Source organism: Vulpes lagopus, chromosome 6, assembly GCF_018345385.1.
Source record: "Vulpes lagopus strain Blue_001 chromosome 6, ASM1834538v1, whole genome shotgun sequence".
NCBI classification, from domain to species: domain Eukaryota; kingdom Metazoa; phylum Chordata; class Mammalia; order Carnivora; family Canidae; genus Vulpes; species Vulpes lagopus.
In genome coordinates this window covers 46,061,996-46,134,084 of record NC_054829.1, presented here as the reverse complement: position 1 = coordinate 46,134,084, position 72,089 = coordinate 46,061,996, and the positions used below count along the sequence as shown (strand labels likewise).

The window sequence follows — 72,089 nt, the reverse complement described above, 5'->3', positions numbered from 1 at the left end:
TCTTTCTATAAATACTAAAAACCAGGTTCAACTATAGGAAACAACTATTGTCAGACACTGGATAATAGGCAGTGTAGCACTGTCATTCCTGAGAGAAGGTGAAGAGGGGAGTCCTACTTCAGCCAGGCTTTCTACCAGATGCTAATTTCTAGAGTACAACACAGGGAAGAGAAATCCAAGCAAAACTCACCGATCTCTCTGAGTTGAGGAGACAGACTGGATTTGGGGAACATCAAGGAAGCTAGAATTTGCAGAGGAAGAGTGAAATAGTCACAGAGTTTCAGCATAGGGATTTGCTTGGATCTCTGACTGAATACAATGTGGGCGTGTATAGGGTGACCTCTACCATAGGTTGGGCAATAACAACTTCTGAGGCAAGAGTGATTATTCGAATTATGATACAAACAATTTTCAGAGCACACACAGGACTAGGAATCATTCATATTTCTATCAGCCAGAATGAAGAGAACTCATTATATATACAAAAATCAATTATATTTATAAATACTAGCAGTGCACGATTAGCAATTTTGATATTAAAAACTATACCATTTACAGCATCATCAAAAAACATGAAATTGAATTAAAAAAATATGTGCAAGATCTATACATTGACAACTACAAAACATCCCAGAGATAAATTGAAGGCAACTTTAACAAATGATGAGATATGCCATGTTTATAGATTGGTAGACTCAATATCATATAAAACAGCAATTTCCCACAAATTGATCTATAGATTCAATTAAAATTTTCAGAATATATTTTTTGGGGAAGGGTAGAAATTGACAAGCTGATTTTAAAATCTACTTGAAGATGCAAAGGAGCTAGGATAGCCAAATATATTTTGAGCAATATCCTACTTGAAAGATTTATACTGTTTTAAGACTTATAAGACTGCAGTAATTGGGGCACCTGAGTGGCTCAGTGGTTGAGCATTTGCTTTTGGCTCAGGTGGTGATCCCAGTGTCCTGGGATTGAGTCCCACATGGGGCTCCCCGTGGGGAGCCTGCTTCTCCCTCTGCCTATATCTCTGCCTCTTTCTCTGTGTCCCTCATGAATAAATAAATAATATTTTTTAAAAACCTGCAGTAATCAACATGTGTCTGTGGCTTAAGAACAGACATAAATCAAAGAAACAAAGAATCTAGAAGTACCTATGGCTAATTAATTGTAGGTAAAACGTCTATATAAGCTATATGGAAACATGTATTAAAGTCAAAGTAACTACTTAAAAAACTTAAGTTCAACTCACCAATTTCCATTACTAGGAAGCTATGTTATAAAAAGAATCAGTATGGGGCACCTGGATGGCTCATCCAGTTAAGCATCTGCCTTTGGCTCAGGTCATGATTCCAGAGTTATGGAATGGAGCCCTGTGTCAGGCTCCCTGCTCAGTGGGGAGTCTGCTTCTCCCTCCCCTCTGCCGCTCCCCATCTGCTTCTACTCTCTCTCATTCTTTCTCGAATAAATAATTTTTAAAAAATCTAAAAAGAAGAATCAATATGTAAGAGTAGGTATATAAAGATTGTAATGTGAAAAACTTAGTATGCTTGACTCCATGTTGCTTTCATTTGCCCTGCTGCTGTGACGTATAAGTTAGAAACTTCTGTTTAGCCTTGCATGTATGCTTGTTAATCATTGAAGGATTTTTGCTTACAGCTCTGGTTTATAAAAACCGCTTTTTACCCCAAACCTATCTCCCTAAGGAGATAAGTAAGTATGTACAAAAGTAAAAACACTATGTTTAAGATTTATAGTAAGGACATGGCCAGACTCCTGTATGCAGAGATCAACTGACCAATGACCAATGAACCAAGGACCATGACTTTCCTTGGACCCTTGTAGGCACCTGAATGCCTGTAGACGTCAGTTACTTTGGACTCCAACTGCCTGACACTTTCTCTTCTTCCTAATACAAAAAGCTTGAATTCCATACTGAGTTAAGGTGGTACTTTAGAACAATAGTCTGCAATCTCCTTGGTTTGCCAGATTTCCAAATAAAGTTGCTTTTCCTACCCCCAACATCTTGCCTCTTGACTTACTGGCCTGTCCTGCAGTGAATGAAATAAGCTTGGACTCAGTTACAAGATGTTCATATTGTCCCCAAAGTAGGAAAAAAAAAGCCTTTCATTGATAGGGCAACGTTGAATAAGTTATATTGCATCCATACTGTGGAATATAAAGACATTAAAAAAGAATTGAACTGGTTATAATTTGATTTACAGGGATTTCCATCAAGTATTGCTGCTTCAGAAAAGGGAGATACACAGGAGTGTACGCAAGATGATTTTGATTTTGGTAGGTTGAAAATGACCCCTACTCAAAATACCTATGTAAATATGTTTGCATATGATTATATAAACACATAGAAACTTATTCAAGTATGTACACCAATTGTAAACCCTAGTTACCTAGGGAGGTCAGGGAATGGTTTGTAGGCGGGGATGCAGGGAGAGTATGGAAGTCATTATAAATGTACCAACTCGGGCAGCCCCGGTGGCTCAGTGTTTAGCGCCGCCTCCAGCCCAGGGCCTGATCCTGGAGACCTGGGATCAAGTCCCATGTTGGGCTCCCACGTCGGGCTCCCTGCATGGAGCCTGCTTCTCCCTCTGCCTGCATCTCTGCCTCTCTCTCTCTCTCTCTGTGTGTGTGTGTCTCTCACAAATAAATAAATAAAATCTTAAATAAAAATGTATGAACTCTACTTCCCCAGCACACAGGATGTCCCACTTATGTAAATAAAGTTTATGAACATCTTATGTATTTTATACACACACATGTACATTTTTTAAACACATGTACATTTTTTAAAGAAAAATTACCTAGATGTACAGATACGTAGATGTCTATGGTTATCCCAATATCCTGTCAAATGAAAAAGAACAATTTGTAGGCCAAAGTGCACATTATGATTCCCTTTTGTTAAAAACCGACCAATCAACCCACACACCACTAGGTATAAATATATTCACTTGAATGTGTATGTATGAACAAGTAGAAAGGGTCAGAGTACCATATCATCAGCTCTGCTTCTGAGTTGGGGCTGGGAAAGAAGTGAAGAGAGAAATGATTGGCTTAGACTTTATAGATTTATGTACTTTTATAACAAGCATATGTTACATATCTGTTACAACTTGAAAACCATCTAATAAATAATTTTTACAAGAATTTGGAGCTAATTTCTGAAGGAGTGTGAGCACTTCTCCTGGGATTCCCTTTCTCCTATCTAATCTTCATTGCCACATATAAGAATTTGGAAAGCACGTCTTATGTTCCTGATCTTGTATTTTGGAATTCTACTTTCCATATGCTGTTATGTTGTTAACCCGACTTTATACCACTTACTCTGTCTCTATTAGAAACCACACCTACTTTCTCCTTAAACCTTCCAACATGGTTCCAATGCCTTTGGTTTTTATAATGTTATCTGGAGCTGTATTCCTGGTGAGTTTCCCTACCTCCTGTAAGATTTCAAATATTTTTTCCTTGCCTTTAAGAAGAAGATAGCTTGCTAGAAAAATAAAGCTGCTGGAAGAATCTTTTTTTCTTTAGGTGTTCAGTGAGCAGTGCCCTATGCTCGAGAAGATGTTTAAGTCTCAGAGACAGAGGTCATTCATACCACAATTTTTTTAAAAGAAGAAATTTTATTTAAAAGTTTTTTTATTAGTTTCAGAGGTAGAATTTATGTATATAAATATATATATTCATATATTCAGGTTGCATATAACACCCAGTGCTCATTACATCAAGTGCCCTCCTTTTTTTTTTAATAAATTAATTTTTATTGGTGTTCAATTTACCAACATACAGAATAACACCCAGTGCTCATCCTGTCAAACTGTGTCCCCCTCAGTGTCCGTCACCCATTCATCCCCACCCCCCTCCCTCCTCCCCTTCCACCACCCCTAGTTCATTTCCCAGAGTTAGGAGTCTTTTTTTTTTTCAGAGTTAGGAGTCTTTATGTTCTGTCTCCCTTCCTGATATTTCCCACACATTTCTTCTCCCTTCTTTTATATTCCCTTTCACTATTATTTATATTCCCCAAATGAATGAGGACATACACTGTTTGTCCTTCTCTGATTGACTTACTTCACTCAGCATAATACCCTCCAGTTCCATCCACGTTGAAGCAAATGGAGGGTATTTGTCATTTCTAATGGCTGAGTAATATTCCATTGTATACATAAACCACATCTTCCTTATCCATTCATCTTTCGATGGACACCGAGGCTCCTTCCACAGTTTGGCTATTGTGGACATTGCTGCTAGAAACATCGGGGTGCAGGGGTCCCGGCGTTTCATTGCATCTGTATCTTTGGGGTAAATCCCCAACAGTGCAATTGCTGGGTCGTAGGGCAGCTCTATTTTTAACTCTTTGAGGAACCTCCACACAGTTTTCCAGAGTGGCTGCACCAGTTCACATACCCACCAACAGTGTAAGAGGGTTCCCTTTTCTCCGCATCCTCTCCAACATTTGTTGTTTCCTGCCTTGTTAATTTTCCCCATTCTCACTGGTGTGAGGTGGTATCTCATTGTGGTTTTGATTTGTATTTCCCTGATGGCAAGTGATGCAGAGCATTTTCTCATGTGCATGTTGGCCATGTCCAATGTCTTCCTCTGTGAGATTTCTCTTCATGTCTTTTGCCCATTTCATGATTGGATTGTTTGTTTCTTTGGTGTTGAGTTTAATAAGTTCTTTATAGATATTGGAAACTAGCCCTTTATCTGATATGTCATTTGCAAATATCTTCTCCCATTCTGTAGGTTGTCTTTTAGTTTTGTTGACTGTATCCTTTGCTGTGCAAAAGCTTCTTATCTTGATGAAGTCCCAATAGTTCATTTTTGCTTTTGTTTCTTTTGCCTTTGTGGATGTATCTTGCAGGAAGTTACTGTGGCCGAGTTCAAAAAGGGTGTTGCCTGTGTTCTCCTCTAGGATTTTGATGGAATCTTGTCTCACATTTAGATCTCTCATCCATTTTGAGTTTATCTTTGTGTATGGTGAAAGAGAGTGGTCTAGTTTCATTCTTCTGCATGTGGATGTCCAATTTTCCCAGCACCATTTATTGAAGAGACTGTCTTTCTTCCAATGGATAGTCTTTCCTCCTTTATCGAATATTAGTTGACCATAAAGTTCAGGGTCCACTTCTGGGTTCTCTATTCTGTTCCATTGATCTATGTGTCTGTTTTTGTGCCAGTACCACACCGTCTTGATGACCACAGCTTTGTAGTACAATCTGAAATCTGGCATTGTTATGCCCCCAGCTGTGGTTTTCTTTTTTAAAATTCCCCTGGCTATTCGGGGTCTTTTCTGATTCCACACAAATCTTAAAATAATTTGTTCTAACTCTCTGAAGAAAGTCCATGGTATTTTGATAGGGATTGCATTAAACATGTAAATTGCCCTGGGTAACATTGACATTTTCACAATATTAATTCTGCCAATCCATGAGCATGGAATATTTTTCCATCTCTTTGTGTCTTCCTCAATTTCTTTCAGAAGTGTTCTATAGTTTTTAGGGTATAGATCCTTTACCTCTTTGGTTAGGTTTATTCCTATATGCTTTTGGGTGCAATTGTAAATGGGATTGACTCCTTGATTTCTCTTTCTTCAGTCTCATTGTTAGTGTATAGAAATGCCATTGATTTCTGGGCATTGATTTTGTATCCTGCCACGCTACCAAATTGCTGTATGAGTTCTAGCAATCTTGGGGTGGAGGCTTTTGGGTTTTCTATGTAGAGTATCATGTCATCGGCGAAGAGGGAGAGTTTGACTTCTTTGCCAATTTGAATGCCTTTAATGTCTTTTTGTTGTCTGATTGCTGAGGCGAGGACTTCCAGTACTATGTTGAATAGCAGTGGTGAGAGTGGACATCCCTGTCTTGTTCCTGATCTTAGGGGAAAGGCTCCCAGTGCTTCCCCATTGAGAATGATATTTGCTGTGGGCTTTTCATAGATGGCAAGTGCCCTCCTTTTTTAAAAAATATTTTATTTACTTATTCATGAGAGACAGAGGCAGAGACACAGGCAGCGGGAGAAGCAGGCTCCATGCAGGGAGCCTGACTTGGGACTCGATCCTGGGTCTCCAGGATCAGGCCCTGGGCCGAAAGTGGCGCTAAACCGCTGAGCCACCCGGGCTGCCATCAAGTGCCCTCCTGGATGCCCATCACCCAATTATCTCTTCCTCCTACCCATCTCCCCTGCAGCAAGCCTCTTTGTTTCAGAGTTCACCATGCCATAGTTTGCCTCCCTCTCAATTTTCATCTTATTTTATTTTTCCTTCCCTTCCCCTATGTTCATTTGTTTTGTTTCTTAAATTCCACATATAAGTGAAATCATATGGTATTTGTCTTTCTCTGACTTATTTCACTTAGCATAACACTCTTTAGTTCTATTTAGTTCTATCTATGTCATTAGAAATGGCAATATTTCATTCTTTTTCATTCATGTCTGAGTAGTAGTCCATTATATATATATATATATATATATATATATATATATATATATATATATATATACATCTTCTTTATCCATTTATTGTCGATGGACATCTGGGCTCTTTCCTTAGTTTCACTATTGTGGACATTGTTGCTAGAAACATTGGTGTGCATGTGCCCCTTCAAATCACTATGTTTGTATCTTCTGGATAAATACCTAGTAGTGCAATTGCTGCATGATTTGGTATCTCTATTTTTAACTTTTTGAGGAACCTCCATATTGTTTTCCAGAGTGGCTACACCAGTTTGCATTCCCACCATAATTTCTTTTAATTAAGTTGTTCCTACTTTTGGTCATGCTAGAAAACACTAGGTATAGGAATTCTCTTCATGATTTTGAAATTTGAAAATGGAAAGACTGAGTACATTAGTTCTGTGTGTGGGGAGGGTGGCTAAGCATAAAGGGCAAGAAGTGTATGAGAGGCCAAATTAGCCAATATGGTTATATAGAAGCTAAAGTTTTGAGGAACATGTCTGGTGTGCCAGACATTACCAGTGCCTAGCAATATGTAGGTATCTCATCCTTCCTGGGCATGTAAGAGACTATGTATCCCAACTCTTTGTTGTTAGGAAGACTTTGTGACAAGTTCTAGCCAAAGGAACCTGTACAGAAGTGATGTGTATTACTTCCAGATGAAGTCAGTGAAAAGCTCCCATGCAATGTTATGGGAAATGTGTTGAGATTTTGCCGAACCATAATATCAAAGCTGCCCAGATTACTGAATCACCACATGGGAAAAACTATCCCATAGTTTTTCTGGGAATAGCTATCAGAATTGTTGTTTCACTGCCTGGAGAAAAATGGAGAAGAAATTAACTTTTGTCACATTAAGCCAGAGATGTGAGAGTGCTGTGTTATTGTAACATAGCATAGCCTAAACTGACTATTATAGTATAATAAAGTGAGTGGAAGACACAGGCAGAGATGTGAGTGGAAGACACAGGCAGAGACCAGTCATGAGTATGGTCTTGGAAAGAGAAAAAGCAGCTACATTGCTTATTTCATTACATTTCCCATTAGGCCTGGCATTACTTCGAGTTTTTTATTACTTTGTATACTCACAAACCTATTAGTATCTTTATGATATATTTAACTTTTCTTGATTAGCTGAAGGGTGCCTTTTTTCCCTGGCATTCAAAAGACCAAAATTAAATTATTCAGTTAGTCATATTTTAATTACTCACATATTCAGATCTTCATTGTGGCAGATGCTGTTGGTGCTCTTAGCATGTACCTCTTTGTGCTGAAGGCTGCTTTGTGTAATAATCTGTAAGTTTTTGAAGGCTTTTTCTAGCTGAGGGAGCATGCTCAGTCAAGACAGGGCAAACCAGAAGAAATGCTAGAGTCAATGCCCCCGGAAGCAGCCCCAACAAATGATGCTCTTTAGGTAAAGGTTTCAGCGTTTAAATACCTAGCTCCCTACTATCTCTTGGCTGGGATAACTTTGAGGCATGTTCCACATTGTCTCCCAGAGTCCTCAGGTGGATTAGCTCAACATGGCTCGATAACTTCTTGTGTTTCACTACTCACTTCTTTAATAGTGTTCCTTGGGATCATCCCCCAAATAAGATACTTACGCTTAAATTCATGTCTCTGAGTATGTTTCACAGAGAAATCCAAACCAAGATAACCATTTTGTATGTATAACTAGGCCATGAAGGGAAGCTTCATCTCATGAAATTGTCATTTATTCCTCCATTTTAGTGATGCTTTGTCCATTCTGCCATTTATACCACCTAATTTCAGTTCCAGAATTTTCACTTGGTTCTTTTTAGTTTCTCTTTTTTATATACTAATTTTGTTCATACAGCATTTGTTTTTTGGTTTCATTTAGTTATCTGTGTCCCAAGCACACTGAACTTCTTTAAGACACTTATTTTGGCAGTGCTTTGATGGCTTAGTTGGTTAAGTACACAACTCTTGTTCTCAGCTCAGGTTTTGATCTCAGGGTCATGAATTCAAGTCCCACATTAGCCTCTACGCTGGGCATGGAGCTTACTTTAAAAAAAAAAGCACCTATTTCGAATTCTTTGTCAAGTAATTCACAGATCTGTTTCTTTTGGTCAATTTCTGGAGCTTTCTGTTTTGTTTTTCCTCTGATTGGGCCACGTTTCCCTGAAAACAGTTACCTCTTCAAGTCTTTATGGGAAGTTCTATACAGAGGGAGACCTTCCCCAATGAGACTGGCCAGTGATTCTGGTGACCTCTGAAACTTTTTCTGGGGTTGTGTCTTTTCTGTTGTGCTGGTAATTTCCCAGTTAAAAAGGTTTGGTGTTTTATTTTTTAGGAGCATATAATCTCTTGCTCCTTCTGGTGTCTGCTTATGGTACTGCAGGTTCTCTGGTGCTGCAACAAGCCCCAGAGCTCTCTTTTGTTCTCTGGCCCCCCTGCATCAAAAGTTTGCTAGTTCCATCATCTCTCCAAATCAGGGAAGACAGAAACCAGTCTCTTGGACAGCTAGAATGTTACACACACATTCCACCCTTCTCTCTATTTTAATTCTTTTTTTTTAATTTATGATAGTCACGGAGAGAGGCAGAGACACAGGCAGAGGGAGAAGCAGGCTCCATCCACCGGGAGCCCGACGTGGGATTCGATCCCGGGTGTCCAGGATCGCGCCCTGGGCCAAAGGCAGGCGCCAAACCGTTGGGCCGCTCAGGGATCACCTCTTCTCTCTATTTTAAAGGAGAAGCTGTGAGTAGTTGGGCTTTTTCTCCTTTAGGCTTTGCCAGCTGAGGGCAGGAGCAACTGGAGATAGAATGCTGAAGGGGCGGGAATGGGGGATGGGGTAACTAAGTGATGGACATTAAGGAGAGCACGTGATGTAATGGGCCCTGGGTATTATATAAGACTGATGAATCACTGAACTCTATCTCTGAAACTAATCATACACTATATGTTAATTAATTGAACTTAAATTTAAAAAAAGAATCCGATGGCTTTCCTAAACTCTTAAATATAGAGAACAAACTGATGGTTACTGCAGGGGAGGTCAGCCTTGTGATGGGTTAAACAGGTGACAGGTATTAAGGAGGGCACTTGCTGTGATGAGCACTGAGTGTTGTATGTAAGTGATGAATCACTATATTCTACACTTGAAACTAATATTGCACTGTATGTTAACTAGCTGGAATTTAAATAAAAACTTAGAAAAAAGCCTTATATCTACTGAAAAAACATGTTGCTTGAGAGAAAGTTTAGGCACAGTGTAGTTTCAATGAATGAAGCAAACAGCCACTCCCATATGATTCTACACATATGTTTACTAAGACTGGTATCTTATTGAAAAAAGAACTTAGCTTAAGGACACATTACATGCAGTGTAGTTGCAATGAGTTCAGCACATATTCTCATACCCTTCTACACATATATTTAGAAATACTTCTATCTTAATGAGAGAAGATAATCGAAAGATGCATTGTACACAATGTAGTTTCAGTGAATTAAAATACAGCTATTCCCATTGATTCTACACATATATTTACAAATACATATATGTTTTTAGATTTTATTATTTTGAGACAGTGTGCATGCACACACTCACACGCACAAGTGGGGGAAGGGGCAACCTGACTGCTGAGCAGGGAGTCAGGTTCCATCCCAGGAGCCTGAAATCATGACCTGAGCTGAAGACAGCTGCTTAACCAACTGAGCCACCCAGGCGCCCACAAATACATGTATCTTAATGAAATAAGATGTTAGTTGAAGGACGCATTACATACAGTGCAGTGTCAATGGGTTAACCATATGACCATTCCAATATGCATCTACACTTCTGTTTAGAAACACATCTTAATGAGAGAAGATGCTAGTTGAGGGCTGCATGATACACAGTGTATTTTCTGTGAGCTAAGCCCACTGCTATTCCTTTATGCTTCTACACACAATTCTACAAACACTGGCATCATAATAAAAGAAGAGGGTAATCCAGAGTGTTGTTTCAGTGAATTAAGCATACGGTTATTCTCCCCCTCCCCCCTCCAACAATGCAATGGCTTTTTTAACCATTTTAACGCAGCTGTTATTGGCTTTGCATTCTCCTGTATTGTGACTTAACTAGCTTTTGGAGTTCTCATAAAGGCATTTTGGTCCATATTGTTGTTAAGTAAGTGTCTCTGTGTGGGAATGAGGGCCAGAGCTTCCAATTCTGTTATCTTTCTGACATTATTCTTATCTTCTAAATAGAATTTAGATTATTTGTGTTTCCAACCCATATAATGTAATTTTCTTTTAATCTTTCAGGAGACCACACAATATATAACAAAAGGGCTTGTGTTCATTCAGTACTGTATAGCTTATAGAAGATATTCACATTTGCTATCTTCTTTGTTAAAACTGCAAAATAATCAAGGCAGGCATCTTAGTTTTTACAGGTCAGAAACTGGGACTTAAAGAAATCTAGTGACTTTTCCAAGTCACCAAATAATGATCAGAGTCAGGCTTTTAAGGCAGGACTTCTGATGTCTAGTCTAATTCTCTTTTCCCTACATTGAACTGGCAGAAAAGCAAGAATAAGGTTATTATTTATATGTTTTCTTAATATTGGCAAGTTAAGAGAATTTGTAAAGATCATGGACTTGAATATGAAGACTTGAATGGACTGATTCTTTCAATCTGATTGCTCCTTGAAGATGGAAAGAAGAGATTCCAGTTCTAGAAGTTAGATTTCTAGGGACTGTATGAGCTATATGATCTTGAGCAGGTCCTATTCAGGTTCCATACCTTGTAGGTCCTAAATTTCCAAGTCTTAAGAATGCCTAGATGGTTCCTTGGGCCTTTTGAAGCTCTAAAAAAATCTGGCTTTACTATCCACACTATACTTCTGGGAAAGAGGGGAAAAAAGAAAAGGGGGTGAGGAAGGAATTAGAGAAGGATGAAGAAGAAAATCTGCTCTGTAGTCTCCCAGGAAAAAAGTTACGGATCATTTTTCCCCAGACTGATGAGAATGAGGATAGTACTTAAAGCATCCTGTACAAGTTCTTGTAATTGAAATGTCAGAACTACTTGCTTGCTACATGATGATATCTAAGTAGGATAAATTAGAGCTCAAACTCATTTGGGAGAGGAAAACTACTCCAAGATTGCTGTAGTTCTACTAGCCATTTTATTACTAATTCCTGTTCTTTGATATGAATTTTTACTTAATTTCCCAAGCAGAAAATATCTATGCCTGTAAGTAAAAGTTTATTTTTTAAAATTTTTTTCAAAGATTTTATTAATTTATTCATAAGAGACACAGAGAGACAGAGGCAGAGACATAGGCAGAGGGAGAAGCAGGCTTTCTGTGGGGATCCCAATGCAGAACTGGATCCCCAGACCCTGGAATCACCCCCTTAGCCAAAGGCAGATGCTCAACCACTGAGCCACCCAGGCATCCCTGTTAAGAGTTTAATGTAACAAACATATTAGTTAATATTTAAGTAGATAAGAAACATAATAATATCTTTGATATGGTACCTAATTTTCACTTTCATGTATTTGATGTTATGTGCTCATGACCCTTATGACTTTATCTTTAAAAAAGCAGAGGCTCTGAAAAAAAAAAAAAAAAGTAGAGGCTCTGAAAGGTTAAATAGGGTCCCCTTGTTATACAGATATCATTGGAATTGAACTCAGGTCATACCTATGGTAGCCAAACCAACTCGGAGAGCATTTTTGTCATAATTTTTAGAAGTAGCATTCTACTATGCAATGTTTTCTCAGCTTCAATGATATTTATAGGTTGATTACAATGAAAAATGAAATGCCAGTTTTTATTAAATGGCTAATACTTATTGCTCCATATTTCTCTTCCTTGATGCTGCTAATGGATACTATATTAGAATGTCTTTATGCAGATTTTGGAATAATTTCTTTTATTTCCGGTTTTTGAACACTAGCTTTTTCAATTTTACTGAGCTACTTCTGATAAGAGCCCAAATGAACAAAAATTATCTTTCTTGTCCCAAATTCATGATTCAAATCTTTTTGAATTGCTTATAATCACCTCTTAATTGATAAGCTAGTAAATTATTTTATAACACTTCACAAATTTGGATATATATTTGGTTCTTCAGTGCCACCTCCAATTCTCTTGGAATAATTCCTTATGCAGTGTAAATGACAAATAATTATTTATGGATTGAATGAAAAATCTTCTTTTATGTTCTTACAGATTCAGACTCACTGTAACATGGGCTTTTATTTGAGTGGCATGTTTGTGGTTTTGAAAATAGCTGGTTCTCTAAAATGGCAGTTAAAATTCTGAGTAGAGATAATTATGGGCTTAATTATAAAGAATAACACAATCAATTAAAAGTATTTATTGCTCATTTGTTGATTATGAGACTTGAGAAAGGCATCCCTGCCCTCTCAGAGTTAATGTTTTGTTAGAGAAAAAAAAAAAGTCATTCATGATTACAGTATAAGGCTATAAATGCCAGAAAAAGGTTCCAGAGAGTCACGGGGGTCAGAGGAGGGAAGAGTGTGGGTGAGGTTATGAAGCCTCCATGGGTAGGATTTCAAAAGAAAGAGCTAGAATAGGGAAGAACATTTAGTAGAGTACAAAGTAAGCAGAGAAGTTGGAGCATGGGATCTTTGAAGATGTAATCTGTAATAAAGGGGAATCAGTCCAGAGTTATTTTACTGTATAAGACGAGAACATATGGATGGAAGAAGCAGCTAGACTTTTCCCAAAAGGGCAGACACAGATCTATGAGACTTAGCATCCTCTGAAAAACTTAAAATAATTCCTTCTAAAGAAAATCTGATATTCTCCAGAGTCTAGACAGGTAAAGGGAATTCAGCAATATCTATTTTTAGTGAAAAAAAAATCATTGTTTTAAAAAGTAAATAATTTAGAACCAAGAATTGAAATTTACTTTTTGGGTAATCTCTCTCTTCTATTGTAGAACAAATGCAGCACCATATAACATTTATTCTGAAAAAAAAAACACATTTATTCTGATTACTCAAATACTGCAGTCTTTTTTCTTTGAGTTGTTCCATTCCAGTTGCCATGTGCAGTGAAAAAAGCATGAATATTGGGATATGACAGATCTGGATTTAAATCTACTTACTAACCACAAGGATATGGGCATAAATTCCATTAGGATCTTGTTTTGCTCCCTGCTATATATCCCCAGCATCTAGAACAGTACTAGAACAGTACTCGGAATATAACGAGTACTTTATAAATATTTGTTGAGTGAATTAATGTTAAACCTCAATTTCCTCATTAATAAAGTGGAAAATGTAATACCTTACTCAAAGAGTTGTATTGAGAAATTACACAAGAAGATGCTAAGGATAAAAACCATTGAATTGTATACTTTAAATTACAAATTTTATATGTAAGTTATATCTAAATCAAAATATGTTAAAATATTTCATAGTTTAAAATTTAAAAGTTACTGTTATGAGAATTTATTGAAAGTAAGTGTAGAAAGAAAAGACAATTTATGAAGCTATTGCAAAAGTTCACATACATTATTAAAATCAATTAAGATACCAAAGTAGTCGGAAAAAATTATATAATACCCAATTTGGTGGGGACCTCCAGTAAGAAATAAGGTTCTTATTGTTGTGAAATGTTGATGATGAAATAGTAAGTAAGAATAATTTGGGAGTATTTCGCAAGTCTCAAAATATAAATGTTTAACTGAGAACCAATTAAATAAATTGTATACTAAAAAAATGCTAAAGAAAGTAACACAGTACCTTTCACATACCAGATTTCTAAAAACATGACATTCTTCACATTCTCAGATAAAGGTGCACCTAACTAGCTTTCATTGATTAATTCCTTTTTTACTTCTATGACTATATAAATGGTTTTTAAGAATATGTGGCTTAATTTCAGTAGGTCCAAGAACACCACAAAAAAGTGACTTTACAAAAATTGGGAAAACAAACCATTTATTGGCTTTGATGCTTTTTGCTGGCCCAGCCAAGGAACCTCACTGAGAGAAATGGAGATGATGCTCAGAATGACAGGGGGATGAATAAGTGATTCTCTCCTCTGTGCCTGTGAGTTCATCTGTTTTAAATGACAGGATCAACCAATTTAGTTTAACAAAAATGAAAGCAGGCTAGTTGAACCAGACTTTTTTTCATGGGCGCAGCTCAAGTTAGAAATAAGTCACTGAAGGGCTTACTCCTTTTATTCAATATAGATAAAACTCTTATGCTGATAATTCCACAGAATTTTATGCAAATTCAATCCAATAAAATGTGTACCAAGAGCTATGCTAGATGCTAGGGATACAAAAGTGAACAAAAAAATTAATTCTACTTTTAGATTCAGAATAAGATTTGCAAGTGACAAAGATGGTATAGCAAAACTTTGCCTTGTGTATGTCACTTGATTTTTGAGACTAGTTATGCCATCAAAAGTGGCAAGTCTTAGGCCCGTGGCTGGATAGGCCTTTGAGTAGTGGTGGTTGGCTCAACCTCAAAAATTAAAATCTCCAACTACCACCATCCCCTAAATGGCCAGTCCAACCTCTGGCCCAAGAGAAAGGAAAAGTTCCTTTTTCATCCTCGTTGCAAGATCCACCTGTATTCCTGTTCAAAGATGACTGGCAGGGGACTGTCCTTTTCTGTACCTAGAGTTTGACAGGGGAACAATCCATTCCCTTTAGGAGTAAATCCATATCAGTCACAGCTTCTGGTCGCAGATCTGGACAGTCCATATAGTTGATGGTACTTTTCCTAAAGTCTGGTCTATTCAGTTTTTAGAAAGTACTAGGATAAATAATACTTTCCAAAGATAGTAGTGTCTAGGGTTAAACTTAGGTAAATGTTTTCTTCTACAAGGACAAAAAATAGACTCAACACATTATGAAACAGAAGATTAAGCATCTCAGCTGGAAGTATGTGCATTCCAATTAATGTTGACAAGGCAGAGTTTTCTGTCAAACAATGGGTATGCATTTGCTTCATTTGGAGACTTTAAGGCAGACAGAAAGAAGTTCCATTGATGTTACCACTGCTAAAGACAAAAGAAGCTTTCCACTTTTTAAAAAGAAGATTTATTTATTTATTTAAGAGAGTGAGAGAGAGAGAGTGCGCAGGTGCGCAGGGGCAGGGGAGGGGCGGAGGGAGACAGAAAGAGTCTTAACCGGACGCTGTGCTGAGCCCAACATAGAGCTTGATCTCAAGACCCTGAGACTATGACCTGAGACGAAACTAAGAGTTGGGTGCGTAACCAACTGCACCACCCAGTTGCCCCGAGAAGCTTTTCATTTTAAGTGACCGATGCCTCATTCAAGTCTCCCCATCATCTGTGGCAGGGAATGATGAAGCCTCACATCCTGAGTATCAGCAGCTTGTCAGTGACAACAGTTTCTGAAGGTGAGCACTTGAGTCACATTTTGGTATCTTCTTTGTCTCTTAATCTGTTAAGCGTCTGAGTACTACGCTTATAGGGAGTGTTGCATTATATTTGCTGCTTTAATTTCATTTTTAAACTCTGCTTTTATTCCTTTAGTTACTCTTCTAGGGAATTCCGTGATTGAGCTATTCATAATTATATGCTCGAGTAGGTTGTTTTCCATGTATAATATAATAGATCTGCCTGTGAAAGCATGAGAAGATTTTACCAAGTCCTGCAAGAGACATCACAGATGTTCATGGAAGCTGTCACATCCAGCAGTATCAATCCAAATTCCTCCATGCAACACTAAAAAAGTCCAGAAGATTACAATATTATCAGCTTCTGTCTTGTCTCATCAGTATAGCCTAAAAGAATTTTAAAAATAAAACACACTGATTGGTCGATACAATTGATTGACAAATTGCAATGTGATGAAAGAAGAGACAGTCAGTAGAGTCAAGTCAGATACAAAATCGGTTTTACGGGGAATTGCTGAATCAAAGACTACGGGTGTGCACTTGCAAACAGAGTTTACCCATTAATAGCTAGACTAGCCTATGGAGTGGGGTCACCTGAACAAGCAGAAAAGTTTCTTGGAGATCAAAGGATGCAATACAAAGGAAATTAAGTGTCTTGTCTTCCACCTCCATGATTTACCATGAGATGTGAACATAGAGAGGCTAAGCTGAATAAATCTATTGATTTAGCATTACTTAAGAAAGCAGAAAACAATTTAGTTTTCTGCTGGGTCCAGCAATTTAGTAAGCAAAAATACATATGCAATGAAGTTTCCATTATACCGTGTTTAATATCCACAAGGCAGTCTTTATTTTCTCCTCTGCTGGACAATGTGGTGTCTCTCTAACAGATGCTAAGAGAACATATCACTGTGGTAATTTCTGTGCTGATGGAGATGTTGAGAAACAGTGTTATGCAAGTCTTGTGTACATAACCATTCACAACGGAGAATTTTACTTCAATTCAGAGGAACTTATCTTGCTCTTATTCTTCTTGAAGAGGAAATCAACTATAAAAGAGGTCTTAAAAATCATGGGGCATGTGGGTAATTCAGTCAGTTAAGTGACCAACTCTTAATTTTGGCTCAGGCCATGATTCAGGGTCAGGAGATGGAGCCCTGTGTTGGGCCCCACACTGAGTATAGAGTCTGCTTAAGATTCACTCTCTCCCTCTTCCTCTGCTCCTCCCCTCCATGTGCACCCACACTCTCTAAAAAAAAATTCTTTTTAATTTAAAAAGAAGCCTAAAAATATCAAAGTTTTGTCTATTTTTCTTTTGTTAGGCTATTTTTTCCAAGATTTTAATGTGTATTTATTTGAGTCAATTGTAGATTTGGGAAGGTTTTGATTGACAATCTAATGATACAGTCTTAACAGCTGTACCGCTGGAACTCCCAGAGGCCTGATATGAGAGTGGGACCCAGGTACTCCCTCCTCTCAGCCTTTCTGCTCAGGCTTTCTGGAGTCTGTTGCACAGAGTGATTAGCTGTATTGCATAGGGACATAGGTAAGAGATAATTGAGAACAGGAGGCTGTAGTGGGCTTTGGGCACCAGAGAATGGAGGAGACAGCCTTGCAAGAGGAACAAGGGGGACAGAATAGAAAATACAGCTGCAGGGCAGGTAACATTCTGGACTGGATAAATGAATAGAGACATTTCCTGCCACAGTTGGGGTAGAGAGACAAAGAGGAGGCAGCTCACCGCTGCTGGCAAGGAATGGCCCAGGATAGAGTATGCACACTGGGGGCAAAACTCAGAAGAAAGGCTCCATCAGTTTTATATTTTGGTGTTCTGTACCTGGCTGTTCAATCTCAGCTTTACCTACATTAATTGATAAAAGCTTGAGGATAGCATTAAAATAGGCCATTGATGTTATTGTGCTCACTTATAAAATCCTAGAACCTAGAGGTCCAAAGAAGCTCTATTCCTGCTCCTGGAATGATGCAAGGCAATGTGACACATTTGTACTGACTATGGAGAAGGCCTTGTGGGTAAATAGTTTTGAGTTATCTGTTTTATAACCTTTTTGTGAAACTGTAGGGTGGGGGATACAATATTAGTTTTAGTGATGTCTTCCTTTCTCTTATCAGAAGTTTTGATTGCTAGAGAAGCCATATAGATGAAAAATAATTTAAATGTCAAAATTCAGAATGCTTTTTGGAATTTAATGTGTTTGGGGTCACCTGGGTGGCTCAGTTGGTTGAAAGTCTGACTCTTGATTTTGGCTCAGGTCATGATCTCAGAGCCCTAGGATCAAGCCCCACACTGGACTCTGCTCACTGGGGAGTCTGCTTGTCTCCCTCTACTTCTGCTCCTCCCCTTACTTGTGTCCTCTCTCTCACTCTCTCAAATCAATAAATCTTAAAAAAAAAAAAAAGAAATTTAATGTGTCTGACCTGAAACATTAATAATCACATAACTTTTACGTCATTTATCTGAGAACCTACATTTAAGAGGCTTTCTCAGAAAATTAATTAGAAACAAGATGCTTCCTTAATTACCATTTAATAAACTATTTTTCTAGACATAATCACTGATAATTCTCTAAGTTTAAAATTTATTTCATTTGGGGTGCCTAGGTGGCTCAGTCGGTTAAGCGTCTGCCTTTGGCTCAGGTCATGATCCCAGGGTCTTGGGATCAAGCCCCACATCCCTCCTTGTCTTCCTCTCCCTCTGCCTCCTGCTCTCTCTGTTTATATTCTGTCAAATAGGTAAATAAAATCTTTAAAAAAATTTCATTTGTTAGTGCAGATTCTTCTCATCTCCTTTATTGCAGGATGGACTTTGCTTATATTTTTCTACAATTCTTATCTACATTTTGAAGATCAAGGCCACCTGTAGCTTGTAATACCATCTGTATGGGAATTGAGGGCCCCTTAGGAGTGAGAAGCCACCAGGGTGGTGTGATCCAGGAATAAATATTTTGTGAGTATTTGCATTAGTGTAAAAACAAGTGATGGTATAAAAATACTGATCTCATTCATCTGTATCCAGTTAAATTTCCAGTATAAAAGTAGTAATTAGTCGTAACAATAATACTTGATGAAATGCTAATAAGTTCTAGGTACCATGAAAGTACTATGTTTACCAGTAATGGATATTGTCTCATTTAATCATTACAAGCACCCCATAAGTCAGGCATTGTCATCTCCATTAACAGTTGAGAAAAGTGAAGCTCAGAGAGTGATCCATGTGACATTTCACAATTACTAAACGGAAGAGTTGAGATTCTAACGTAAGTTTGTCTTCCAAAATCTACTTGTGTTAGTCTGCTGGGGCCGCCATAACAAAGTACCACAGACTGAGTGGTTTAAACAACAAGAATCTATTTCCTCACAGTTCTGGAGGCTACAAGTTCAAAATCAAAGTGTCAGTTAGGGTTGGCTCTCTCCTTGGCTGGTAGATGGTTATTTTCTCCCTCTATCTTCAAGTGGTCTTCCCTTTGTGGCTGTGTCCTAATCTCCTGTTCTTATAAGGACATGGAGTCATACTGGTGAAGGCCCACTCCAATGACTTCGTTTAAGTTTAATTACTTCTTCTATCTCCCAAAACAGTCACATTCTGAATTGCTGGAGGTTAGGACTCCAACACGTGAATTTGGCAGGGACACGATTCAGCCCATAAGTCCTAAAGTCATGAAGTCTGTATATAGTGTGTAAGAGGAAATATTAGGTCACTAGACATTTCCACTCTGGTATAACTAGCTTTTCCCCCAACTAATCTCCTGGGGGTAGATTTGATGATGAAACTGAGGGAGAAAGTTGGGGCACTGCGTCCTTCAGGAAATGAAGAAAACCCACTAAAAGTGGGACTATGAATCTGAGGATGTGGGAAAATTGGCATCTCCTAATTTGCTTTTAGAGGGAGGGCCAAACATAACAGAAGCAAATTAAACACAGGCCTCACTTTCTATTTTTATTTCTATAGTTCATCTTTCTAGCCTCTTCACATTTTTATTCTGAAAGTATTATGACTATCCATCCAAGCCAGCAGGCTCCTCAGTTGTTGGAAAAGCTCCTTAATAATCTCATTGTCACTTCTAAAATGGTAGCAAAAAAGTATTATTCTGCTGGACTCTATCATTTAAAAATAAGTTGTTAAAAATTATAGTCCTCTATTGATACTGATTGGAATCCAGAAGTTATCAGGAGGTGTTTGGAATATTTAATGAGAATTCAAAGGGAGCCAATCATGAGTGATGATTTTTTCCAATTTCCATCAGAGCTATTACATCTAAAGGAATCTACCAGAGAGTAAATCAGAGCACTGCTCACAACTTGCCTTCTGATACTCCTGATTTTATAACATCTTGGGAGCCAGACCTAATGGGAGGAGGTGGAGCCCTCCTCTCCACTGTCATCTATCAAGAACAGGTTCTCCCATTACTATTCTTTCTCCCACATTAGTGAGTTTGTTCATGGATGTATATTGCTGAATATACCACTTCTCCAGAAGCAAAATTAACTACCAATCTCCTTTTGGACATCAAGCTCAATGTTAATAATCCTGTCGACAGGCTGTTAAAGGCTTCTTGAATCAGGAAGAGCTAATAGGCGTTAGTCTGCACACCAACACTGAATGATTGATTGGTAGTGGCCCTCTAGAAAAGAGTGGTGTCACATGAAGGTTGTGAAGCTTTTTTTTTTTTTTTTTTTTTTTTGAGAAAGAATGATATAATCAATTAGTGGAGTCCACCGTGGGAGAGGGACTAGAGGCACAAGTATAAATGATCTTCCATCGTTAATAAATTCACAGCTATAATTTATTGAGAGCTTACCTTGTGGCAGGCCCTGGGCACAGCCCAGTACATTCATTATCTCAATGAATCTTCACAACTCTGCAGGATAGGTGCTTTATATCCTCTTTGTGAGGATAAAGAAATTCAGGCCTAGGAGGATTAAATAATTAGCCCCATGTCACCCAGCTGCTAAAAGCAGGCACAGGAATTTGTACCCTGGCAGTCATTACACAGTTCTTGAAACAGTACTCCAAGTGTGTGGATCAGGATTTGAGCGGAGGCTGTGCCACAGACATAGCTACAGTGCTGCAACGGCCATGAAACTACAGGGCACTGCCAAGGGCCAGGGAGTGCCACTATCTTGGATGTACCTTCAGTACTGCTTCTCTGGCATGGAGATGGGGGATGGGTGTGGGAGTGAGGTTTGCGAGGAGGAGGACCTGTCTCCCCATAGAAAAGTCCACACATGTTTATTAAGCACCTGTACTATGCCAAGCATCTGGGAATGCAACAGAGTTGCTTGCCCTCTGGGAGCTTATGCCCAAATTGAGGGAGACAGATAATAAACACAGAAGCAAAGAAGATGTTTTCAGGCCCAGATAAGTGTTATGGAGATGCTTTAACAGGCTTACTGGGTGGGACTGAGCAGGGGACTACTTTAACCAGGGATAAAGGCCTTTTGAGAAAGAATCTGAAAGATGGAAAAGAGGGAGCTGAGGGGGAATATGGGGACACGCCCCACAGACTGAAGGACAACAAAATGCAAAGACCCTGACATATAAAGAACTTGTCATCTTTGAAGGGAAAAGGCTTAGTTATTTGCCACTACCCTGTTCAGGACTTAAGACATAGACATGATACAGCACTGTCTGGGGTTTCCATGCACAAAACCACTTGGTGGGGGGATGGAAGCAAATGATTTGTCCTCTCTTTTCTTTCTTCCCTCCTCTACCCTCTGAATTATGTCTCAGTTCATATAAATCAGTGAGGTAACACATGCCAAAGCCTTCAGCTTTGAGAAGGATTGAATTAATTTGCTTGGAGAAGAATGTGAATTACAGCACGTGTTATAGAAAGTGTGATTGCTAATATATTGGTCATGCATTGATCAAAATGATAGCAGAGAGAATACTTTCACACAATTTAGAGAGTTTATTTTTGTAAAGTAAAGAATAGGTTAGAAAATTCTAGGAAAGGGAGGTCATTTTCACTAGTCCTGCTACATTAATTACATGTTTCCCAAAAAATAGACTCTTTTTCTTCTAACTACATGAGCCTTTGGAATAGCTGTGGAGGAACAGATGCCTCAAATTAAGGGATTTACGGAATGATGGGGCTTTGTGTGTGTTTTCCCACATTGATTTGATTTACATTAGCTCATGTATTGTTTTAAAGTAAAAGAACATATATGTATTTCATAATTATTATAAATAGGACAACTATTGGCTAAAAACCTGAAATAGCTTTTCCAAAATGAGTTAACCAAGCTTCCTCTGACAAAACCTCTAGCATTGCTGTCCCACATGCTTTTACTTATTTAAGAAAAATTTATCAGGCTCTAACTATGTACCTAACCATATATGCAAATTCTATGCCAAATTCTATGGGAGATAAAATTGCAAGCAGAGAAATCTTTGTTTCCACCCTTGAGAAACTTGCATTTAATTGGTGGAATGGTTAGAGAAGTCTTTGAAAGAGCTAAGGGTCAAATCTAGAGCAGTTCAGAAAAAATGATAGTATCTAGAATTAATCTAGTACATTATAGATTGTAGATCATCTTCATATTCCTTTCTTTGTCTCAGCCTCACATTCGTCTTTTGAGATAGTTACTAGTATTATGCCCATTTCACAGATGAGGAACGTCAAGTTTAGAGAGGTCAAATACTCAAGACAGTGAGTATGGGGCAGAGGCAGGCCATGGCAGTAGTTAAGACCTTGGGTCAGAGAGATTGTGTTGTTCATTTGGCTTCAACTCTGATTAGTTTTGTAACCTTGGGCAAGTTTCTTACCCTTATAAGGCTCAGTCTCCCCATTTGTAAGGATAACAATGATACTCACTTTCTACAGGGCTGGGACCACAGTGTGCACTCCATGAACGTAGCCCTTGCTACTAGGAAGTGGCAGAGGGAAGGCTGAATCCCAGCATCTCTAGCCTCTCAGTGCAAGGTCCTGCATATGGTGTGGACTCCAGTATCTTGCTACTTAGGTTCAAACCATGGCCCTGCTACTTATTTATAAGGGTAACCATGGGCAAGATCCTTAACTGCTGTGTCTCTATTTCCTCATTTGTGACATGGGGTAAACACAATGGCCACCTCTCAGGTTGATGTGAAGATAAAGTAATTAGTTACACATACTTTGAGCAGTACTTGGGACGCAATAAACTCCCTACAGGAATTCACCATAAAAGTTAAAAGATGGAGGTGGGGAGAGTTTCACTAGGAAGGTTTCTTCCAAACAGCACACTTGTCACTTACATCCTGATGGGACAAATGCCAACACATCCTGCTGAGCATCCATGTCGTGCAACTGGGGGAGGCATTGAGGCATCGTGGCTAGATTCGCAAACCTACCTCCACCGCCTCTCTTGCACCTGTCAAAACTACAGGGGCTGCTGAGCAATACATGAAAAACCTAATTTGCAATAAAGTAATTTTTTTCCCTAATACATCTGTCCACACTTGAAGGTGGCAAAACACATTTGAGAATTCACAATCCCGCATAGAGGGTACGAACTTGTCAGCTTGTTCTGTCAACATGCTTGATGTCGGAGCATTGTTGTCATCACAGGGCTGCTTGCTATCTGCCAAGCTTGATTGCTTTGCTCTCAAGTGGGAATTGGAAGGTTCTCTAATGGAGGAGAAAGCTTTACCAAGCCCCAGATGCAATTAAAAGCCACAGCCCTTGATGTTGTAAAGTGGGAGGTTTGGTCTCTACACTCTCAGTTCCGTTCAGCAAGTGATATGGCCCTGAGGCCTTTCCCCTTTGTGTCATTCCTCCTCCTTCACTTTTCATTCCCGTTCTCCCCTGCTAAGGCTGCCTAATGGAGGCAGGAGTCAGGTCAGCATTATTTGCCACCCAGTAAGTATTTGTCAGATTAAGTGACTATTACTCATCTCTCAGATGCTTACACACAGGACTTTTTAGTCCTCCACAACCCCTGAGAATTTGAATATTGGCACGCTTGATGACAGTATTTAGACCCTGATGCAGGCAAAGAGCTTGCCTACCTCGCCTGGAAGACACGGAAGCTTTGAGTTGTATAATAGGGGATTGTTTAATTGTGTTACTTACATTCTGGTCACCTAAAAGGGGTCAAATATAAGCAACTTGTAGATTAAATAAAGAGGAGAAAACAAACCTGGGTCCAGAAATTAAATCAGATGAATTTCGGTGTCTTCTCATAAATGTCATTCAAATAGGTTATATGAAAATGTAGGTGATAGGAAGAAACAGATCACTGGCCTTCTGGCCAGACCCATGTGGGATCAAATTCTGACTCCATATGTGGCCTTGAGCATGTTACCACACCTGTTAGAGAACCCTAATTTCCTCAACTACAAATCAGAGATGATAATAGCTACATTACAAAATGGGATTAAAGAAGCTATCACATGCAAAGCACCTGGATCAAGCTACCACAAATCTAGTTTATATTTCCTTCTCTTTGAATCATACCTTTCTCTTTTTCTTTTTAATTAATTAAAAAAAAAAACTGATCTCTTCATCCTACGTGGAGCTCAAACCCACAACCCCTAGATCAAGCATCATACACTCTACTGACTGAGTCAGCCAGGCACCCCTGAATCATACCTCTCTTTAGTGGATACAGAAGGGGACCTTTTCCAACAACTTGAAGAACTACAACATGAATGTGATTTTATTATTAAAAAAAACAACATTCTTTTGCCATGACCCGCCCAGACAGGTAAAAAAACCAAATCAAAACAAAACAACCTTAAACAAACAAACAAACAAACAAACAAAAAACTACTTGAAAATGAAGGAGACTAGTGAGGCAAAAAAAAAAAAAAAAAAGTATTTTTAATGGTAGCATTCCACCATTGAGTAAGAGTGATGTGGGAGTTGCTATTACAGCGTTCTCAATGAATTTTTGGGGAAATGATTGCCAAATAGCATAAAGAGATTAAGGCCAATTAGTAGAGTTTTCAGTTTCTTAGAGGACGCTCCATTGGTATACGACACAATTGCCAGAAGTGAGTGTACGTTTTGAGTATGAGCAATAGCCTCAGGAGATCCAGGTTGGGCTTAGAGAAAGCCATGTGAACTTGGGTCATTTTGCTCTGGAAGGTTCTGATTTCCTATCTGACAAAACTTGGTTCCAAGGTCGACTATCTTAAAAAACAAATGATGCAGATGTAGGCATGTCCTTGTACTCTTTAGATGTAAGAAGGGCATCTGCACGAGCCATTCATCATAACCTAAGTACCATAAAAAAAAGTCACCTGGAAATATTGCTTTTTCTGTACGCTGGCTTTAGGAATACTTATTTTGAAAACAGCTCTTTTAAAGCTATTCAATTGTAGGTAAAAAAGTAAGTGAAAATGTCAACTAACGTCCTGGTGGAAACAGAGTCAAACTTTAAAACAAAGACATGTTTGATGAGAATTCAAGAACTATTTTCTTTCTTTTTTTAAATTTTTAAAATTTTTAAAACGATTTTATTTATTTATTCATGAGAGACACACAGAAAGAGAGAGGCAGAGACACAGGCAGAGGGAGAAGCAGGCTCCATGCAGGAAGCCCGACGTGGGACTTGATCCCAGGACTCCAGGATCCCACCCTGGGCCGAAGGCAGGTGCTAAACTGATGAGCTACCCAGGGATCCCCACTATTCTTCTTTCTTTAGAGCTATTGTTTATCGCTTCCCCTTGGCGACTTCCGCCATGTCAGTTTTAGTGATGCATATGGACAAATGATCAAGTTTCATCCATTAGGTAAATGTGATTCATCCTTTAGTTTTTTAGACCAAATGGGTTGGTGGTTTTCACAGAGGGAGATGTTTTGCTTGTGTGAAATGACTAATGGTACAATTTGTTTTACATTACTAAAAAAAGGAGAGTAATTGACTTGAGAGCTTGGTTGCAAAGGATTTTTGAAGAAGCATTTCATCTTCTGAGAATGCAACACCTGAAGCATGAACAAAGGTCCTAATCAATCCTCCTCTGTTTTGAAAAATTGAAGACTGTTTAATGGAAAAAGAACGTAAGGAAAAGACATATTTTAGAAAAGGTGCTGAGCAGGAGGAAAAAACTGGTGGATTTAAAAGTCTATTTTTTATTTGTGTGCTTTTAAAAGTACACAAATGGAAAACTAATGTATTGTGTTCCTTTATATTTATAGGCAATGGCTATAGGACAAACCATGTCACTAGCACACTACAGGTGGCATAGGAAGGCAAAACTCTACTCTGACATTGGTGAGAAACCTCTTCATAGATACACCCAGGATGTAGCACTATAGAATGACTATACCCAAGTGGTGGACAGACCCACCATGAAACCTACAGTTTCAGGTTGCTGATCTGGCTTCCAGTGACTGCTTTTCTGGCACAGATGATGTGCCTATTTTGTGTATGTGTTAATTTGGCTTTGCATTTATAAGAATTTTTATTGTATTTTATAAGCTTTTTCTAGGAGTTGCAGTGGGGAGGCAGGTTTCAGGTTTCTTAGTCTACTATACTGCTAAAATTGAATCAATTAGAAGTGATTTTTCTAAAGATCTAAGTGGGTCATACTTCCTATCTTTAGGTGCTTTAAAATTTTGTCTGGTAAAACCACTTACATGCCGTAAGGAGTCAGAAAGCATTCTGCAATCATCTTCCTAACTCAGAATCTCTATGCTCCTACTTTTGACCACAGATCCCAAGACTGGATGCCACCTGATGAAGTCCCACTGCTTCCTACCCTCAGATAAAAGTTCATATATGAACACATGCCTACACATACACATGTCCTCCTCCCCTATCAGAGTTTATGAGGGGATACCAATAGGCCAGAAACCAGGGAGCAAACTGCAGCCATAATGACCTATACTTCATTTCCTGAGAATGCTGTGTTCTCTTAGATCTTCTTTGAACTTACTATTTCCTACTTGGGCTATTCTCCTTCCTCCTATATGGCAAAACTCCTGTTTTATCATCCAAAACCCAGATCAGTGATCCTTTCTGCAAAGTTTCTTCTGTTCTTTTATTGCCTTGCACATCTTTCTTTTTTTTAAATATTTTATTTATTTATTTATTAAATATTTTATTTATTTATTTATGAGAGACACACACAGAGAGAGGCAGAGACACAGGCAAAGGGAGAAGCAGGCTCCATGCAGGGAGCCCAACGCAGGACTCGATCCTGGGTCTCCAAGATCACGACCTGGACTGAAGGCAGTGCTAAACCGCTCAGCCACCTGGGCTGCCCTTTTGCACATCTTTCTATTACTGGATTTATCACACTACATTTTTGCACATAGATGTCTATCGTCCTCATTAAGCAATGAGCTCTTTGGATCCCTAAAGCTTGGTACTTTAGGCATGCAAGAAATGTTTACTGACTTTAAATTATCAGGGTTTCAGCATGACATCAAGGAAATGTATTGAACGTTGACTCACAGGGTTGGCTCTACTGGCAATCTTCCCCTACCACTTTGAAATTTAGGAAAATAACACATAAGTTATATCTTTCCAAAGGCATTCAAAGGAGAAACTTGATGAGAATGTAAAATGATATAGGCAATGTTGTGCTAATGTGCATTGCACCAATGTGCAAACTGTAGGGAATGGTTTGGTGGTTCCTCAAAAATTAAACAGAATTATCACATTACACTTTGGGGTATATACTCCAAAGAACTGAAAGCAGGGACTCAAACAGATACCTGGCATCAATGTTCATAGCAGCATTATTCACAATATCCAAAAGGTAGAAACAAACCAAACATCCATTGACAGAGGAATAAACAAAATACACATACAATGTGTTTATGTTGTATATACATACAATGGAATATCATTCAACCTTTAAAAGGAGGGAAATTCTGATAGATGCAACAACATGGAAAAATCTTGAAAACAGTATGCTAGCTGAAAGCTAGCCATAGAAGGGCAAATATTGTATGACTTCACTTATAGAAGGTATCTAGGATAAACAAATTCATTGAAACAGAGTGTTAAATAGAGGTTGCTAGGGGCTTAGGAGAGGCAGTAATGGGGAATTATTTTTTTAAAGATTTATTCATTTGAGAGAGAGAATACACATGTGAAAGCAGAGGGAGTGGCAGGGGAGAAAGGGAGACAGAATCCTCAAGCAGACTCCTCGCTGAGCACAGAGCCTGACTTGGGGTTCATCTCATGACCCTGAGATCATGACCAGAGCCAAAATCAAGAGCCAAAAATCAAGAACCTAACCAATTGAGCCACACAGGTGCCATGGGGAGCTATTTTTTAATGGGCATAGAGCTTCTGTTTAGGATGATGAAAAGTTCTGGAAATGGATAGTGCTGTAGGTCATACAACATTGTAAGTATACCTGATGTCATTGAATTATACATTTAAAAATGGTTAAAATGGTAAATTTTATATTATATATACTTTACCACAATAAAAAAGTAACTTGATCTTTCCTGGGATGTAGGAAGGGTAAAATTTATCTAGATAATGGACCCCCATCTCAGAGTCTGGTCTCTTGTTCCAGGGAAAAAGTTGACAATATGCAATGAGAGCCTGATTTTCTTCTGCAATTCCTTAAAGGAATAAGGAGAAAAAGAAATATTCCCTTGTTGCTTTTTCTGAAATGAATTCAGATTCAAAGAACATTCCCCTGTAGAATCTGGGATAGTTCTTAATATTTCCAAATAATAGTATATAGTGACCAAATCAGAGTTTTGTTGTGTTTTGCTTTGTTTTGTTTTGAAGTAGGCTCCACGCCCAAAGTGGGGCTTGAACTTTCGATCCTGAGATGGAAAGGACTAAGCCAGCCAGGCTCTCCGTGACCAAATCAGTTCCACTATAGGATCAATCATTCTGCAGACTGGTAAATGTTATACTGTAACTAGAAATTTCAGCCAACCAAGCTAAACCTACCTCAGCTATTGGCTTATGCTACATTTCCTGCTTAAGCTGGGGAGAAAGGCCAGAGCCTTCTTTACTGCAGACTAACATACAAACCCAGGGCAGACAGCTCATCACACTTGCCCCTCCATAATTTCACCAGATAATCTTAATGCAAACTGACTGGTGGATTTGGAAAACAGACTGTATCTGTATTCATTTCGATGTGGTAAACACAGACAGCATGTGACTGCATTACAAACTCTTGAGACAGACCTGCATCTGGAAACCTTTTCTAGTTCTGTTGCTGCTGCCATGGTAACTGCTGGAGCTTTTGGCTCTGTCTTGGCCCTTCCTCCAGCACTTGACCACCGAAGCATGACTTCTGTTTAGTGCTCTGGAAAGCCCAATTTCATAGACCATGTTGCAGTCTCTGACTATCATACGCGGAATTGTGCCTTCTTTTTGCTGCTCACAGAAACGTTTTTTGGGGTCTGAAGTCCTCTCTCTGCGGGTGCTGCTCAGAGGATCTAAGTGGCTTCTTTGGGGCTGAGTGCTTACATATAACCTTTGGGTGTTATGGGGTCTGCTCCTCTTTCATTGTGTGACTTCTACAGGGGAGAGAGAACTATAGTCATGGTGGTAAGTAGGAAAGAAGTCAACTGCTTGCTGCTCTGCTGTCATAGGACAAACAATATCTTGTTTGGGGGGGCACAATTTCGGAGTCATCATAATCTTTCAGGATAGAAGCAATGGCCAACACTGAGAAATATCAAGACACAATTTTGAATATGTAGCTTTCAACTTCCAATTACATTAACATAATTTTCTAGGTTAGTGGATTAAATATAATACCTAAGCTAACAAATCGATTAAAATATGCTTTTAGGCTTTGTCTTAATACAAGACATTTACAGGTCATTGTAATATGTAACTTTCACAATTTTCAGTGCTGAAAGGACTACTGTCCACCAATATGTTGAATAAAGGGAAATGATTTTGTGAAAAATTAGGAATAAATCTTTATATTTGAAATAACCCCTTTCTGGCTGGAGGGTGTTATGCTAAGCAAACTAAGTCAGACAGTGAAACACAAATGCCATGTGATTTCTCTCATATGCGGAGTCTAAAAAAAAAAACAAATGAACAAGATGGAAGAGGACTCATAAACACAGAAAACAAATGAGTGGCTGCTAGAGGGGAGCAGTGGAGATGGGAGAAATAGGTGAAGGGGATTAAAAGGGACAAAATTCCAGTTATAAAATAAATAAGTCATAGGATGTAAAGTACAGCATAGGAAAAATAGTCAATAATATGGTAACAACTTTGTAGGGTGATAAATAATAACTATAGTTATCTTCATGAGCATATTGTAATGTATATAAATGTGGAATCACTATGTTACACATGGAACTGACCATTGTATGTCACCTAGTCAACTATACTTCACCTAAAAATAAATAAATAAAATTTTAGAAATGACTCCTTTCTTCAGATTTTAATTATTTACTTAATTAAAATTCATAGATGTACACAAAAGGCACTGGATCTAGGGATAGTCAGATCTTAATGCAGTAAGAAGAAATTAGTTTTCTGCATAAGGGTTTAGAGATTTATAATTCATGGCCTTTATCACTTTGCTATGCTTCATAATTTGCATTGCTTATCACAGTGTATTAACGAATACTCATTAAATGCCTGTGAACAAAATCCAGTGAGTTAAAGGACTGATATCAACACTGTCTTACCTACTTTGTCAGAGGAGAGAAATGAAGATAGATTGAGTTTACTCTTTCCTTCCTAGAAGAATTTGGCCAGAATAATAATTCACTTGCCTCTAACTGGCTGGAAAATGTGGGAGGGGAGGTGAAAAAAAGGCTGGAGGGAAAGAAGAAAGCATCTATATTTTAAGCTTTTCTGTATGTTCCACACACTGGAGATGTGAAGGCAAGGTTCCTGGCTTTGTCTTGATTTTAGATCACTTGGCTTCTGCTGGTGACTGTGTAAATGAATTCATAATGTTTAACATATCCCAGCTCACGTGCCTCTTCTGTTTTCTTCACACCACATTGCAGATCTGCTTGTTTGTGTTCTCTCATTCTCTCTGAGGCATTCCCCTCAGATGGCTTAATACCAGTGAGTCCTTCCTTCTATTAGGATGGTGGAGGTTACAGCCTGGAAGCAAATATCAGGCCTCAGGGAAATGCTCAGCAGGGAAAATCCCAGAGCACGTGTTCCCACCATGTGGTGCTACACAATGGACCTTCTGATATGTGACCTCTGGGAGAGAGGGCTAATGCCGGACAAAGCAGTTGCCAGCATGAACCATCAGTTTATCAAACCCTCTAAGATCATCGTCACTCTTTTTTTTCTTTTATTAAAGATTTTATTTATTTATTCATGAGAGACAGAATGAGGCAGAGACATAGGCAGAGGGAGAAGCAGGCTCCCCATGGGAAGCCCAATGAGGGACTTGATCCTGAGACCCTGTGATCACACTTTGAGCCAAAGGCAGATGCTCAACCACTGAGCCACCCAGGCATCCTGCCATCACTCTTCCTAATTGGCCTTCCTCTTTGAAATCAACTTTTTGTTGTTCCTGTTTAACAAGACGCTTTTATTAAAGACTTGGTTACATTCCGTATTTGAGTAGGATAGCTTTGTTTTGAAATTGAAGTTCAATTTTATACTTTTCTTACAAGATTCACTTATACAGAAAGGATATGTACAGATACCAATGTATGTGTAGTGGGGAAAATTTGCTATTTTGAATCTTTACAGAGAAATTAAAGGGGCCCAAGAGAAAAACAGGAAGAGAGATCTCTTTTGAGAGATGGAAGTCAGGCCTATCAGAGATGGCAGGTGACTTCAGAAACAGTGATTTCTTAAAATACACACACATATTAAAAATTCACATGGCTCAAAAATCAAAAATTGAAATCTCCCTCCCACCCCCACCCTCAGTTCATCCAGACTCTCTCTCTCACTTTCCTTGCCCTAGTAACAACTGTTATTATTTTCTCAGGAAGTTTCTTGAATTTCTGTGTGCCTATACAAGCAGATGTGAATAAATCTATGTATTTATTTGTTCACTTAAAAAATTATCAACTGTTTAGGTAAGAAACAAACACAGATTCCTGTCCCCAAAAAGATTACATCCTAGCTGGAAGAGACAGGCAATAATCAGTAGACATAATAAATTTGGAAACAACATATTCCATTAAATTAACAGGGTTAAGGAAGAAGGAAACATTAAGGAAGAAGGAAACATTAAGGAAGGAGAATTGATATGGGGACCTATGACAACATGGTCCTCAGAGGGGCCCTCCTTGAGCAGGTGGTATTTAAACAATGACTTGAGTTGAGAAATCCTCATGGGGGAAAAGTTCAATTCCATTCATGAGAAAAATGATTTCACCTCTTTTCTGTGTGCACATGTGGTATTCATTCTCAATTACAGGAGAGTGGCCTCCACTTCACAGAAGTGGAAACACACATTTTCTCCCAAGCAGTGCCTCCTCCAGAAAACTGCCTCCCTCTTTGGGCATCTACCAGTGTCAGAGGGACTCACTCACTTTATGTTGTTGATGTACAACTTCCTTCCCCTAGGAAGAACCCAGAAGAAACTGCTGCATTTCAGCTGTGGTGGGCACCTCACATGCATGAGGAAGAGAGGCAAAGCAGAGAGCTCATTGCTTCCCTCAGTGGGGAAGGTAATACAAAGTCCTCTCATTTACTGAGCACTTACCATTCATCAGACACACTGCTAAAGCACATTGCCTCATTGGACCTTTTGAACAACATTCAGTTGTTGTGAGATAGGCATTTCTATTCTGTATTTATAGATTACAATGGTTAATTTTATAGATAAAAATTGTAGACTCGGGTTATGGAAACTGTCCAAGGCCACACAGACCCTAAGTAGTTAACTCCAGAGTCTGAGATTCTGGAGTGGAATAGATTCACTGCAGTCCTTGCTTTGCAAAAGAAATACCAGGGTACATGGGTACCAGGGTACATGGGTAGCTCAGCTACCCAGATGTTCAGGTTGAACATCTGCCTTTAGCTTAGGGCGTTGGGTTCTGAGATCAAGCCCTGCATCAGGCTCCCCATAGGGAGCCTGCTTCTCTCCCTCTGCCTATGTCTCTGCCTCTCTTTCTGTGTCTCTCATGAATAAATAAATAAGTCTTAAAAAAAAAAATACCAGGCAAGTGACTCATTTGCCTTGTCCTTCAAGTTTAGAACAGCTTGGTAGTAGCTTTGGGTAGTACAGGTAAATATGTATGTTATCTCCTGGAAGGTCATTCTGTGGTTACTTACAGAATGCATGGTACTTGGTATTTGGCTCGATATTTTTCACCTTCTATTATAAAATACCATATCAAACCTACCCCTGTGAGGCCAACGAATGTCTTTATTGGCTGTCATATCTCTAAGCCTACCTGTAGATTGCTGGGCAGTTTTAAAATTAATTACATGTTTCTCACATGGAACTCACAAGGTCATAATTTTGTTACTATGATAAAATAGTACAGCTGTCATTTAAAAGTTAACACTTAACACCACACAATCGCCACAATACACACATGGCTTCCATAACACTGTTTGTCAAGTTTTTAAGTTCCTTGACTTGTTGTCAGTAGTCCACAGGAGAAGAAACAAGTTTTTAGTAACGTGGATCTTATTTATAATAATGTTTCCATTAGAATATATCTCTGATGTTCCTATCTCTAACTAAAGTCTAATTACTCATTAGAGGTAAGACATAACACCTTTATGGGATAAAACCAACTCCCAGGTCAATGCCAGGTACCCTATTTGAGTTGTTGGAGCTAGACTGTCGATTCTATAATTAAAAGATCAATATTTAGTCCTTCAAAAATGTGGTCGTTTTAATGTTCTGCTGTCATTCTCTTTGATTCTTAGAAAGCAAGATTTAAAATAAACTTAGTTTGTAACCCAGGTAAAAAGTTGACCCAAATACTTCTTTCTGTCATCGAAGATTGATTTTAATTATTGAAATGTCAGTCTTGGAAGTATTATTTTGTAGAAATGAAATTGAGGAGCTTCTCAGGATACTTTTATGTGTGACTGCCTTACCAATCAAATGCATGTAATTTCAAAAACATAACTTTAAGAGATTTATGATTTCTCAGTATGCCACATTTTCATTGTTCACTGTAAGATGCTTCAACCACAAGTGATGCTGACATAGAAACAATTTAGGGGGGAGGACAGAGATAGAAAATGAGTTTCTGACATTCTGATATGTTTTTAAAATTACTTGGAAGCAATACTGAGAAATATTCCCTAAGTAGCTGCCAGCTTTCAGGCTGCAATTTGTAGTGAACTCTAATTTGACGTCCAAAGACACCTCCTTATAGGAGGAAAACACAAATCATAAGGATAGATCTATGTGACACTTCCTGGAAATTCTTACAAGTTGCCATATAGTCCTATCCTATAATGCAGAAAACAAAACAACTGAATTCACCTCATGTGGCTGGCTGCAAAGACAAGAAAATGTCCTTGTCTGTTTTATTACTGTCATCATTATGATCATTGAGACCCAGTTTAGGAAAACTGCTTTCTATTGACTTTAGGTGTGTCTTTGGTCACTTGTACATAGTAGATGCTTGATACCCACTTTTTGAATGAATGAATGAGATGTCTATGTTTATGACTGAAATGTGGAAAGAGTTGGAGGATCTTAAAACATTTCAGAGTTCTTCCATGAGGCAACATTGCAATACTCATGCTAAAGAAAATCTTTCAGAGTTCATTTTCCCCCAAGTTGTTTCCTGCATGAATCATTCTAAAGTTCTCCCAGACACAGTGGGGCTCCCAAATGCCTGTGATGTAAAGCCTCTGCAATGTGTGAAAGTGTAGGAAGTGTTTTTAAGATTTTCTTTCCCAATCATCTTGCCTTTTGGCAGATGACACAATTGAGGTACAATATGTAGGTGGACATTTTCTAAATTATGAAATAAAGGAGGCTAGTGGGTGACTGCAGAGGCAATGACATTAACAAAGTAGAGAAGATAAGGTTTGAGAGTTAGAAAAAGCAAGAATTCTTTCACAATTAATAAAGAACCATGAAACATGATACTAATAGAAAGGATAAAGCAACCAAAATGTACATCGAGTATGCTGCAAGAAGTGCTAGGAAAGCAAAGATCATTTTATTTTTGAACCCAAACTTTTATTTTGATTGCTCTTCCACTAACCTAACTCCTATTTTCAGATTTCACACACTTTCTCACACACACACACACACACACAGCTATACACAAAAGTATAATGTGAGCATGTGTGATTTACAAAATAAAATCAGACCATGAAGTATTTTCTAAATATAAAATGAAAATTGAACAATGTCCTCTTTGGGTTCCATATGGTGACATTAGGTAGTTCAATCTCACACCATTGAATGAGGGTGCACACCACCGTGAGTTTAGCAGCAATGGTATTTCAATCGTCAGCCTTGAAGACTGACACTGGGGGTTGTTATACCAAGAGTGGATCCACCTCTTTAGGGCTGACTTACTGGTACTGATATGTAAAATCAAAATGTTACACTTTACCATGAAATATAAAACTGTCACATAGGCAGGAGTCCTCCCATCACCATGACCAGCTCCTTCCCTCCCTATAAAAAGACCAAATGGAGAAGTCATGTGGAACCAGAAGATTGTATCATGAGCACATACAATCTCATTAAAATGCAGGAAGTGAGAGCAATAGATCAGCTGATGGTATTCAGCAGGGGGTAGGAGTTGTGGGTGGTCAACAGAGATGCCTTTGGGGTCCAGGCAGGTTAAGAGAGCTGAGTGAAGGTAACTGATTGGGGAGTGAAGGTGACAGCTTTTACCCAGTTCAAGCAGATTTTTGTCACATGAGAATGTGGGCTTTTTCAAGAAAAGCAATAAATGAAGAATCTTACCACAAAATCTTTTAAGATTTTATTTGACAGTGTGTGTGTGTGTGTGTGTGTGTGTGTGTGTGTGTGTGTGTGTGGCACGCACAAGCAGGTGGAGCAGCAGAGGGAGAGGAAGAAGCAGACTCCCTACTGAGCAGGGAGCCCCATATGGGGCTCAATCCCAGGACCCTGAGATCATGACCTGAGCTCAAGGCAGATGCTTAACTGACTGAGCCACCCAGGTACCCTGAATCTTAAAATGTTAAAAAAAAATGTTTCTAGTTAGTTTGAATATCAAAAAGAAAACCTACAGGATCCAGATAATCAATCTGGGTGCCAGGTTAGGTGGATGTGACCTCTGCCTTGAGTCTCCATAGTCTGATGCATTTGGTTCACAGGAATGGGAATGCAGTCACTGGTTAAGGTTCTCTGTCCTCTGGACAGTGTTTAGACACACACAGCCAACATTTGCCTTAGTGATACTCGCTTTTCTATATTTCTGTGACCACCTCCCACATGGCTTTGGATAATACATTCTTTAGGCACCACAATATATTCATTCTTTCATGGCCCAGTCCTGCTGACCTGACAGCTGCTTGGTTTCTAAGCAGATGTGCACTGTCAGCTCTGATCACTATATATTGATTGTATGGTTTAGCACTCAAGTCAATCCTTATTTCCTGTATTGGAAGTTTCAGGGGGATAGAGTATTGTATCTCCATGAACTGACAATATTGCCCTATAAAACATATGTCATTTTGTCAAAATCTTACTTTATTTTTAGTTCTGCCCATTTGACCTGGGATAAACTATTTTTTCCTATCTCTTGATAACAATGATCCTCCTGGTGGCTGGTTTAAAATAGAACCCATCAAATGGACCATCTGTATGGTATCTGTATGAGAGTTTAGTAAAGAGGGGAGTAATATTTGAGAACTGTTTAGTATGAAATAAAGTGCAGAAATGATTATTAATTTTTTTGTCTAATCACAGCTGGCTCATTAGATATGTTATTTTTAAAATCAGCAGCATGGTCATAGAAACATTTTCTTCTCAATTTGCCACACCAGTAGGCATATGGTGCTGATGCCAGCATGATAAAATTGAGGCATTGAGGCCTTAAAAAACAACCCATATTATTATGTTTTCCTTTGGGTGCTAACTTGAGATTGAGCAGCTGTTCAACAAGTGTGGGAGGTGTTTCAAAGACAGCTTTTGGGTCTGGGCCTGAAACTCTGCAGAATATGGAAGGTTCTGTCCTATAAGCTGCACCAATCTGGGCATCAGCTCTCAGACAGTACATTTACTGCAATTTAGCCTGAGCTTCATGGTCTCCAAACCTCCAGAGAGAAGTTAAAATATGCTTTATTTTGTCAGATTGGGCTGAAAGAAGCATTATGATCTCTGGTATTTACCTGGCTCTGAAGTTTTGGTTTACTTAAATAATCATTCCATGTAGACAGAATTTTCAGAACAGTTAATTGAAAAGAGGGGAAGCTGCTCATGTAGTTGATATACAGATCTTATGGGCCCATGTTTCATTTGCTTATGAAATACTCATCCAAATCACGACAATAAAAGAAATTTTTTGTTATGGAAAATTTCAAGTATCTACAAAAGTTGAAGGAAGGGGTGCCTGGATGGTTCAGTTGGTTAAGCATCTGCCTTTGGCTCAGGTCATGATCCCAGGTCTTGGGATCTGGGATCATGTGCCATACGGGGCCCCCTGATCAGCAGGGACTATGCTTCTTCCTCTCCCTCTGCCCCTCCCCTTATTCGTGCTCACACTTTCTTTATCAAATAGATAAGATAAAATCTTTTTAAAAATTAATTAATTTTAAAAAGTTGAGGGAATAATAATAATATAATGAACCCCTATGTACTCTGAAACCAATCTCACCATTTAGCAACACTGGTCAATTTGTTTCATTTATACCTCTACCTGCCATTTCTACTGCCAATGGATTAAATCTCAAACATTATCTAAAATATTTCAGTGTGTATCTTTAAATAATGACTTTTTTCCTAAAACACACAATAGTATTACCACATCTATAATTAAGTTAATCCTAAATGTCATCAAAGATCTAGTCAATGTTCTAATTTTCTTGATTATGTCATATATATTTTATAATTGGTTTGTTCAAATCAGGATCCAAACAAGGTCTACATATTATGTTATTGTGTCTCCTAAGTATGTTTCTCTCTTAAAATATTTTTTTGGAATGTAAAATAAAGATATAGAAAACTGCACAGAGCAGATACATGGCAATGAATTTTTATAAACATGAACACCTTTGTAACTACAATCAGGCCAAAATATAAAACTTGGCCTTTCACTTCAAAAGTCTCTTTCCACAAGACTTATCCCAATGATGAACACTGTCTTCCCCATTTACTTTTATAGTAATTGTTGCTTTGCAGATAGTTTCATCCTTTAGTGATAAAGTGTCTCTGGAAATTTTAAGTTAGCCTTGCCCATTAAAAAAAAGATGTCTTTTAAGTGTTGACCTAATCATCGCTGTCTTTTTCTTACCTTTTATTTGGGTCCTTTGACCTAATTTTGCTTATTACAAACTTATGGTACAGTTCAACATGTTTCTCTGTCCTCGCTATTTCCTGAGAATTGGCAGCTGGACCCAGGGACTGGGTCAGTCTCTCGTTTGATGATCCTTTAAGCAAGAGCATAGGAGGTGTTGAGCAGTTCTATAGGAGGCACATCTAGTTGCCTCCCTCAGAATGTTAACAGCCACTGACAATTACTGCCTATATCTAATACTTCACTCGTTTACAAAATGGACATATTCTAATTTTAATAATTTCTATTTCATTTGTTAAATATTACTAATAAAGAGATACCTCCTCTAATCTATCATTTGGCTACCCAGTAGTATAGTTCATATAGGAAAGGAGGATAGATCCTTGATTCTTTGTTTTTACTTATTTATTTTTAAAGATTTATTTATTTGAGAGAGAGAGAGGGAGAGAGAAAGATAGTGAGTGGGGCAGAGGGAGAGAATCTCAAACAGACTCCCCACTGAGCACAGAGCCCACTGGGGGTACAATCCCAGGATCTATGAGGTCATGATCTGAGTTGAAATGATGAGTTGGATGCTCAATAGACTGAGCCACCCAGGCACCCCTCCTTGTTTTTATGTAAATCATCTTTCAAGATAATGAATTTATTCCTATCACATCCTGAAGGTGATCAATTCTTTATATATATATATATACACATAAATATAGTTACATAAAAACATATGTGTACATATATATTATATATATGCACACACACATATAAATATGATTATGGCCTCATAGATTTAAATATATTTAATTTGTTTCAATCCATCAAAATTACTAGTATCATGATTGATACTAGTTCCATCTAGATACTAGTTCCACTTGTTCCACTTTTGACCAGTGAAAATCTCCTTATGTTGTCTCCCGAACTTTTTTGTAGCAACCCTAGCAGTCTGATAATTTCTTCAGTATTTGGTAGACAAGATATTCCAGGCGTTTTTTGTCATTTTCTGTCACACACCTGGAATCAGCCATTTTTTTTTCTAGAAACTCTAGTTTTAGTGAAAAATGTTATTTCAAGACCACAGTTTGGGCACTAGAGATGCTTACTGTTATGAAGTTGGTCATTATTTCTATTCTCTGTCTCTATTTATACTTATATATGTATATAACTTTTATACGCTACATATAACACATAAAAATATATACCTTATTAATCATTTTAAAATAAGTTGCAAATATATTGACACTCTTAGTGACATTCCACCTATGTTATCATTTACAAAAATTTTACATTGACTTGATAATATCATCTAACATACAGTCCATATTCAAGTTTCAACTCCCCCTGCCAATGGCATTTACATTTATTTTTAAAATCCAAGATGAAATCCAGATTTCTTTTTTTTTTTAAATTTTTTTTTTAGTTTTATTTATTTATGATAGTCATACAGAGAGAAAGAGAGAGAGGCAGAGACACAGGCAGAGGGAGAAGCAGGCTCCATGTGCCGGGAGCCTGATGTGGGATTCGATCCCGGGTCTCCAGGATCGCGCCCTGGGCCAAAGGCAGGCGCCAAACCACTGCGCCACCCAGGGATCCCGAAATCCAGATTTCTGCATACTGTATTACTGTTATGTCTCTTTAGTCTTCTTTAACACAGAATAATTTCCCTCTACCTTTTCTTTTTCCTTTTCTGACATTGACATTTTGAAGTCTGAGCTGTTGTCTTGTAGAATATACCACAGTTCTGTGTTGGTCCTATGATTAGATTCAAGTTAAACATTTTGGCAAGAATACTACATAGATGGGCAGCCCAGGTGGCTCAGGGGTTTAGCACCACCTTCAGCCCAGGGCCTGATCCTGGAGACCTGGGATCGAGTCCCACGTCAGGCTCCCTGCATGGAGCCTGCTTCTCCCTCTGCCTGTGTCTCTGACTCTTTCTCTCTCTCCTCTCTGCTGTGTTGCTCATGAATAAATAAATAAAATCTTAAAAAATTAAAAAAAAAGAATACTACATAGATGAATCTGTATAGTTTCTTTTATAGCTTACGAGAAAGAGGTGTAGTATGCCAATTTTTCTGTTATTACCGAGAAAGTCTGATAACTTAAGGTGTGTCTGTCAGATATCTTCATTGTAAACATCTTTTCCCTTTTTAATTAAAAAAGAGTCTGTGGGGTGATAATTTGAATAACATTATTTTTTCTCCAACAAACTTTCACTGAATGGTTTTAGCATCCTCTATTTATCCTTGAATCAATTATTAAATAAGGATTGCAAAATGGTGATTTCTCATTAAACCATTTCTTCTATATTTATTATTTCCCCTATATATATTATTTTCCTATAAAGGAGATCTTTTTCTCTTTTCTGTTTTTCTATCCCTCTCTCTCTGAGTTTTACTATGGGAATTATGGATATTTAAGTTTATATTATTCAGTGTGGCTAGTGGCAGCACTCAAAGTGCTTCAAAGAAATGCTTGGTCCACTTTCAGTTTCTTGTCACAATCACAGGACACTTTATAAAACATACAGATGCATAATGTAAGGTCATACATCATATATGAATATTGGGCACAGTGACCAGTATCCTGTTGAAATGAACTAAACTTGCATACTCCTGAACCATGTCCATACTTACTGGGAGTCAAGCCAGTGAAGAGCTTTTTCATCTTCTCAAACTGAAACTCTGTGCCCATTAAACCCTAACTCCTGATATCCCTCTCCCCTAGTCCCTGGTAACTACCATTCCACTTCTGTTTCTATGAATTTGACTACTTTAGCTGCTTCAATAAGGGGAATCATATAATATTTGTGTTTTTGTTTTTAGTTTTTAAGCAGCTCACAACCCTATTAATTATTTTAAAATATTTTGTTGAAAAAGGAAAAACTGTATAAAAGATTGACAGCATCATTGAGTTTATTACACAGTTTTCAACTTATCAGAAAGACAAATCACTGACAACACGGGGAACAAGGCCCCCCTTATTTTTCCTGTTTGCCATCAGGAATTAAAACTGAAAATTGTATCATTTGAGTAAAAACAAAACAAAAAATGGGAAGAAAAAAAATTCTCCAGGTAAATGGTTTCTCCCACATTCTAGATATATTTTCCCTTAGACTATCATCTCACTTGATTATCTCTGCATTTTAAAAAGATATGATATGCTTAGAGTGGATGTGAAGAGGAGAAGGAGGGACTCCAAAGGTTGAGGAGAGAGGTGGTGAGGATGGAACTAGGGGTGGGGACAGATCCAACAGGTGAAGGGCTGAAGGAGGGCAACTGAAGTGTGGTGGCACATGTAGGGCCTACCTTCCAGGTAGATGAGGGTCCAAGGTGCTGAGGGTATGGTCCATCTACCAGCAGAATCACTAGTATCTCAGAGGTGGTTCCATGGGGATATCCCCTGTCTTGAGACTCAGACACACATTTTTGAGACTATGCCTCAAACTGTGATGGGTTCTAACACGTGCCTGGCCTCTGGTCCACTTTTTCTACGTTAAGAATTTTTCCTGTAGGAGTTCCAATGATTTGTAAACAGTTTTCAGAAGCTTTTACCACCTCAGTATACCCTTTGGATTGGCCATTTGCTCCATTCTCTGCAAATTTCAACTCTACCACATTATAGATTCCTACCCAAAATTGCTGCTGGTCTGTGGTCCACCAGGAGAAGTTGCCCACCTACCTCATCTATTTTATAGGCCATTGTAGGCATGCAGAACCACAGGGGTCTTGTTGCTGAGCTTGGAGCTGGCTCCTGGCAAAAAGGAGGAGGTGACTCCGTGCTGCTATCCTGTCATCTGAGGGCTATGAGGTGGCCATCAACACATCCTCATATAGGTCAATGTGATCCGTAATGCTAAACTCCAGGTTCTGATTTTTTTTTAAGATTTTGTTATTTAGGGATCCCTGGGTGGCGCAGCGGTTTGGCGCCTGCCTTTGGCCCAGGGCCCGATCCTGGAGACCCGGGATCGAATCCCACGTCGGGCTCCCGGTGCATGGAGCCTGCTTCTCCCTCCGCCTGTGTCTCTGCCTCTCTCTCTCTCTCTCTGTGACTATCATAAATAAAAAAAAAAAAAAAAAAAAAAAGATTTTGTTATTTATTCATGAGAGCTATGGAGAGAGAGAGGGGCAGAGACACAGGCAGAGGGAGAAGCAGGCTCCGTGCAGGGAGCTCGATGTGGGACTCTATCCCAGGACCCTGGGATCACGCCCTGAGCCAAAGGCAGATGCTTAACTGCTGAGCCACCCAGGCATCTCTCCAGGTTTTGATTGAACTCTTCGTCCATATATTTATCAATCAAGTTCACTCCTTCTGAGATGGTTCCAGAAGGAAGGGGGAGAACCCAGAAAGAGGCTTATTTCACTTAGCATAATGTTCTCAAGGTTCATCCACAAACTATAGCATGAATAAGGATTTCCTTCTTTTTTGTTTAAGGCTGAATAATACCCCATTGTATGTATATACATATGCTTACCCATTCATTAGTCAATGGTCAGTGGATTGCTTTCACCTCTTGGCTATTGTGAATGGTGCAGCTATGAACATGGATGTGCAGATATTTCTTCAAGACCCTGCTTTCAGTTCTTTTGGATATATATCTGGAAGTGGAATTGGTGAACACTTTCCTTCCTTGTTAAGGCTGAATAATATTCCATTGTATGTGTATACCACATTTTGTTTATCCATTCATCCCTCCATGGACATTTGGGTTGTTTCCCCCTTTTGGCTATCATGAATAATACTACCATGAACATGGGTGTACAGATCTGTTTCTGGGTTCCTTCTTGATGAATGCCTGAGGCTCCCTGTTAATTTGTTCATTCATTATGCCTACTATGTGCCAAGAATAGTTGCAAGCCACAGGATACCTCAGTGATTAATCAGATAAAAGCATCTGCTCTATTAGCACTTAAATTTCAAGGAGGGAAGGTATTCCATAAAAAAGAAATATAATAAATAATGTATTAAGTGATATTATGATACATGACTTGGGGAAGAATAGGGCAGAGTTAGAGTGATAAGATGAAATGGATGGGTTGCAATTTTTAAGTGGGATGCTCAGGATAGGCCTCACTAAGAAGTGGCATTTGGGCAGAAACTTGACAGAGCTTAGGGAGCAAAGTTCAGAAAATAAGTTCTATTCAGCCATCAGGGAGAAATGATAAGAGCATCAATTTAAGTAATTTCTTAACCAAAATTTGAAATGTGTAAAGAATTAAGTTTTTAGGATTATGTCAGTGATAATCTTTTCTCTGGCAGACATAATTTAGTGCTATTATATATAAAATACAGCTTGTGACACAGCTTTCTCTGTATTCACCGAACTCTTTTATTTCCTACCTGGGCTCACAGGAAGACTACTTTTCCCAGACTCCAGTATCTAGGTGTGACTGGTGTGACTAGTTCTGGGTAAAAGAATGCAGATAGAAATCATGTAGGCCACCAGGTCTCCACCTCTCTGGTGGTCCTTCACCATCCCTCATCATTCTCTCTCTCTCCCTCTGCACTTGGGATGGATGGAGGTTCCAAGGCTCTAGGGGAGAGATGAGCCACAATATGAAAGAAGCCTGGGCCCCTGAGCCCTGCCAACTTGACAACATTTTGAGATGAGCAAGAATTAAGCCTTTTGTGTGGGTGTAAGCCATTGAGATTTTGGGTTGTTACAGCAGTAAGCCAATTCTAATACGTATCTTATCCTAACATATAGCTGAAGCCAGCTGGAAGCTATTTCTTTTCCAGTTATGTGTAAAGCAAACAACCCTACATTGAGTCCCAGGTAGACAGTTCCTTAGACAGATGGTGCTGCTTTTCTTGCACAACTTTCTGCTGCTCCCACCTGAGGTTTGCTGGGCGTGAGAAAATAAGGCCTTCCCTACTTTGAATAAAGCTTTGCCCCTCTGTGCAGGACTTCCCATGCACTGTATCACAAAAGGTGCTTCTGCGATAATGGCAGGGCCTTCAGGGTAAAACTATATCTGACATAGTCTTAAATATATAGACTCCTTAAATATACAATCTTAAATATATAACTTCCTGACTTCATTCGTGTACCTCAGAAGTAAAATGTTGCCTGATATCTCCCAGTCACTTCCTGTTCTTTTTCATCCCACTCAGATGGAACAATCATTTTTCTAGTTTTTTCTAAAATGTCTGAGCTGTGTCTCTCAGGTGTTTTTGTTTATTTTTGTTTTACTGTTTTGTTTTCCAGTCCCTAGGAAAGTAAAACACTTTTCTTCATGGGTCTTAGCTTTAAATCAATGGCATACCTCAGATGGTTCAACAGGAGAGGAGGCAAGATGGTGTACCAATTCATCTGGTCCCACAAACTTACCTAGATAACTTTCAAAACATTCTGAATACCTACAAATTCGACCTGAGATATAAAGAGAGAACAGCTACAATGCTACAGAGAGAAAAGTGATTGCTTCACTGGCATACCTCAGGTTTTGACTAAAGAAGTTATTTTAATGAATTTGATGTCTATTCTTGATTTGGTAGTTCTGGGAATGGGTTGATTATCCAAGGTTCTAAAATGTTGGTCAGTTTTCCTGAGTTCCCTATAGTTCATTAACATCTTGTAGCAGACAGTTGGAGCGCCCTGAGCCACACTCCTGGCTCACCTGATTTCGTAATCATTTGAACCATTCCATGCATTCTGACAACATCCTACCTCAAGTGTGTGCAAGGTATCTCTCTGCTTTTCTTAGTGCTTTCTCAGAAGCTGTGGAAGTTTGCTCAATTGGCTTGTGGGTTTAGGGGAACCCAAGGTAAAACAGCTGGGAATGAAGTGCTAGATAAAGCAAACCCTCAGGATGGGACACTGAAACTGGTGAGATGAAAACAAGGACCCCACTCTTACAGTGGTATGTGGAATGGAAAGAACCTCTGGTGAGCTTTTCCTCATAACTGCTAAGAATCTCACTAGTGGAAGACTGGCATGAGGGTTAGGTAGAGGGGGGAAGCACTGACTTCCACAGTTGCTCTAGTACTTATGAGGTAAGTATGAGGACCATGGCCCTCCACCCTCAGAACTCAGGATGGGACATGGGAGCTGGTCAGTGAACAGTCCCTGTAAATGGCCAATGTCTTATCTCAAGCATGTGCCAGGGATCTCTCTGCTTTTTGCCTTAGGACTTCCTCCAAAGTCTTTTTGGTTCACAAAGAGGTGATTCAGAGGTGTGTGGGGTGGGGAAATTATGCCTGAGGGGATAAACTTCAATGAATGAGGAAGAAGTTAGGGAGTGAATCACCCCGCCTCCCTGTCTTTCAGTGGGCTAATTATGAGACACATTTTCCAGTTTCTTTGAGGGTCTGCAGTGGGAGTGAGTCCCTGATGTCCACAGCAGTAAAAAGTCTCCCTGTTTTGGCCTCTTTTTTGCCCAGAAAGTCACCATGTTTTATTCTCTCTCCTGTTCTGTCTCCCTATCTCAGTAGCCTCACTCTTGCTCCCTGGAATCACCTCCCAGTTCAACTACCACACCCCAGTTCTTGTCTCACATTTTGCTTTTAGGGGAGCACAAACTAAAGCTCTTCTGTGCTAGAATTTCAAGTTCCTAAAATTCATATCTGGGTAGCAGAGTACATTAGGAACCAGTTAACCTATTAAAATATCCTCACTTGGAAAACATATCCTAGGTTAGCATTAGCTGATTCTTGATAATATTGGTATTCTCAAAATTGTACATTTCACTCTCTACCTCAAGTACATTCAGGTAGGATGCAAAATTTTTCCTACAAATACTACCCAAGCCCCGTGGAAAGTCCTTGACAGCAGAGCTGAGACAGTAGAGGGAAAGCAAGAGGGAACTTAACTCCTGTAAAGCTGCTGGTCTGAGACAAGGGTTAAAAGTTTCCATAGGCTTAAATACCTCCTTCTGGGAAACAGAACAAATGACAGATAACAACCGCCAGGGGAACAATGGTTGTCTGAGCAAAATAAGAAGTAACAGTTTAAAGCCTGCTTCCACAAGGTATTTCTGTTTTCCAGGAGCCCTAAAGAACACCGACCACAAAGAAAGGCATCCTGTGGACTGTCTTGTGTCCAAGACTGTTACTAAAAAGTAACAGTCACGAGATAATGACCGTGGGACTGAAGGACACTTCCCCACTCACAGTTCCTCACCCTCTGGAAAAGTGTCTTTATAAGCCTCCCAAACTCCCTGTTCAGGGAGTGACATTCCTCTTTCTAATCAGCTCCCTTATATACAAGTTATCTCTAATAAACCCAATGAGTTATCCTTTGTCTCGTGTTCAGTGTTCATTTCTGTGGCAAGACCTGGTCTTGGGGGTCTGGTAACAAAGTCAGGTAAGGCTTACAATAAGGGTGAGCAAATAACCGGAACCACTATATTTCATACAGAGCAGCTGTTATTAAAAGCAATAACGGGACCTAATTAGGTCTAGTGCAATTGAAAGTAATTGCATTTTCTGATGTAAGCACTTCAGTGTGTCTGAGTGCTTAGCCTTAGTTCTCCATGCTAACTCCCATCACTTATTTGCCGTGCTGTTAGTTAAGACCTATTTTGCCTGAATTATTATCATTTCTGTTAGAGTTTGTATCTGACTGACTTTTGACCTGTACAACATCAGATGTCTCTGTTTCTACCTTTATCAGGAAAAAATATCCTTCCTGGTTTATATCCCAGATCTTGAAATATTCTCTCTTTGGTAGACACAAGCCTTACCACTTCATTTGAAAGCTTCCCGAATCTCATTTTGTTTCTTTTATCTTCTCTCTTAGGAGTACAATATAATAATGGCTCCAGCCTCTCCAAACTTGGAACCCCTTAGAGCCCTCCTTTTCTGATTCCCCAGGAGAGGCCTTAAGCCCCAGGCAGGCAGTGAGATTCAGACTGGTTGTTTAGATGTTCTTTGTCTTCACTGTGGTGGTTTTCCTTTTTTTCTTTAAAGATTTTATTTATTTGTTTATGAGAGACACAGAGAGGGAAGCAGAGACATAGGCAGGGAACCTGATGTGGGGCTCGATCCCAGGACCCCAGAATCACAACCGGAGCCAAAGGCAGACAATCACTGAGCCACCCAGCACCCCACTATGGTGGTTTTCCATTAGAAATTCCTTGATCTCAAAAATAACATCCTTGTAATTCAGTTTCTAGTGCAAAGTCATGCACAGAAAAACACTTAATATAATGTGTTTGTTTTGTTTTGTTGTTTTGTGTTTGCTTTTTTAGGGAGGAGAGGGAGAAAGAATCTTTGGCAGCCTCCACTTCCAGCCCAATACAGAGCTCCATCTCACAACCCTGAGATCATGACCCTAGTGGAAATCAAGAGCCGGTCACTTAACCCACTGAGCCACCCAGGTGTCCCTTAATACAGTCTTTTATAAATAAAAGCTGAAGGGCACCTGGGCGGCTCAGTGAATAAGCATCCAGCTCTTGGTGTTGGTACTGGGATCCAGCCCCAGGTCTGGCTCTGTGCTCAGCAGGGAGTCTGATTGAAGAGTCTTTCACTCTGTCCCTCTCCCACTCTCAAGCTCTTTCTCAGTCTCTAAAATTAATAAATAAGTCTTAAAAATAAATTAAGACTGAGCCAGATTTAAATCCAGAGAACACACAAAAAAATTTTTAATGTGACATCTTAATATAATCTAACAAGTGAACAATATTTTGCCTTGGGTTAATATTAGAAGGCTGGCTAGCAGGTTCACATAGCTATAATATACTTCTTAATACTTAGAAGCCAAAAGTAATTTAAAAACACATAGAAAGCACTAAGCTATATGAGTTGGAGAGAGGAGAGTAACAGAATCAACCATATTCCTATACAATGTTTAGTGTTCTCTATGGTATAAAAATAGTGATATAGTAATACCCTATATCCATTATCAGTGCTATTCCTTTGTGTTACACAGCTCTAAAGAGCATAAGAAGAATTATGGTACTGGATAGGAGCTAGGTCCACTGAGCAAATATTTAAGGAATATTGAACACAACTGGAATGACAGAGATTATCTAATTCGACTCCATGATTTTACACCTGTAGACTTAGAGGTAAAGAGGCTTGCTTAGGGCACCAAGGTAGTTTGTGGAACAATGAGTCTTGTGACTGCTTGGATGGTATCCTTCTAACATTCTGTGTGGATATAGAGAGTAACCTATTGGTTCTTCTCAGCTGTAGGCTTATCAGGAAACCAGGACAGATTTTTAGGGATCTAGGTAAAAGGGGGGGGGGGAATCTTCAACTGCAGACTAAAGTTTTATGAACAAAGATATTCATTATAGACTGTTTATAATAGCCAACAAATTAGAAATTATCTGAATTTCAACAATGAGGGAATTGTTAAGTAAATAGTAGGATAACGGAATAGGATAACACATAATGGAATACTGTGTAGACATTAGGAGTATTCTATTAAAAAAAAAGTTTAATACCATGCAGGAGAAGCAGGATACTAAATTTATATTTGGTATCATCTTATTGGGTAGACATGAATATAATGTATAAAAAAGATAGAACAAAAGCATACTGGAATGATACCTGGCTGTCATGTACCTTCAGGTGCTGAAACTGGGTGGTGATTTTTATTTTTATTTATTTTTAAAAAGATCTTATTTATTTATTTGAGAGAGAGAGTGCAGTGGACAGAGGGGGAGGGAGAAAGAGAGAATCCCAAGCAGACTCTGCACTGAGTGTGGAGGCCCATGCATAGCTTGATCTCATGACCCTGAGATCATGACCTCAGCCAAATCGAGTCTGATCCTTAACTGACTGAGCCATCCACCTGCCCCTGATTTTTATTTCTTAAAAAATTATGTTCTAAGGTTGCCTGGCTGGCTCAGCCAGGAGAACATGGGACTCTTTTTTTTTTTTTTTTAATTTTTTATTTATTTATGATAGTCACAGAGAGAGAGAGAGAGGCAGAGACACAGGCGGAGGGAGAAGCAGGCTCCATGCACCGGGAGCCCGACGTGGGATTCGATCCCGGGTCTCCAGGATCGCACCCTGGGCCAAAGGCAGGCGCCAAACCGCTGCGCCACCCAGGGATCCCAACATGGGACTCTTGATCTCAGGGTTGTGAGTTCAAGCCTCATTCTGGGCTTAGAGCTTACATATAAACAAACAAACAAAGTTCTCAACTTTTCATAATGACTTTTCTAACAGGAAATACTTTTAGGCAGAAACAATATGATGATCTAAAATGTATTAATCAAAACCTATACATTTTCACATGAAAGAGAGTTTTCAATATTTTGCATCAATCTTTTTTTGTTTGTTTTTGCATCAATCTTTGAATAAGAGAGGATGCATCTCAGGAAAAGCTACAATTTTCATCACAACAATGTACTGCTGTGGATATTTTTGACATGCCAAATACAGAGGAAGTAACGTCAGAAAATACCAACTGGTTTTAAAGTTAATTTGCGACCCTGACAAGAAAACTAGTAAACTTTCAGATTTTTGTCTTTTTACCCTAGGTTCAACTTTTTCCCCTTATTTTATTTATTTTAAAGATTTTATTTATTTATTTGAGAGAGAGCTGGCATGAGTGGTGGGGGAGGGGCAGAGAGGGAAGGAGAAGCAGACTACCCACTGAGCAGGGAGCCTGACCTGGGGCTCTATCCCAGGATCCTTTGATCATGACCTGGAGCCGAAGGCAGATGCTAATCCAACCGAAACACCCAGGCACCCCTCTTTCTCCATTACTTAAAATTCATTCATAAACACCCTGATTTTATCTTGTGTGATAGAATAAAAATCATGGTCTTTGTGAGTTCAGGTCCTCTGAGAAGCAGATTCCAAGATGGGGTTAGATGCACACGAGAGGGTAATGGATGTGATGGATGAGGAGGGGAGGGCAGAACTAGGCAGGAAGACCCTTTAGATGGAAAAAAAGGTCCAACTCCTATGGAAGCAGAGAGGAAGGGGAGGTTGGGTAGTACCAAGTCTCAGACTGCCGTACAGTTCCCAGAGAAGTTTAGGCAGGCCAACAGGGAGTCTTTGAGCCAAATTACCCATTGAAGGAGTCTGGAGTTTCACACAAATAGACACATTTGTACCTCATTGTGGGGGTGGCCTGTGGGAATTGTGACCTTGGTGCCCGTACAGTGGTACATTCAGAGGGATAGCTATTAGAGCCAGAGTCAATTATGCTCATTACAGGTGGTATTTGGCTAGCCCAAGTTCAGGGCCACCACAGTCATTAAGATACACATTACAAGGAGATGGCTGGCTGGCTGGTTCCCTAAGTCTTTGAAACACACAATGAGTGACTTTGGCATTTTCTTATACTAAGTTATACTCTCTGCAGGTATGCTAAGAGGCAATGTCTCAAGCAACTTAGGAGTGAAGCACATCTGCATTTGTGGGCAAATAATGCATATCACTTTCTGATTCCTAACACATGAAGAAATAGTTATTGTATGCATATTTAACTTCTCCAGATGAACTTTGGCTGGGGATACTCAGCTTATCTATTCTGCTGTACTTTGGTTTTGCTAATTATCTATTTCAGGTAAATATAATGAAGATAATAATGTATTGCAAATGAGATACCAATTCAGAACATTTCACAGTATTTCCTTTGGAAGTATTGGCTCAACAGATTATAATTACTGGAAAGCAGAAATGTAAAGCTGTCATACAAATTGAAGCGTTTCTACTATTTCTCTGAGGCGTGTAATCAATTCAGTGGAAGCAATCAACAAAACCAGTTGTTTATTGTTATGCAGTCCAAATTGCCTACTGGTTAACTGGGTTTCTTCAGATTTAATTGACTAGCTGTTGAGCTGCTGTGATAACATACCAGCATACCTAAATGGCTTTTAAGGTGGTAAGATTGCTGAAAGGCCACTATGGCTAATATTAATGAGTAAAACTCCTTTCAATTATTTTACACTTTGAAATAAAGACACTATTGAATTGTAAAATGGTCAACATAGCCAGTTAAGTTTAGATAATACAACTGTTTATTGATTTTTGGAATTACCTTGCTATAACTGAGGAGTGACTTAAATTTTGTCTCTGGAATCTTCTTTTTCAGTGTGCCCTTGTATTACCCGGGCAGAATAAACCCTGGATGCCCTGCTCATGGTAGGAGTTCAATGACTACTACTTATTTTTTTTTTAACTGAAGTATAGTTGATATACAATGTTACATTAGTTTCAGGTATACAACATAGTGTATACACTGTACTTTACAACTCTATACTTTATGTTATGTTCACAAAGTGTAGCTACCATCTGTCACCATATAACGCTATTACAATACCACTGACTATACTCTGTAGGAGGTACTTTTCATCCCTATGATTTACACACTTTATAACTGGAAGCCTATACCTTCAGCTCACTCATTTTGCTCATCTCCCCCACACTTTCTGACAACCACCAGTTTGTTCTCTTTATTTATGGGTCTGTTTCTGCTTGTTTTGTTTGTTCATTTGTTTTCTCTTTTAGATTCAACATATAATTCAAATCATATGGTATTTGTCTTTCCTCTGTCTGATTTATTTTACTGAGCATAATACCCTCTAAGTCCATCTCTGTTGTTACAAAGGAAAAGATCTTATTCTTTTTATGGCCGAGTAATACCCCATTGTGTGTGTGTATGTGTGTGTGTGTGTATATATATATATTCCACATTTTCTTTATCATTCATCTATGTAGGTCAATATTTGGTTTGCTTCCATGTCTTGGTTATTGTAAATAATGCTGTAACAAACATAGGAGTGCACATATATTTTTGAATTAATGTTTTCGTTTTTTTTTTTTTTTTTTTTTTTTTTGCTAAATACCCAGTAGTGGAATTATTGAATCATATAGGATTTCTATTTTTCATTTTTTGAGGAAATGCCATACTGTTTTCCATAGTGGCTGCACCAAATTACATTCCCATCAACAGTGTGTGAGAGTTCCTTTTTTTCCACATCCTCATCAACATTTGTAGTTTCTTGTGTTTTTTATACCAGCCATTCTATCTGGTATAAGGTGATTATCTCATTGTGGTTTTGGTTTGCATTACTTTGATGATTAGTGATGTTGAGCATCTTTTCATGAGTCTGTTGGCCTTCTGCATGTCTTCTTTGGAGAAATGTCTATTCAGGTCCTCTGTCCATTTTTAATTGAATTATTTGGGGGTTTTTTGGTGTTGAGTTCTGGCGGGTAGCCTGATGTAGGCCTTGATCCCATGAACCTGGGATCACACCCTGAGCCAAAGACAGACACTAAACCGCTGAGCCACCAGGGAGTCCCGTATAAGTTCTTTATATATTTTGGATATTAACCTCTGGTTGGATATATGATTTGCAAATATCATCTCCCATTTAGTAGGTTGCCTTTTTGTTTTGTTGATAGTTTCTTTTGTTACGCAAACACCTTTTATTTTGGTATAGTCTCCACAGTTTATTTTTGCTTTTGTTTCCTTTGGCTGAAAGTATTGTTAAGGTTGATGTCAAAGAGATTACTGCCTATGTTTTATCCAGGAGATTTATGGTTTCAGGTCTCACATCTAGGTCTTTAATCCATTCTGAGTTTATTTTTGTGTATGGTGTCAGAAAGTGGTCCATTAAAAAAAAAAAACGATTGTAATAAGAACACTTAACATGAGATCTACTCTCTTAAAATTTTAAGTGTACAGGGATGCCTGGGTGGCTCAGTGGTTGGAGCACCTGCCTTTGGCTCAGGGTGTGATCCCGGGTTCATGGGATCAAGGCCTACATCAGGCTACCCGCCAGAAGCCTGCTTCTCCTTCTGCCTGTCTCTGCCTCTCTCTCTGTGTCTCTCATGAATAAATAAATAAAATCTTAAAAAAAAAATTAGTGTACAACACATTATCAATGACTGTAGGCACAATGTTGTACAGCAGATCTCTAGAGCTTATTCATTTTGCTTAACTGCAACTTTATTCCTGTTGATTAGTAATTCCCAGTCCCTGGCAACCACTATTCTACTCTTTGAAACTATGAATTTGACTATTTTAGACAACTAATATAAGTGGAATCATGCAGTCTTTGTCTTCCATGATTGGTTTATTTTACTTAGCATGTTGTCCTCTAGGTTCATCCATGTCGTTGCATATTGCAGATTTCCTTCTGAATGATATTCCATTGTATGTATATACCACATTTTCTTTATACTTTCATCGGCTGAATGTATTTAGGTTGTTTCTACTCTTTGTGAATAGTGTAGCAATGAACATGGAAGTGCACTATCTCTTCAAGATCCTGATTTCAATTCTTTTGAATAAATATCCAGAAGTGAGGAATCTTCATACTGTTTTTGCATAGTGGCTGCACCATTTTTCAGTTTTCCCAACACCATTTGTTGAAAAACTGTCCTTTCCCCATTGTGTATTCTTGGCACTCTTGTTGAAGATCAGTTAATTGCACATACATGGATTTATTTCTGGGCTCACTATTCTGTCCCATTGATCTACATGTCTCTCCTTAGGCCAGTACCATGTTGTTGTGGTTACAACTGCTTTGTAATATATTTTGAAATCAAGAAGTATGATACCTCTGGTTTTATTCTTCTTTCTCAAGACTGATATGCCCATTCATGGTCTTTCGTGGTTCCATGTGAATTGCAGAATTATTTTTTTCTATTTATGTAAAAAATTCCAATGGGGTTGTGATGGGGAGTGCATTGAATCTGTAGATCATTTTGGATAGCTTTGATATTTTAACAATATTAAGTCTTCCAAACAATGAATATAGGATGTCTTCTCATTTGTGTCTTCTTTGATTTTTTCCATCAATGCTTTGTAGTTTCAGCACACGAGTCTTTTACCTCCTTGGTTAAACTTATTCCTTAGTATCTTATTCTTTTTGGTGCTATTATAAATTGAATTTTTTCAGTGTCCTTTTCAGATTGTTTATTTTATGTATAGAAACACAAGTGAATTTTGTATGTTGATTTTTGTATACTGCAGCATTACTGAGTTTATTAGTTCTAAGTTTTCTTGTGGAGTCTATAGTGTTTTCTATGTTTAATAAGATCATGTCATCTGCAAAAAGAGATGATTTTATTTCTTCCTTTCTAATTTGGATGTCTTTTTATACTTTTTCTTGCCTAATTGCTCTGGCTAGGACTTCCAATATACTATGTTGAATGAAAGTGGCAAAAGTGGGCATCCTTGCCTTGTTCCTGACGTTAGAGGTAAAGTTTTCAGTTTTTTACCACTGAGTATGCTGTTAGCTATAGGCTTTTAATATTTGGCTTTATTTCAATGACTGTATTTCTTGAAGAGAAAGAATGGATGAGACACTTTCAGTCTGTGATTCATTCTCAAAGTGTGGTTCCTAGACCTAGCAGCAACAGCATGCACCCAGGAACTTGTTAGAAGTACAAATCCTCTCAGGCTCACCCCAGACCTACTGAATCTGAAACTTTGGGAGTACAGCCAGCAGTCTGTATTCCAACAAATCATCCAGATGATTTTGATGCATGCTAGGAAGAAGTCTGGCTATCAGCATTTCCCATGTATATTTTTCAGAATGTGGCATATTAACAAGTGTTATGTAACAGAAGAGTTTTTTATTTTGAATACATTTGGGAACTTTTGAGCTAAAAAAAAGCTAAATAGAACTCATGGACCATGCTCACAGAGGTCCCCTCTGGGTCATTTCTCCTGATCCGTCACTAGTTATAGGAACCTGCTTATGTCCCACAAATAGCACATTTCATGTCCTTTCTCCAAAGAATCTAGTTTCTCATCCCTCTCAGCCATTCAGAGATAGTTCTCCTTCTATCATTCCAAAGTCCACCTTTCTTTTATCTACCCCAGTATGACTGACAGTGGGGAAACAGTGTGGTCTGCTGCCCCACTCACTCTGCTGCAGGGTAATCACAGTAATTAATGAGCAACATATTAACCAAAGAGTAGGTTGTTCAGTCCTAAGTAACTACTCTTTTGGGACACAGTGAAATATATATTTAGAAAAAAGACATTTTTCTGCAAGGACACAGTCTTGCTAAAGACATAGCCAATTCCTATTTCTAAACTGAATGAAACATCTCCGTCTGAGGCATCTATATTTGCGCTATTTCAGTGGTTCAGTCCTCCCAAAATTAATGTGGAGTTATTTGCTTTACATTTCTCTGCAATGCAGAACCTAGCAAAGGCCTGCCCACAGAATAGATTCCAGTTTCCATTTTAAAATGCAGAAATTGGTTATGGGCCCCCGGATAGCAGCTTCTTCTTTTCAGCAACTTAGAATTCAAACTTTACCTCCAGCAACAGGAAGAAACTTCAGGCAGCTTAAATATACTGGTGTGTCCCTGATATAGGACTTATATGAGAGAGTCTAAATTACCTTTTCACTTAAGAAAAAAAAATGAATATACTCCAAAGCTTTCAAATTTTAGTTTAGTTTCCCTGTCAGTTTGACACTGTAAGCCAAAGAGCAGGAGGAGAGCATGCAGAAAAAAGGATTATTCCAGACTCTAAAAAAACAATACTGTGTGTCTTGTCTGCCTTTACTTGGATCAAGATATATCCCTATACAATAAAGTACAAACCTCTAATGGCTGTGTAGGAAAGAAGCCTTCCAAAGCACAGACCCTACAGAAAATGGATAAAATCTGGGTGAGAAAGAACTTGGAAATTAACTTAAGCATGATTTAAACCGTCTTAAAGGAAAACACCAAATTATGCCAAGTTGCTTGTGCCCTGTCATAATGAGAACAATTCAGTTCCAAAGGAGAAGGGGCATTGATTTAAGGATTGTTGGCATGGGGAACAATAGATGACGTGTCATCCCTTTATATCCTATAATAAGTGTGTGTCATCCCAGTCTTTCCTCCAGTTCCTCTGACTCAAATTCATGCATTGTTAAAAACTTATTAAAATGAACTGAATCAGAGCACTGCAGACAACAAAAATAGAGACAGTTTTTGACGCCAAGCCAAATAATTTTGGCTCTTCTTCCCAACGTTCATGTAAACAAACTGTCAGACACCCATACATGCGAATGGAAAATTATTCACAAAGGGGGCTGATCACTGAGGTTCTCAGAACAGTTCTAGCAGCAGGGAATTAACTCACTGACATGTTGTCTGTGGAGGGCTGTTCCTTTCCTTAGTGTCATGTCATATTAACAGGTATTTCATTTTATGTTGTCCACCATGGAACACAAAACTCTCATGTAAATTATAGTAATTAAAACCCAGGTCTTTCTAAGCAGAAACAATAAGCCTTTTCCCCATGTGCTGCTGCTTCTTTCTCCATGTGGAAAGGAGATGCAGAATAATTGTTCCAAAAGTTTGGAGGTCAGATCTTAGGAAATAATCATTAATAAAGCAGTCACAATTATCACATGATTTCCCTCATTTGTGGAAAATAAGAAATAGTGAAAGGGACCAATAGGGAAGAGGAGGAAACTGAGTGGGGAAAAATTGGAGAGGAAGACTCCTGACCCTGGGAAACAAAGGGTTGCAGAAGGGGATATGGGTGGAGAGATGGGATAACTGTGTGATAGGCATTAAGGATGGCACACGATGAGATGAGCACTGGGTCTTTTACTATATGTTGGCAAATTGAATTTCAATAACAAAAACATACTTGGTAAAGCAGTCACATCTATTAAAAAGATGGTGAAGGGGAAGAAATGGGGGTGTAGAGCACCAAAAATTCATACAGGAGCTAGAAGAAACTGAATCTAAGGAGATGACCACATTAAAAACATAACTGGATTTTAAATGTGCTTAATAAATACATGCTAAAGGTTTTGTCACAATTGAGTAACAGTTATAGATTGTAATGGATCCATGAAACAAAAAGTTTTAGTTGTAGTAGAGATTGCCAAATACTCTCCAACATCTGTCCTCCCATCTTTTATAGCATAGGATTTGTAGCTGACTACGTGGCCCACTAGTTTGTCTACATAGCCCAGGCCCTAGAAGCCAGCTGTGACCTAGAGGGATGCACACAGGGGGATTCGGGCAGAAGTGGCACATGCATCTCCCTGGCTGCCCTTGAAGAGAAGAAGCATGCCCTCCACTTCCCTTCTCTGTCCACAGGTGGAAATGTGGATGAAGATGTAGGTACAGCTGAGGGCAAACCTTAATGATGAGGACCCATAAGATAGAATCCAGGGTCCTGAGACCATGGCGTTGTCAAAGCAGCTCCTGACATATAATTAGAGAAATAAACTATCTTGTTTAAGTAATACTGTTTAGATTACCTGTCATAAAAGCTGAATGTATATTCCATTGACGCAAGGTATGTTTGTTTAAAATGAAGGATGTAGAATTCTAATCCTCTATAATGAAGCTTGGTAAAATGACAGCCCCAGGCCAAATCTGGCCTGCTGCTTGTTTTTGTAAACAACGTTTTACTGAAATACAGCCATGTTCATTCATGTCTATATTGTCTCTGGCTGTTTCCATATATAATATCAAAACTGAGGAGTTGTGACAGAGACTGTATGGCCTACAAAGCCTAAAATATGTATTGTCTGGCCCATAACAGGAAATATGTCCATGCTATCGAAAACCTAGTCATCCAGTACAAGTCAGGAAAGAGGGAGAAACAATAGAAAATCAAGAAAAAGAAAATTTAAAATAGAAAGTTAGGAATATAACTAAATGTTGTGGTGGTTCAAATTAATGTGAGTGGGCTGAAGTCCTCCACTAAACATGTTGACACTCATCAGGTAAGACAATGAGTCACATCCAGAGTTGTCAGGAAATCTGGGGCATTTGGATAAATTAGATGATTAATTAGAGAAGCAACAACAGAAGGGATTTGTTGTAGGTAGAATTTTCCTAGGAGAAGAGGAACTTTACTTTCAAGAAATTCTGTGTGAAAAATTCCAGGTAGCTATTAGTAAGCTAACTCAGAGAATCAGTAATCATTTCAGCTGAAGAGAAAAAGACAGGGAGAACAGGCAGTCTTGCTTCTCCAGTGATCTAATGGCCCTTGGTGAAATAATCTCAGGGAAGAGTGGCTATCAGAGAGGTAGAAGGGACACAAAAGCCAGTTCTTCCAAAAACACAAGCCAAATCAACTGATGGAATTAAGGGCGTGGAAATCATCTAATGAGCATATACTATCTGCCAAATTTATTCCTTTACATTTAATAAAATAAATGTATACTTAAGTATCCTAAAGAGCTCTTAACCACTAGAGAAATGCTGAGAAGGAGCCATGATTCTAGTTATGGGTAAAGGACAAACTCGCATCCTCTGGGGGTTACCCAAGGGCGAAAATGGTAAGGAAACCTGTCTTTGAGCTTCTCTGGGCTTCTTCTGTGTTTGTCTTGCCAGGAGGAGCATGCTAGCATTCTTGTCATTGACTGCAGCCTTGGTCACGCCTCTTTCAGGGAGCACTTGACTGGACTTCCTCCTAATGCAGCCACCTGCTATGATGTCATCTCCCCCGGCTTCAACCATTTCCACCAGAAAAGATCACACAATTGCCCAATTACCTACAGAACCAAATAAGGAGATGCTGACATGAATGGAGCAGCTGCTAGGGCAGGCACGGGGAGGGGGAATGGGGATGTAGAGAGGGCACCCTGACTCTCCTCTCATGCCTCCTTAGAACTAGGAGTCTCCAAATTTGTGATTCAGTAACACTTTAAAGCCAGTGTCAGAAAATCATTCATTCATTCATTCATTCAATCCAGTGTCGGGGTGAATTTTTCTGGGATGCTAGAGGCTATAATTTGAAGAACTGCTCTTATTATTAGTTCAGTTCAATAAGTATATCCTAAATGTTACCTGTATGTGAGGTATTATGTTAAGTATCAAGGATGCCAAGATGGATTAAAATATGTCCCTGCCTTTGATGAACTTATACCTAATGGAGAGAAAAAAATTCAAGAATAAAACTCCCTCCATTCTCCTTCCACCACTTTCCCCTAATGCACAAATATAGACATATATGCACAAGTGTGCCAACTATTGGTCCCACATTTAGTTCTATAACTATTACAGTACTTAGGTTGGAGTGGACCCCAGAAACCATGGGTCCCTTCCGGTTTCCAAAATCAGTTGTTTTTGGAAGCAAGGGGACAGAAAATATGGATTTTGTATTGTTTATAAGCTAAATCTGTTTTGCTGGTATTTTAGCATTACTTAAAAAGGGAAAAATTTGTCTGGTTTAAAAAAATAAAATTGGGGCGCTAGGGTAGGCTCAGTCAGTTCAGCCTCTGACTTTTGCTCAGGCCATGATATCAGGGTCCTGGGATCAAACCTCTCAGTGCATCCCAGTTCCTGGCTCACTTGGGAGTCTGCTTGTCCCTCTGCCCTTCCCCCACCCCTGCTTGTACTCTCTCTCACTCTCTCAAATCCCTTAAAGTCCCTTAAAGTCAGTATTTAATTTGTACTATTTTTCTTGAAACTGGTTCTAACATTTTCTGGCACCCAACACATACTGCTTGAGTAATATACTAATGAAAAATCACATTTCAGTATGGAAGGGACTTGAACTCATTTTCAAGTGTTTTAGAGTTTTTATTCATTTGTTTCTGGATTACTAATGGCTTTCTGAAAAAAAAACAACCCTAAAAAAAGCCCTCTACTTTCCCTGCAAAAAACTCCTCTACTTTCAAACTTTCAGTGAAAGGAAGGAAGGTTAATCAAGAAGATTTGGGACAAATTTTCCTGTCTTAGAGGTGCAACTTTGAGTTTCATTGACCACTTTCAGAGTTCTATTTGGCCCACAACCAATGTGTTTTATGCATAGCAGAACTAAGTGAAAGTCATTCGAGTTATGATGGTTGTCCCTCTGCTGACATCTGTCAAATTTGTCATCAAAGGGTTGCATGTTGTAGGATGACCTTGGGCAAAATTACCAAGGAAGTACAGGTTATCTTTGACCCCTCTCACTTTTTCTTTCCAGTCCTTCTGCCCTTTTCCTAGTTACCCTTCACCCTTCCTTAATATGACCAGTCTTCCCATGACTGACTGACAGCCCCAACCCCATTATATCTCATCAACCCCACAGACTGGTTTTCACTGCCACTTGTTCCTAACAAAATCCTGCCTTTTATGTCATATTCCCTTAAAGCCCATTCTCCTCCAAACATTCCTGGAGCCAATCTGCTCAGGTAGAGTGAGTCAATGTATTTGTGCCTGTTAAATGTCTTAAAGCATTGCATTGGCAGCTTCACTGAATTTAGTTTGAGTTTATACCCTCGGATTTGATCAAAGGTCAGAATAATAACTGACCATGGGAGAATGATCTTGCATCTTTTCCTAGATTACTGTTGAAAAAAAAAAGAGTTCATTTTTCCATTTCATAAACACAAGGGTCTTTTTTAAAAATTTAGTATCAGAAAAATGTCTCTCTCCTGAAAAACCGGTGTCTTTTAACAGGCCATAATCAAATAATGAATCGTAATAAAAAATTCATTTGACTAGTTTCAGGAAACTTGGAGCTCAATCAATGTGTAAGCATAGTCTGGATTTGTGGCATATTTATTCCTTTCTGTGGTCTCTATACTAATGGTCTTAGGAGAAATGTCTTTTTTATTATGTGCCACCTCATATTTTCCTAGAAGTAAACAAAATATAAAATTGATCATAAAATGTTATTCCTCCCAGAAGCATATTTGCAATCTCCCAGAATCACATAGCAGCAAATGACTTAACAAAAGCAGTGGTTGTTATGATAATTGGGGATATAACATGGCCTTGGAGATTATTTTGGGATGGTGGTTTTTGGTGTCCCCCAAGTTACAGTCCCAGGGTACTGCCTTAACAGGCCCACTCTCAGGCCTGGCCCAGGTAGATCCTGTCTGTTTTGCCTGTGTCCGTTGGGGAAAGTTTGGTGAAAGCCTCCTGGGAGCTCGGATGGTTGGCTTGAAAGAGCTATTCAAGATGAATGTAGAAAGCATGTCAATTTATAATCTAGTCTAGTCTAGAAGGTTAAACAGGAAGACCCTGGGAGGGGGGGGCAGAGGGACAGGGGGCTTATCAACAAACTCTTCTGATATAAATATTCAAACCTAGTTTTCATTGGTCACAGTGCTATTTTTGTGTCTGAAATGATGCCCTGTGGGAAAAAAATCAGGGCAACTAGGGCATGGCTGTGAACACCTGGGACTTTATAATAGTTCTAGTTCTAAGTAAAGGTTCTGTTTCTTTTATTCATCCACCTACCCCCCCAACCTAATTCCAAGCTAGTTTCCACTTAACTCAGAAGAAAACCTTCATTTAAAAAGCACCTTCACTGTGGATCTCCTTTACATGATGTAAAATGGTCTCTTTTAGAATTTAATTCTGCACAGCTGGACAAGCAAGGGGGCGACGCAGGTTGCCACAGAAACTGCTGTTGGTGCTAGGAGTCTTTATACTTTGCTCCTAAAAATAAGATGTAAAATGTACTGAGGGTGTGATTAGCGCAGCACAGAAGGGAATTTCTAAAAGGAGAGCCAAGCCTCCCACCCCCACAGGCACGGGGGTGTTCTTCATAGCTGGAGGACAGGACAGAAATCCAGGAGCAGATGCTTAACATGGCTCCTCCCTCAAAAGGTGCAGGGAAAGACAAATGGGAAAAAGTGGCTTTTGAACAAGAACACAGTCTTGAATCAAGCATAATTCACAGGAATTTCAAGTTTGGGATGTCCTAAAATCACCCAGGGAGGAAATAGACTGTTCTTCCTAACCTACAAAAAAGCTATAGAAACTTGGCCAAGAATCTGGATCAGAACATTGTAGCCTGGTGTCTTGCCCAGTGCAAGATGCCATCTTGCTCCACTTTTGTCAGGTGGTCCTCCAGTCAGTTGGGACATGTTCAGTAACCTTTATTTCCTTAGGAAACATCTAAAAGCTGGACCTCTCTGTCTAAATATTGTTGGAGTCTGCCTTTCTGTAACGTCCACTCACTTGCTTTTGTTTACCTTCTGGAGCAACCAAAGAAAATCAATTGCCACATTATTTTTTTTTTGGTCTTAGTATGATAATTCTTCACTTACTACCAAAGTGGAACAATTAACACAAATGTCCACCCCATAGCTCAGCGAGGCTCAGCAAACTGAAAAATCAGTCCATTTCACAGATCTCTGGCTTCAGTGCAGAATGACATGCCATTAAAACTGCATCATTTCATGATTACACGCAGAGAATATGTATGTACTCTCCAGCATATTCAGCATCTACCATATGCCAGGCATTGTGCTAAGTGCATACATTATTTCATTTTATCCAGTTACATGAGGTAAGTAGTTTATTATCCCCATCATATAGAGGAAATTCAGTTCAGTCTGAATGGCAGCATCCTCATGGGTGTGTGCACACAGTAGAGTAGCAAGGGCATAGACTCTAAAGAGTCAGAGGGGGTTGAGCTCATTGAACACCAGTTCCTCGACTTGCTAAATTTGTGATCTTGGATAAGTTATGTAACCTGTTTAAGCTGCAGGTTTCTAGAAACTGGGTTAATAAAATGTCGTGAGTTAGTAAAAGTAAAGAGAAGTACATGCTTAAAATGTCAAATGTAAAGTGGGTGCTCTCAATAAACCCCGATTCTCCTTCCCTTCCCTTTCAGTCCTAGAGGACCTCACCTCCATTACTGTATGCCAGAGCTGTCAATCAAAAGTCACCTTAGATCCATGTGCAATCAAACCTGGAGAAGCTACCTGTATAGATATTGAACAGTCTGAGCAAATGAACCATTAAATGACTAAATCCTTTGCAAACAGAATATAGTGAAACGATATAAGCTGTTAACATAGAACAATTTACCTCCTCCAAGGAGGTAATATGGAAATCTCACTGACTGCTAAAATGGAAGGAAAAAAAATAAAATGGGAGGTTGCAAATATAATCTTTAGTTGATCAGCTATATACCCAGAGAAAGAGAGAATGAATGTAAAAAGATAATCAGGACTCTCCATCATGACACCATATAAGATAGTCACATTTTTATCCCCATTGTGCATATTTAAAACAAACAAACAAACAAACAACAACAACAACCCTGAAGCACAGAGAGGTTAAGTAACTTGTCCAGGTAAACTAAGCAAACAATGATGGGGCCAGGATTTCAGTTCCAGGTAGTATGGCTCCAAAGGGCTTGCTCTTACTGACCCTTCTGCCCTCTCAGAGTCTACTGTATTTTGTGGTCATTTACTTTTTTTCTCTTCACTGTGCTATATAAGCTCCTCATGGACATGATCTCATTCATTTTAAAATTTCCTGCAAGGTAGCTTTGCATATAAAGAGTGTGTCATTTCTTAGTTGCAAAGGACAGAGTTGCACACTCTAGCTAGTGTAAGCAGAAAATAAAGGAAGCAAATGATTTTAGTAGCACACATACCGAGGACCATAGCATCAGGGTGAAGGTTATAGAGACTGCAGCAATGTGCAAATTCTACTATCCTGTGGGGTTACCAGATGAAGGCAACACCACAGCTCACTGCTGCCCCCCAGAACACACTAGCTTGTAGCTGAACCTTGGTTCTGGCTGCCTCTGGGTGCCCACATCTTTGCAGTCACATTCCCCAGAATGAATTTGTATAGCACTAGCTTAGGCAAGGCACCAGTTTCTGAACTGAGGTGTTACATGTTTCTGATTGGGGTGGCCTCCGTCACTCTGGGGTGGCCTCTATCACTCTCACATGCTGGTGTCTGGCTGCATGGAAGGTGGAAAATAGTTTCTGTCTTCCGTAATGAGAAGGACAGGACTCAAGAGACGGAGAATTTCCCAACATAGGAAGGGTGCTCCAAGGAGTAGGGCAGCCAAAAATACATGAAGTGTCTACCCCATCTGGGCTTGAATAAGGTGTTTTTTCCCTTCTAAATTTCCTAAATCTTTTTTTGCCTGAGAAGTAGATTGTCTGAAATATTGAGATGACTTTCCAGTGGCTGATTAAGAAGAAATGTTTAGAGTTCAGAGAAACCTCATAAGTTTCCAATTCTATAGTTTTTTTGGCATTGATTTAGTAGGACACGGATAAGGGTAACCTAGCCCATTTAGCTTCTATAAGGGGTAATTAGCAACCTAAATGGTGCCAGAATCTTTAAATGGACTCCAATCTCTCCTCTATCCTCCTCACCTCACTTAAAAAAAAAAAAAAGGCAGTTATGTTTTTCTTCCTGTTCATCTAGAGCCTATTGATTCCTACCTACTGACTGTAAAGTTTCACTATTTTTGTTGATGTTTTACTGATTTATAAATTCATATCAGAGAGAAAATATATGTGAATGAAGGAACACTGAGTTAGCATAATAAAAAAGGTCTTTGAAAACATTAGGTATTTAAAATAGTAATTATTGTTATGCACAATACCATATTATCAAAATCTAATAAAATGAGATTTATTAACCAAATGCATTCTAATAATCTATTTTGACTAGAAATTTGGAGATATAGCAAAATTCTAGAACTATGACTGCTTTAGTTTGGATTCCCCAATTGTAGACAATGACTTAAGTACAGGTAGTTGATTTGATCAGAGTGAAGAAATGAGACAAAGAAGGGAGGGCAGCCAATAAAGGACATGTTATCAACCCAGCTATCAATGTGGGAGGCTGAGCTAGAGGAACTTGAGGAACCAGCTTAGATCTCACTCATACCTCAGAGTTATCCTACCTAAGAAGGTGAGGGAGTGCTTGGGGGCTGCTCTCAGGCAGTGTGCATTTTCCTGCCTGCTGACCATCACAAAGTGGTGACAGTAAAGTTGCATCTGGGTGGTTCTTGTAGCAAGAGTTCTTGTCCTCAGGTAAAGAAATGGAGGTGCTAGCCGTTGGAAATCATGCTAGAGTAACTTGGTGAGTTTGGGGACTGTGGGCAGGACACCAAGAATGTCTGCCACCATGATTCCTAACTGAACTCTTAAAACTCAGCTTACATAAGATGTTGACCTAGTAGTTAATCTCTCTATCTGTTAGGAGAAATATGTTTGGGCCAAATGTTTTCTAAAGTTTCTATGATATTCTCCAGTTTCCTCATCTGTTTAAATCCTGCGGCCCCAGAGTTAATGCTTGCTTGTTGTTAATAGTATGATATAAATGGAATGTTTAATGCTTCTGCTATGAAGGGAAATTTAAGTTCTAGGATATTATTTGTAGTATATGGTATCAAAATACCTGATTTCTTGGCAGGATCTTTTGGGATGTTATTATGACTCTATTCCAGTACATTTTATTGCAATAATTTCCTAAGCCATGGGTAAGAAAAAATGCTTGTTACAGATTTATAGAGAAAGTGGAGACTGGGAGATGTTACAAAAACATTTTTTCATAATAGGAAACCATTCTGGGCCTATAGCTTGACCAGGGAGATGGAGATAAGCAGATGCCCCCCATTGAGTATGGTGCCAGAGACAATGTGGGGCTCAGTCCCACAACCCTGAGATTAGGACCTGAGTCAAAAATCAAGAGTCAGATGCCCAAATGACTGAGCTACCCAAGAAGCCCCTAGTGCCAGTTATTTTTATCTGGGTTATTTTTTCTTTCTTGCATAAAGTGGTTGGGATTGTTCCATGGCTTTAGAAAAACAAATAGACAAGAACTTTTTTGGTTTCTCTTCTTATCTAGGGTTGCCAAATTTAGCACACAAAAATATAATACATACTGTTAAGTCTGAATTTCAGATAAACAGCAAATAATTTTTTAGTATAAGTATGTCCCATGTAATATCTGGGATATACTTGTGCTAAAAGTATCTGTTGCTTATCTGAAATTCAAATTTAACTGGACAAACTACATTTTATCTGGTGGCCCTAGTCTTAACCCACTTTAAAATCTGTTTTTGCTTTTATTATGTGACTGACCTACCAGCAATAACTGCAGTTCAATTTCCATTTTCAGCTCTTAAGGCCAAGGAGATACAGGCATAATCTCATCATTTATGGTGAAAATGCAATTATTAGAGCAGATATACTTCATTTGAGAAAGTTTTCTCTTGCCTTTTTCTTTTGAGACTGAAGTATTTCTAGGATTATGTGGAATAATAAAATGAAAAGTGTAATTATTATGGTGTTGAGTTGTGGAATGGAAATTAAAAAATCTATTACTAAAGGCAATTCTCATCCATCACATATGGCCTTTGTTATTAGTTTGTATGTAATCTGCTATACTCAAGGAGTTTTATATACTGTCTGTTATAATAAAGGTAATTTAATATGGGGAGCCTGAGTGGCTCAGTCAGTTGAGCATCTAACCCCTTATTTCAGCTCAGGTCATAACCTCAAGGTCATGGGATCAAGCCCTGCATCAGGCTCCACACTCAGTGGAGAGTCTGCTTCTCTCCCTCTTCCTCTGGCACAAAAAGGCATTAGAAGGCGTAGCTGATGCCAGGTTGGAGATAGATGCTCTATGAGGAGGGGGTGCTATCCTTCAGGATGTAAATCCAATGCCATTTTATAGTACTATGTCCCAAATAGGGAGACTACATGGGGTAGGAAGCCAAGGGATAGCAGCAGGAACAGTACTATTCTCCATCATTACCAAGGACCCACTTGGGAACTTTGTGCTTCCCATTCTCACAACTTTTGGCTCTGTGGGTCTAGAAGTCCTTCACATCAAAACGATGTTTCCAACAGAGAGTATGTGAAGATACCCACTAAACTTATTGCTATGGCTGCCATTGGGTCACTTAAGGCTGGCTCCTTGTGCCAGTAGACCAGCAGATACACACAAGACTTCTCACACTGCCAGGTGCAGTCCACCCTGAGCATTATGAAGAGGTAAGCCTGATACAAAATGGGGGTAAAAGGAACATATTTGGTACTTAGGCTATCTACTAAGGCATCCTGTGGTTCTCTCACACCCAATATTAACTGAAAATGGGCAGACGTGAGACAGTAAGATGAAGCCCAGACCCTTCATGATGTGGATGTAGGTCACCGCACAAGCGAGCCACTTAGTAGAAGTACACACCAAAGACCAGGGGAATCTAGAATAGGTGCTAAAGGAAGGTGGTAATGAACAATGGTTATAGCTTGGGGCCAAATGCTGCAGGAGAAACCTGCTTTCTTCCTCTAACCTTCCTCCTATAAGTTTCTGAAGAAATTGTGAACAACTAGAATCCTAGAGAACTTGTATCTAGATGGAATGAGCTTAATGAACTGGAAGGCAGTGGATCTGAGCACTGCACAGGATGAACTGTAATTGATGCTGCTGGTGCTCCATCCACTCAGATAACCTATATTATACTTACACACATATAGTCTATTTTCATCAAGTCCCATGGCTAGAATGCTTGGGAGGTCCTGGGGACCTTCCTGGGGACAATGATAGTCTGTTAGAGGTGAGACAACTCTGCATGATTTTTACTCCACAGCACCCCCTCCCTACCTCTGTCTTTACACACACACACACATACACTAATGAATCAGGCCAAAGCTAGACCTGAGACCACATCCTTGCTCAGTGCCTCCCTCTTCCCTTACAGATTTTTTTCCTGAAGATTATTCCCGCAGTAGAACACATGACCCAAACCCCTCTTGCAGGCTCTGATGCTAGGAAATCTAACCTGATACTTTGTCATTTCTGACTCCAGGAGGCAGAAACTATTTTTAAGTTGACTTAGACCAAATACAAGATTAATTCAATGATAGGTGGATCTTAGAAGAGAATCCCATGGTATAATTACAGGAGAGTAAAAAAAAAAAAGAGTACCTCCCCTCCAAAAAGATATTAAACGTAGGTTAAGCCTAAACACTGGAGAAAATAGAACTGAGTAATAGTCGATCTCAAAAACCAAATATGAATTAGCAATGGTAGTGCTATTGTTTAAAGTATTGTTAAAAACAGAGATATATTGAAGAAATTTGATGTCTGAACAGCCAAGAATAAATTTTCCAGTATTTTCTGAATTGGTCAGACCCTTAATAAAATAGTATACCCTTTCTGGTTAACACAGAGCGTGGAGAAACTAGACACCTTGTATGATAGTCACAAAATTGACTGTAAGTACGAAGAGTAGGTTCTGTATGTGGAAAAGATTTTTGGGGGAGAGAAGTATCTTTTTCAGGGAGCCTTTATCATTGACTTTGTTTAGAATTGTCAGTGATCAAACGGTGAATAATAACAAAAATTGGACTCATTTTTAGTCAGTTTTATGACTTTAAAAATTCTCTATAAACAATACAACTTCTATTGCGTATGCCTAGGTGGTTTGCTCACACCTCCCTGCACTTGGCATGACAGAGATGCACACACATGACAAAAGACTGAGATAAAGTAACAAGAATGTCTGAGAATAGTGCTATGCAAGACATGGCTTATGTTATGATATTGGTTTATGACAAGATAAGTACAGAAATTGAGAGGAAGATCTTAGTTATATCTTACAGCAATTTGATTTTGCTGATATCCAGTATTGTCTTCTAATAATTCATTTTCTTTGTATTTTACAGAACTACTGGTCTGTAACAATGTTAAATTGTTTTTTTAAGATTTTATTTATTGGGGTGCCTAGATGGCTCAGTTAGGTGTCTGCCTTTGGCTCAGGTTATGATCCCGTGGTCCTGGGATGGGGCCTTGCATTAGGGTCCCTGCTCAGCTGAGAGCCTGCTTCTCCCTCTCACTCTGCTGCTCCCTTGTTTGTAATTTCTCTCTCTCTCAAATACATAAATAAATAAATAAATAAATAAATAAATAAATAAATAAAATCTTTAGGAAAAAAAAGATTTGAGAGACAGCGAGAGAGTGAGAGAGTGGGAACGGGGGGAAGGGCAGAGGGAGGAGAAGCACACTCCCCTTGAGCAGAGAACCTGATACAGGGATCGACCCCAGGACCCTGAGATCATGGCCTGAGTGGAAGTCAGATGCTTAACTGCTTAACCAACTGAGCCACCCAGGTGCCCCACAATGAGAAGATTTTTAAAAATCATTCTTTACTCCAGATACTTTGAGAAAATTAGTTGATATCTCCTGCTGAAATACAAGATACACGTGAAAGTCTCTTGATTAAACAAGATGGTGAATAAATCTGTGAATCTAAAAACATACCAAATGGCTGGGCTTAAGAATGGACTAGAAGTCAACAAAGCTGATTATATCAGAACATAGCAGGTTATATTAGCACAATTTTAAACATTAGGTTCTATCCTGGAACAGACTTAATATGGTTTTCCCATATTCCCATATTAGTATGAAGAAGATGAAGATGTGAATATTTGGATGGCTGGTTGCATTATTTGTTTACCTGAAGGCAACAGATTGGAACCAGATAATTCCTTGGGAAGAGTGCTCACCTTGATTTAATAGGGCAGAATCTGGGTAACTGGAAGGATGCCAAGAATAAAATTAATACTATATGGATGATAATGTGCAAAAAAGAGTAGGAGGGATTCTTTGTTAATTCCAGAGCAGTAATAACTGAGATGACTAAGGCAGTATATAATGGAAGACATTTCTGATGGAAATAATTAGGAGATGAATGAAAGCGTCAATCTCTTAGTGACAGGGATTTCTTTCTATCCTAATTGTAGTCCTGATTCTTCTTTGGTTCTTCTGTTGTCTGAAATCTTCTTAAAACAGTTTGGCATTTCCTTTTCAAAAATGCCACCAGTCATCATGATTCAAGCAGCAACTTAGCCCCACAATGTTAATTTTCTCTATAGCAGAGCACAGTAGAGAAGGAAGGAATGTTTATCTCGCAGGGAAGTTTAAATCTATGACTTTTATAATTTCTATGATAGATCTTCTGGGGTACAATTATTAGTCATCTTCACTTCATTATTCATCCATTCATTTCATACTTTATGGTATATTAGGAAATAATTCTTTGGCAAATGAATGGACTAGATGAATAAAAAATAGATTGGAATAAATCTGAGTCTGAGGAATGCTAGATATTCTTGCCTATGGTAAAAAAAAAAAAAGGAGAATTTTTTTTTTTCCTTTTCAAATCTATCATGTTGGAAAAACAGTCTGAGAAATCCATTGTTCCAATCACTCAGGAATCAACTGGGCAAAAAAAAAAAAAAAAAAAAATGGAGGTCTATCAGGGTCCAAATGCTTTATGATTAGAATGTTTTTTATGAATAGGCAGGTTTCACTGACTTTTGAAAAAGAGATCAGAAATACTTTTTACATAATCATATTTACTGCAAAAAACCACTTTTGATCTAATGACCCATTATCCAGTGTTCTGCCTGTGGTCAAGTTGCTACTATGTCATAAAACACTGTCATATTTTTAATAAAAGTTATATTAAAAATGACTCTTCTATTAAATAGCTATCTTATGACCTTGTTCAACAGCCAGTTTCAGTGTATAATTAATCTTGCCTCCATGAAATTCTTTGTATGCCTAGCTTGAAGTTTTCAGGTAATCATCGAATTTCTTTATACAACTTTTTTTTTTTCTTTTTAAAGGTTTATTTATTTGAGAGAGAGAGAGAGTGCATGCACTTGAGAGGGAGGAGGGGCAGAGGGAGAGGCAGAGGGAGAGGGAGACAAGGAGACTGCCTGCTGAGCAGGGAGGACAACTGGGGACTCTATCCCAGGGCCCTGAGATCAAGACCAGAGCTAAAACCAAGAGTAAGTAGGTGGCTCAACAGACTGAATCACCTAGGCATCCCCTATAGCTTCTTTAAAGAATGACTTTGGTAACATGTGACTGTAGGACAATGTATGGGACCCATACTCACAACTATTTGTTGGTTTTCTGATTAAACTTGAAACTTGGTGGGTTTTTCTTACCCATCTATATACCACAGGAGGCAAAGCAGGACTCTCTTGATGGAAGAAGCAAAGCAGAACTTGTGGGACGAGACAGAAGGAAATAAAAATGTCAGAGGTGGCTGAGTGTCCTGAGATTTTAACCGCCATGGAGGGCTTTAAATTTCTAAGGTTTCTTTTTTCTTTTTTAAGATTTTATTTATTTATTCATGAGAGACATACAGAGAGAGGCAGAGACACAGGCAGAGGGAGAAGCAGGCTCCATGCAGGGAACCCAATGTGGGACTCAATCCCGGAAATCCAGGATCATGCCCTGGGCTGAAGGTAGGCACTACACTTCTGAGCCGCCCGGGCATCCCAATTTTTAAGGTTTCTTATCCATAATCCAATACTTCTCTGTAGCTAATAATTTCTGACAGTTTTTCATGCATTATTTTCAGAGGGAACATTGCTTTTAACAACAAGCACCATGTTATATCAAAAGAAAGACCCGTACAAATACATGTGGGTGAATGTAGAACCTACCAGCTCACATGTTAATTATCCTTGATGAGGTAAAGTGTGGGTGAGATGAATAAAGTTTCAGACTCAGTTTCAAATAGCTGATAGATCTCCATAGACTCTGTCAACACGTATGTGGTATGTAGTATAATATTTTCACTGATCATAGTTTATGGAAAACATCTTTAAAAGTATGCGGCATAATCTACTGAACATAAAATACAGGATCCTTTTTTCCCTTAACTAAGTTAGAGCTCTTTTATTGAGAGAACCTTAATAAAGGATTCTAATTTGGCATTAAATGGCACAATAAACTGTGCACATAAAATTTTCCTTTTCCCCCTACAGCTCTTGAAATCTAAGATGTAACAAACTGTTGGTAATCGTCATCAGTTAATTGTTATTTGCAGCTCAGTGTATAAATGAAATTTATGTGGGATTTCCCCCCAAATACTTTAAGGAAAAAAAATATAGGTTCAAATACTACTGTAGTAGAAAGGTTGGCTTTTGGATTCTGTGACCAGGGACTCTGGGATTCCTATATAATCTTGCTCAATTTCGACCTTTAAAGTCACAGTTAATCTCTATTTTTATGCCTTTTTTGGTTTGCTTTATTCTTGTTTTTGAAAATTAAACCATTAAGTGAGTCCAGATTTCTCCTTACACACTTAGATTGAATGTGGTGTATAAATATCTTATATAGCATCCCACTGAAGGATGATTACCATACTAAATATTTTTCTTGATTAATTTAATTGCTGTCACTGCTATTTTGTATTAACTAAGTAAGCATAAATGATGCATATTATTTTTATTACACTTATTATATTTCTAGAAAGAGGTACAATTTGTATTAGGAATTTTTACAAACTTCAATAAAATGCATTTTAATCATACTGTAAAATAAGTTTTACTTTGTGAAAATTCCAAACAG

The 72,089-nt window shown here is 38.7% G+C and overlaps 1 pseudogene; it reads right to left on the bottom strand.

Moving 5' to 3' along the window:
* Window positions 1-41,259: 41,259 nt before the first annotated feature.
* Window positions 41,260-58,466, bottom strand: LOC121492541 (annotated as a pseudogene).
* Window positions 58,467-72,089: the final 13,623 nt, after the last annotated feature.